The 72089-nt window shown below is 38.6% G+C and overlaps 1 long non-coding RNA gene and 1 pseudogene across 1 annotated transcript; both read right to left on the bottom strand.

Annotated features, from left to right (window-relative positions):
* Window positions 1–23698: 23698 nt before the first annotated feature.
* LOC116812630 (septin-10-like) lies at window positions 23699–25413 on the bottom strand (annotated as a pseudogene).
* Window positions 25414–42539: 17126 nt separating this feature from the next.
* LOC131384298 (uncharacterized) lies at window positions 42540–49007 on the bottom strand. The gene is made up of 3 exons (XR_009215002.1): window positions 48845–49007; window positions 47876–48016; window positions 42540–42673 (listed from the first exon to the last, which is right to left on the bottom strand). It is a non-coding gene; the product is annotated as an uncharacterized LOC131384298 (long non-coding RNA).
* Between the last annotated feature and the right edge of the window lie 23082 nt (window positions 49008–72089).

Genomic DNA, 72089 nt, shown 5'->3' with positions numbered 1-72089 from the left:
CAAGCAAAAATTGAGAGAATAGATTGCCAGTAAACCTGCCTTGCAAGAAATGTTAAATTCTTTAGAGAGAAGGAAAATAATAAAGGTCAAAAACTTGGATCTACATTAAAAATGGAAGAGTATCAGAGAAAGAATAAGTGGAGGTAAAATAAAAACTTGTATTTTGTTATTCTTGATTGATCTAATAGATAACACTTTGTTTAAAATAATAAAAGCAACAATATATTTGATTGTGTATGCTTATGTGCAGATATATGTTTAGGTATGCTTATATGTAAGTGAAATAAATGGGAGCAATGATATAAGAAACAAGAGGAAGGAATTATAATTATTTTGTTATTGTAAGGTACTCACATTACCTGTGAAGTGTTATTACATTATTTGAAATTGGACTTGGATTCCTTGTAAATGTATATTGTAAAATCTAGGGTAAACACTTTAAAAAGTTAAAAAAAGGATAACTGATATGCTACTAAGGGAGAGAAAATAGAATGACATAAAATACTCAATTAAAACCACAGAAGTCAGAAAAAGAGTAGAAGACAAAAATAACAAAGGCAACAAATAGAAAATGATAACACATATGGTAGATAGGAATCCGACTGTATCAATAACTGGTTTGGATTTCAATGATTTAAATACATTAATTACAAGATACTGTCAGAGTGGAATAAGAAACAAGTTTCAACCATGTGTTGCCCACAAAAAGTCCATGTAAATATAAAGGTACGTATAGATTAAAAGTAAACAACTGGTGAAAGCTATGCTAAAACTAATCAAAAGAAAGCAAAAGTAGCTATATTAATTGCACAGAGAAGACTTCAGACCAGAAAAAGTTATCAGGGGTGAAGAGGACCATTGCGTAATGATAAAGGGATTACTTCTTCAAGAAGACATAAAAATTCTTAATGTGTATGCACCTAACAACAGAGCATCAAAATACATAGGCAAAAATGGATAGGACTGCAGGGAGAAATAGATGAATTCACTATTATATTTGGAGGCTTCAACACCCCTCTGTCAGCAATGGACAGATCCAGCAGGCGCAAAATTGGTAAGGACAAAGCTGAACTCAACAACACCATCAGGCAATTGAATATAATAGATAGCTACAGACTGTTTCATCCAACAACAGCAGAATATCCATCATTCTCAAGCTAACACAAAACATTCACCAAGATAGACCACATTCTGGGCCATAAAATACACCACAGCAAATTTACAAGAATATGAATCATACAATGCCTGTTATCAAACCACAATGGAATTAAACAAGAAATCCATAATAGCAAGATAAATGGAAAACTCCAAAATACTTGGAGATGAAAAAACACTTCTAAATAACATATGGGTCAAAGAAGAAATCACAAGAGAAATTTAAAAGTAACTTAGAATTGAGTTAAAATGAAAACACAACTTATCAAAATTTGTGGGATGCAGTAAAAGCAGTGCATAGAGGGAAATTTGTAGTGTTGAATGCATATGTTTGAAAAGAAGAAAAATCTAAAACCAATCAACTAAGCTTCCACCTTAGGAAACTGGAAGAAAAAGATCAAATTAAAGTAAGTAGAAGAAAAGAAATGATGAAAATTAGGATAGATTAGATTTGTTAGATTTCTCTGTCTTATTATCCTGTCTTCATGTTTTTATGTCATTTTGGGTAGTCCTCCCTTATCCATGGTTTTGCTTTGTTTGGTTTTAGTTACTTGCAGTCAACTACAGTCAGAAATTATTAAATGGAAAATTCCAGAAATGAATAGTTCATAAGCTTTAAGTTGTGCACCATTCTGAGTAGTGTGATGAAATCTCATGCCACCTTCCTCTGTCCCATTGGGATGCCAATCATCCTTTTGTTCAGCATATTCACATTGTATAGTAAGTCCTCACTTAACAGTTGTTGATAGTTTCTTAGAAACTGTGACTTTAAGCAAAACAGTGTGTAATGAAACCAATTTTACCATAGGCTAATTGACATAAACAAGAGTTAAGTTCCTAAGGTATATTCCTGGTCACAAAAACATCACCAAACTTCTAAATGAAACCCTAAACATTTCTAATATTAAAGATTAAAATAAATAAGAGCTATATATGCATTTTAGAATGATTAATTAAAACAAGTAAGATAAGTATTTATCCAATTTTTGGTGAATCAGTGAGTCACAACAGTCATAGTAGTGGGTTAAATCAAGGAATGTTTGCAAAGTAAAAATTGTGAGGAACACCTCCTACCAGTTCAAAAACAAACAATAACAAATATGGTGGGTTTGATGAGCACATTTGTACTGCATTGTTTCTTGTGCATTCATATAATTGTCCTATATTTTATGAATTGTTATTTTATGATAATTTGTATTCATTCGTTCATTCATTTTCCAATCTGCTTTATTCCAATTCAGGGTCATACATGACTGGAGCATATTGCAGCAGCTCAAAACACAAGGCAGGAACCAACCCTGGACAGGATGTCATTTCATCGCAGGGCACACTCACACACACCCCTACCCTCACTCAGACTGGGACAATGTGGTCATGCCAATTCACCTAATGTGCACATCTTTGGGATGTAGGAGGAAGCTGGAGTACCCAGAGAAAACCCATGCAGACATGGGAAGAATGTGCAAACTCCACACATAACAGTTACCCTGGCTAGGAATTGATTTTTTTTCTCATCAACATTACAACAAAATGAAATATTTGAGGGCCTGCTGGAAGTCCTAGCTAATGCAATAAGATAAGAAAATAGATTGAAAGGCGTATGGATTAGGAAGGAGTAAGTAAAGCTATCTTTATTTCTATACAGATGACATGATCTGTATAGAAAATCTGAAATAATTAAAAAAACCTCCTAGAACTAAAAAGCAATTATAGCAGGGTTGCAGGATGTTAGGTTAGTACACAAAAGTCAGTCACTTTTCTATATACCAACAATGGCAAGTGGAATTTGAAATTTAAAAACACTGTACCGGCCAGGCGCGGTGGCTCACGCTTGTAATCCCAGCACTTTGGGAGGCCGAAGCGGGCAGATCACGAGGTCAGGAGATCGAGATCATCCTGGCTAACACAGTGAAACCCCGTCTCTACTAAAAATACAAAAAATTAGCCGGGCGTGGTGGCGGGCGCCTGTAGTCCCAGCTACTCGGAGAGGCTGAGGCAGGAGAATGGCGTGAACCCGGGAGGCGGAGCTTGCAGTGAGCCGAGATCGCGCCACCGCACTCCAGCCTGGGTGACAGAGCGAGACTCCGTCTCAAAAAAAAAAAACAAAAAACACTGTACCATTTACACTGGGACCTCCCAGGTTTATCAGCATATGTACAAAATCTATAGGAAAACTACAAAACTCTGATGAAAGAGATCGAAGAAAAACTAAATAAATGGAGAGATATTCCATATTGATGGATAGGTAGACTCAATATTTTCGAGATGTTAGTTCTTCCCAGAGGGATCTATAGATTCAATGCAATCTAGTAAAAATCCCAGCAAGGTATTTTATGTTTATTGACAAACTCAGTCTAAAGTTTATGTGGATGGCAAAAAAGCCAGAATAGTCAGCACTTACTGAAGGAGAAGAACAAACTTGGAGGGCTGACACCACTTGACTTCAAGTTAAGCTTACTTTGTAGTAAGTCAAGCTTACTACAAAGCTGACTTATAAAAATAGTGATCAAGACAGTATGGTATTGGCAAAAGAATAGACAAATAGGTTAATGGAACAGAATAGACAGCCCAGAAATATACCCACATAAATATAGCCCACTGATTTTTGACAAAGCAGCAGAAGCACTACAACAGAGAAAGTCTTTTCAACAAATGGTGCTTGAACAATGGGACATCCATATGCAAATAAATGAAACTAGACACAGATTTTACACCTTTAAAAAAAATAACTCAAAATGGATCAAAGGCAGACCTGTATATAAAATGTACAACTAGGACACACCAAAAACCCCGTTAGAACTAATGAACAAATTCAGTGAAATCACAAGATACAAAATCAACATGTAAAAATCAGCTGTGTTTCTGTAAACTAATGATGGCTGTCTGAAAAAGAAATCAAGCAAACAATTGCATTTATAATAGAATTAAAAATTACTTAGGAATAAATTTAACCAAGGGGGTAAGAGATCTGTACATTGAAAACTATGAATCATTGATGAAATAAATTGAGGAAGACATAAAGAGATGGAAAGATATCTCATGTTTATGAATTGGAATAATTAATATTGGTAACATATCCCTACTACCAAAGGGATCTAAAGATTCAGTGCAATCCCTATAAAAATTTCAATGGCATCTGTTTCCACAGAAATAGAAGAAATAATCCTAAAATCTGTATGGAACCACTAAACATCCAAACAGCCAAAGTAATCCTGAGGAAAAAGAAGAAAGCTGAAGAGATCACCTGATAACAAATATACTGCAAACCTATCATAATCAAAACAGCATGAGATCAGCGTACAAATAAACATATAGGCCAATGGTAAAGCAGAAGAGTATAGAGAGCCCAGAAATAAATCCATGGATTTATGATCAATTGATCTCTGACAAAAATGCCAAAAACACACAATGGGGATGACGCTCTTTTTAATCAATGGTGTTGGGAAAACTGGATATCCACAAGCAAATGGATGAAATTGGACCCATCTCACACTGTGTAGAATGCTTCAATGATCATGGGAGTGCTAATATCTCTCTGAGATCCTGATTTTAATTATTTGGATAAATACACAGACGTAGGATTGCTGGATCATATGGCAGTTCTATTTTTAATTTCTTGAGTAACCTTCATACCCTTCTTCATAGTGGCTGCACCATTTTACCTTTCCACCAGCAGTCACAAGGGTTCTAACTTTTCCACGTCCTTGCTAAAACTTCTTAATTTCTGTTTTTTAAAAAACATAATGGCTATTTTAGCAGATGTGAGATAATATTTCATTGTCATTTTGATTGGCATTTCTCTGATGATTAATGATCATGAAAAGATATGAGAATCTTTTCATATACTTGTTGACCATTTATATATATTCTCTGGAGAAATGTCTATTCTAAACTTTTGACCATTTTAAAGTAAGTTGTTTTTATCTATTGTTTGGATATATTTTGGATATTAACCTCTTATGAAATATATGACTTACAAATATTTTCTCCCATTTCATAGGTTACCTTGTCACACTGTTGACTGTTTCCTTGGCTGTGCAGAAGCTTTTTAGATTGATGTGGTCCCACTTGTTTATTTTTGCATTTCTTGCCTGTTTTTTGGTATCATATCCAAGAAATTGTCACCAGAGTAATGAAGCATTTCTGCAATGCTTTCCTTCTAGTAGTTTTGTGGTTTCGGATCTTATGTATAAATCTTTACTCCATTTTGAGTTGATTTTTGTGTAAGATAATGATCCAATTTTCTTCTTTTTAATGTGTATATCCAGTTTTCCCAACACCATCTGTTGGAGAGACTATTTGTTCTCCATTGTGTTTTCTCTGCACCTTTGTTAAAAATCAACTCACCATAAATGCATGGATTTCTTTGCTCTCTATTCTATTCCACTGACTAATGTATCTGTATTTATATTGGTATTAACACTGTGTTCTTTTTTTGCCATTGTAGCTTTGTAATACATTTTGAAATCAGGAAATGTGGGACCTCAAGCTTTGTTCTTTTTTTCTTAAGATAGTTCTGGCTGTTCAGGGTCCTTTGTGGTTCCATCTGAATTTTAGGATCATTTTTTTCTAATTTTTGTAAAAAGTGCCATTGGGATTTTGATAGAGATTGCATCAGGTCTGTAGATCACTTTGAGCAGTACAGACATTGTAACAATATTAAATCTTCCAATTCATGAACATAGAATGTCCTTCTATTTCTTTCTTTCTTCTTTAATTCCTTTCAGCAATGTTTTGTAGTTTTCAGTGTGTAAGTTTTTTATTTCCTTGGTTAAGCTTATGCTTAAGCTTATTCTTTAATGATGCCGTTCTAAATTGGATTATTTTATTAATTTCCTTTCCAGATGATTTATTAGTGTATAAAAACGCACCTGATGTTTGTATGTTACTTCTTATCCTGCAGTGTCACTAAATTTATTTATTAGTTCTAATAGTTTATTGGTGGAGCTTTTACAGTTTTCTCTATACAAGATCATGTCATTCACAAACTGCAGTACTTTTATTTCTTTCTTTGAGATTTGAATGCCATTTATTTCTTTTTCTTACCAAATTGTTCTGGCTAGGACTTCCATTACTGTGGTAAATGGAGGGGCAACAACAGGCATCCTTTTCTTCTTCTTGATGTCACAGGAAAAGTTTTAGTTTTTCACCATCGAGTATAATGTTAGCTGTGGACTTTTCATATATAGCCTTTATTATGTTGATATAATTTCCTTCTCTTCCTTGTGTATTGATTTTTTTAATCAAAGGGTGTTGAATTTTGTCAAATGCTTTTTCTGCATCTATTGAGATCATTATTTGTGATTTTTATTCTTTGTTCTGTTAATGTGGTGTATCACATTGATTGATTTTCGTATGATAAACCATCTTCATATCCCAGGGGTAACTCCCACTTGAGTCATGGTTAAGATCCTTTTAATGGTCTATTTGCTCATATATTGTTGAGATTATTTACATGTGTATTTATTAGGGATATTGACCTGTAGCTTTCTTTTCTTATTGTATCTTTCTCTGGCTTTTGTATCAGGTAATGCTGGCCTCGTATAATGAGTTTGGAAGTGTCCCTCACTTTAAAAATTTTTATGAGTGTTTGAGAAAGATTCGTATTAATTCTTCTTTAAAGGTTTGGTAGAATTCACTAGTGAAATCATGTGGTCTTGAGCTTTTCTTTTTTGGGGGGCTTTTGACTACTGATTCAATGTCTTTGTTAATTATAAGTGTTTAGATTTTCTATTTTTTCATGGTTCAGTCTTGGTAGGTTGAATGTTTCTAAGAATTTCTTCTAGGTTATCCAATTTTTTTGGTGCATCATTGTTAATAGTAATCTCTTATGATCCTTTGTATTTGTCAATTGTAATGGCTTCTCTTTTTTTTCTGGTTTTCTTTGAATCTTTTCTCTTTTTTTCATAGTCTAGCCAAATGTTTGTCAATTTTGTTGATATTCTAAAAAAAACCAATCCTTACTTTTAATGATTTTTTTCTATTCTCTATTTAATTTATTTCTGCTGTAATCTACGTTATTTCCTTCCTTCTGCTAAATTTGCACATGGTTGCTTTTTTTCTAATTTCTTTAGGTGTAGAGTTAGGTCTTTTATTTAAGATATTTTTTCTTTTTAAGTGTAGGAGTTTAACACTATAAACTTTCCTCTTAGTACTGCCTTTGCTACATCCCATAAGATTTGGTATGGTATGCCATATTTTGTTTTTGTTTGTCTCAAGATATTTTTAATTTTCTTTTTAATTTTTTTCTTTGTCCTATTGGTTATTCAAAAGTGTGTTGTTTCATTTCTACATTTTTGAATTTTCAAGTTTTCCTTTTGCTGTTGATTTCTATTTTTATTCCATTGTGATCAGTAAAGATATTTGTTATAATTTTCGATTTTCTTAAATTCATTCAGACATGTTTTGTGATCTAAAATGTGATCTACTGTGGATAATATTCTGTACATTCTTGAGAGGAATGTGTATTCTGCTGCAGTTGGGTGGAATGTTTTGTATATGCCTGTTAGGTCCATTTGGTCTATAGTGTTGTTCACATTCTGTTTTCTTATCAATTTTCTTTCTAGATGTTCTATCCATTATTGAAAGTGAGCTATTGAAATTTCCTACTATTATTGTGTTGCTATCTATTTATATTTCTTCTTTCTGTCTATTTCTTTCTTGAGTTTGGTGAATGTTTCTCTTGTATCTTTAGATGCTCTGCTAATATTTGCATATATGTATGTGTATATATCCATATGTATACATAAGTATGTATAATTGTTATGTCTTCCTGGTGAATTGATTCTTTTATCATTATATAATGTCCTTCTTTTTTGCTAGTGACAATTTTTGACTTAAAGTCACTTTGTCTGATGTAAGTATGGCCATTCTTTCCCTCTTTGGGAAGTGGTCATTTGCATATCTTCTTCCATTCTTTCACTTTCAATCTATGTGTGTCCTTAAATCTAAAGTAAGTCTTTTGTGGAAAGTGTATAGTTGGATTGTCCCAGTAATTCTCTGCCTTTTGACTAGGGAGTTTTGTCCATTTGTATTTAAAGAAATTATTAATAAGGATAGACTTACTATTGCCATTTTGTTAATCATTTCCTGTCTGTCTTTAGCACTTTTGTCTCTCTTTTCCTCTCTTTCTGTCTTTATTTTATTTTTTTGTTGTTGTTGACGTTTTGTAGTGACATATTTTTATTTTTTCTCATTTTCTTTTGTGTATCTTCATAGGTATTTTCTTTGTGTTTATTATAGGTCCTACATAAAACATCTTATAGTTATCACATCTATTTTAAGCTGATAATAAATTCAATGACATACAAAAACTCTACCCTTTTACTCTCTCCATCTTTGTTATTGGTGTCACAGATTATATATTTTTATATTGCATGCCAAAATTAAAAAGTCGTTTATATTCCACTGTTATAGTATTACAGTATTCCATATTTGTTTATATATTTACCTTTACCAGCAAGCTTTATATTTTCTTATGCTTTCATGTTTACTATCTTTTTTTTCAACTTAAAGGACTCACTTTAGCATTTCTTGTAAGGCATGTCTAGTGATGAACTCTCTCAGTGATTGTTTATCTGGGAAAACCTTTATCTCTCCTTCATTTTTTTTCTTTATTTTAATAGAGACTGGGCCTTACTATGTTGCCCCAGCTGGTCTTGAACTCCTGAGCTCAAGCAATCCTCCTGCCTCGGCTTCCCAAAGTGCTAGGATTACAGGTGTGAACCACCGTGCCTGGCCCTGTCTCCTTCATGTTTGAGGGACAGTTTACCAGATATGATATTCTTAGTTGACAGTTAAAAAATATTTTAGCACTTTGAATATATCATCCCACTTCCTTCTACTTTCACAGTTTCTGCTGAGAAATCCACTGGTAGTCTATAGGGGTTCCCTTACTGAGTTGCTTTTCTCTTGGTATTTTCAAAATTCTTTCTCTCTCTCTCTTTTTTTTTTTTTTTTTTTTTTACAATTTCCTTATAATGTGTCTTGGTGTGAACTTCTTTATTAATGACCTTTTTATGGTGCTGTGTTAAGCTTAAATTTCTGAGGCAAAATGGCCTTTTTAAAAATTCCTGGATTATCATATTCCTGGCCTCTTTTCTTGAGCTATGATTTGGTTGCCTTAGTAGAGTGCTCAAATCATGAAAGAAAGGGAATATTCTTGTAATGACTGAAGGAAACAACCTATTTATCTGCATGGATCCAGTGCTCCATATCAAAAATTACAATAATAGAATAATTTATAACTATAGGTAGAAAGCTGCTTCATAAAACTGTAACAAGATATTCCTAGAAAAAATGACTTCTGGATAGCACACAAAAATCTTGTGAATAGTTATTTCATTTGGGATATATTATGTAGTATTGATCTCCAATGTATCTGTAGGTATAGAGCAAATTAGGAGAAGTAAGATGTGTTTGGACTAGGATTCAGATGGTCCACAGAGGGGAGGATTTGAATAAGTGAGAAAGGCACAAGAGAGGATCCCAGGACAAGGCAGAGTGACAGGAAGGAGCCTGTCAGTGATGGGAGTTGTTGAGATGCAAGGGACTGTGAATGGGCATTGGCTTGATGTAGGAAGCCTTTGGTGGGATGAGGTAGGAGGTAGTGTGAGTGAAATAGGAAGAAAGGAGACTACTCAGCCACTCTTAGTGAGAACCTGAAGTGGGGAGGGAGGATGCTCTCTCAGGCCTGCAGGTATGCAGATGTCTGGAAAGTGTGCAAGAGGGTTCTGAAAATGAAGCCTCCCTGGGATCTTTGGTCTTTGCTGGGAGAGAGTAGCTAATTACTTACTCTTTTCTCTCTTGACTTGCCAGTTTTTGTCTCTCTATTGCTTCTTACTCCATATATATCCTTATAAACATATAAACTTGCTTATTTTTCTTCTGATTTTTTACAAAAGCACTTTTCAAATCTATAATGCTTCTCCTAAAAACTTCTGTCTCAACTTCTATCCTAACTCTATCATCACAGTTAAGACTGTTGAAGAATGGTCTAATTTTTTTGGTAGCTCTCCTTTATCTTCTGTGATTCCCTTATTCCACTGAAAATGTGCTTTTATTCTTATCACTCCAGTGAAATTGTACTTGTTACAGTCAGCAATAACATTTTAGATGAAAATCCAACAAACCTATTTCAGTTATTATACCACTTATCATATCTTCAGTATTGGACACCATTGTCCCCTCACTCTTTCCAGGTATTCTCCCTGACACTGTTCACTGTTACCTTTTTGGTTGTTCTTTTTACTCTTTCCTGGATTTCTCTTCCTATGTCTGTCCCTTAAATGGTGATGTTCCATCTGGTTTTGCCCTGTGGTTCATCTCAGCTCAAATTACACATTCTTCTTGGGAAAATTTATCTTCTCCAGGACTTTACCTTTGATATAGTTGAGATATTTGTCTCCTCAAATCTCATGTTGAATTGTGATCACTGATGTTGGAGGTGGGGCTTAGTGGGAGATGTTTGGGTCATGAGGATTGATCCTTCAGTGAATGACCTGGTGCCTTTCTTGTAATGAGTGAGTTCTTCCTCTATAATTTCGTATGAGAACTAATTGTTAAAAAGAACTGGCATCACTTCCTTTCTGCCTCTTCCTCTCTCACCATGTGACGCCATGATTCCCATTGCCTTTCACCATGAATAAAATCTTCCTGAGGCCTCACCAGGAGCCAAGAAGATGCTGGCAACATGCTTCTTCTACAGCTTGCAGAACCAAGTGCCAAATAAATCTTTTCTTTATTAATAACCCAATCAAGTGTATTCCTTTATAAAAGCACAAAACACAGAATATTAGTACTGGGGAGGTGAGCATTGCTATAAAGGTACCTAAAAATGTGAAAGCAGCTTTGGAACTGAGTAATGGGGAGAGGCTGGGAGAGTTTGGAGGACTTGGAAGACAGGATGGTGGGGAAAATTTGGAACTTATTAGAGACTGGTTAAATGGCTGTGAGCAAAATGCTGATAGAAATGTGGACAGTGAAGTCCAGGCAAAGTCTCAGATGGAGGTGAAGAACTTGGGAAACTAGAGCAAAGATGACCTAGAAAAGAACTTGGCTGCATTGTGTCCAGGTTGCAGGGCTTTGTTGAAGGCTTTGTGGAAGTTCATCATTCTAAGGCTGAACGTAAGAAAGATGACCCAGGTAAGAATGATGACCCAGGGTCTCTGGTGGAAGCAAAGCATTCAAGAAGTGTCATGACTGCTTCCAACAGCCTATGATCAGATATGGGAGCAAAGGAAGGACCCATAATTGGAAATTTAAATTAAGAGGGAAGCAGAGCATAAAAACCTGGAAAATTCACAGCCTGGCCATCTGGTAGAGAAGGAAAGAATGCTTTCACTATAGGAATCCAAAGGAGTGGAATCCAAACGAGAGGAATCCAAGAAGGCTATGGGGCAACCACTTGCTAGAGAGAGTAACATGACTAAAAGGGAGCTAGGTGCTGATATTCAAGATGATGGGAAAAAAAGTTAGAGGTCTAGGAGGACAGAATGGTTTCAGGGGCCAAGCCCAGGGTACTGCTGTCCTGTGATGATTTGAGATGCTGCTGTAGCTGTGGCCACAGCTCATAGGGCCCAGGTGCTGCTTGGGATGCCACTCAGCATAGTGCAAGCTATAAGCCTTGGCAGCCTCTGTGTGGTGCTAAGTCTGCAGGCACACAGAATGCAAGAGTGGCATTCCAAGATTTTCTGATTTGTAATTGCTTAAGGAAGAGAAGCTTTGTGTAAAAATGTGGGATCATCAGAAAAGAATGTTAGCTCTGGCCCATGAATGTGACTCCTTTCAGGCCCCTCAGGAACAAATTTAGAACAAAGAATGGTGGTCAAAGTTCAGTCTTCAGTTCCCTCTTATCTGAGATCCATATGCCAGTACAACTTTTGGTGTGGATATGGGTTTTTGAAAAACAACTCAGAGCCATATGTTAGGTGTTATGTTTAGTTTCCATAGGGTAACAAAATCTAGAATCCTGTGATTCTAGATTTCTTGGCTATTATTTTAAGCTTCTATTACCTTCTTGCTTATCAAGCTGCTTCTTTACTTCTCATGGCTAGCCAGGTGTCTGGAATTTCCCTTGTAGTAATTAAATATTTTCCTGTACTTCCATGCTTGGGAGGCCCCCAGACCCCTAAGGTTGGGGGGGTTTCCCTCTTCCATCTCAGTTTTTGATCTCAGAGGCTCATAGGTGGAAGGAATTGCCCTTGTGTTTCAGATGAGACTTCAGACTTTTAAGTTGCTGCTGGAATGAGTTAAAATTTGGGGGTACTCTTGGTAAGGGATGATTATATTTTGCAATGGGAGAAGGACATGAGATTAGGGAGGCCAGGGACAGAATGATATAGTTGGGTATTTCCCCCATCCAAATTTCATGTTGAAAGGTGGTCCCCCAATATTGGAGGTGGGGCCTAGTGGGAGGTATTTGGTTCATGAGGGGCAGATTCTTCATAAATGGCTTGATGCCTTCACTATGGTAATGAATGAGTTCTCACTCTATTAGTTCTTGTGAGAATTGATTGTTAAAAAGGAGGCATCTCCTCCTTTCGGCCTCCCCCCTCTCTCTCCATATGACATGCTGGCTCCTTTTGCCTTCCATCATGAGTAAAAGCTTCCTGAGGCCTCAGCAGAAGGCAAGCTGATGCTGGTGCCATGCTTCTTGTACAGCTTGCATAACGATGAGCCAAATAAATATTTTTTCTTTAAATTACCCAGTCAGGGGTATTCCTTTATAGCAGTGCAAAACAGACTAATACAACCTCTCATCTATATGTCACTTGTTCATAAATCTCTACCACTAGCTCAGGCTTCTGCATCTACATGGACATATCTCAGTGTACATGTGCTCCAGGCAATCCAAACTTATCATATGTTAAACTACTTTAATCTTCTGTTCTTCAAATCTGTCCTGTGTATTCACTCTCAGTGAATGGGAGACATCTGGATTTTTTTTAATTTTTAATTTTTGCCAGTCCAATAGGTGTGTAGTGTCATCAAATGATTTTAATTTGCATTTTCCTGATGGCTAATCATGTTGAGCTTCTTTTCATGTGTTTTTTGGTTATTTATGTATTTTGTGATGCTTCTATTAACATATTTTACTTACTTTAGGCTGGGCTCTGTGGCTCACACCTGTAATCCCAGCACTTTGGGAGGCTGAGGTGAACAGATCACTTGAGGTCAGGAGTTCGAGACCAGCCTAGTCAACATGGTGATACCCCCATCTCTACTACAAATACAAAAATTAGCTGGCCATGGTGGCAGATGCCTGTAGTCTCAGCTACTCGGGAGGCTGAGGCAGGAGAATTGCTTGAACTCAGGAGGCGGAGGTTGCAGTGAGCTGAGATCGTGCCACTGCACTCCAGCCTGGGCAACAGAGCTAGACTCCATCTCAAAAAAACAAAAACAAAAGCATATTTTACCTTTTATCGGGTTGTTTATCTATGACTGAGTTGTAAGTGCTCTTTATATATTCTGGCTACAAGTTCTTTGTTATAAATACATATTGTGAATATTTTCTTCCACTGTCAGGCTTGCCTTTTTATTTTCTTAGCTATGTCTTTTGAAGAGCAGAATATTTTTATTTTGATGAAGTCCACAATTTATCATTTTTTCTTTTATAGCTCATGCCTTTTGTGTCCCATCTAAGAAATCTTTGCCTACCCCGTTGTTGCAAAAACAATGTCCTTGTTTTGATCTGTAAGTTTTATAGCTTTAGTTGTCATGTGTAAGTCTTTGATACATGTCTAGTTAGTATTTGTGTCGGCTGTGAGATAAAGGTTAAAGTACATTTTTCCCCCAAAATGAATACCCAATGTTCTAGCACTACTTATTGAAAATAACATTGTTTTCCCATTTAATTACTTTGGCAACTTGGTAAAAAAATCAACTGACCACATATGTGTTGATCTATGTCTAAATTCTTTGTGATTCCTTATACCACTAATCAGTGTGTCTGTCTTTTTGCCAACAATCCATACTGTCTTCATTACTGTAACATTATATTAAATCTTGAAATTAAATGGTGTAAATCCTCTTTGTTCTTTTTTTGTAATTGCTTTGTCTATTATAGATTCTTTACATTTCTATTAATAACTAGAATTAGTTTGTCAATTTCTACCAAAAAAAGCCTGCTGGGATTTTAATTGGACCTAATTTAAATTTAATGTAATTTTAATTTGATTTAAATCTGTATATTAATTTCAGGATAATTGACATCTTCATGACTGTATCTTCCAATTCATGAGAATCATACATGCCTTCATTTGTTCATGTCTTTTAAAAATTCTTTCAGCAATGTTTTGTAGTTTTAAGTATGTAGGCATTGTGCAAATTTTGTAAAGTTCAACCTTAAGCATTTCACACATTTTGTTCTTTTTCAAATAGTACTATTTTAAGAGTTTGTTTTTCAATAGTTTGTTGCTAGTTCTGTCTTATTATTACTAAGAAGGGACAAACTCTTGTAAGTACTAACATTGATCTATCTTGGATTAAAATTAATAGTGAATTTCTTCTGTTCTACCCTATGTGTGATTTCCCATAGTCTCCTTTTTATTCTCCACATGTAGACACAGGTACTGATACATAATATGCACTCAATAATTTTTTTTGAATGAAGGTATCACTTTCAAAATAAAACTGATTTTGTTTTAGGTTTCAAAAGACCATTAAAAAGCACTCAGAATGTTAAACTCTGGGGATTCCCATAGCTTGAGCTACATCTGTAAAGCAGAGTGAAGTGATGTGACAATTATTTGACTGATTTTTTAAATGCGGACATTTTTCTACACTTGATTGACATTCAAATTATCCAGTGTTCATCTTAACAAAGTAAGTGTCAAATCACATCCTCATTTATGTTATCTCAGCAGATAAGCCTAAGAACAGAGAAAAAAGAGAGGTAACTACACGTTTCAAAGCAACAGTATTGTGCTCAGACATACAGTGTAGGCAGCTGACGCAGCTCAGGGCCGTTAGAGCATTCACAGAGTAGTGGAATCTCAGGGTCACAGGCAAACAGAAGAAAAGAGAATCCAAGAATCAGAGGGATAGTTGAATCAGATGAAAGCAAGTTCCTGTCTGATCTTGAGTTTCCATGGTAATTGGACCAGATTATAGATTTATCTTATTTTATTTTTTTAAAACCACATTATCTAGAGAGAGAAGGAATTTATTACCTTTGTGTCTTAGTCTATTTATGCTGTTATAACAAAATGCCTGACACTGGTAATTTATAAAGAACAGAAATTTATTTCTCACATTTCTGGAGGCTGGAAAGTTCAAGATCAAGACACTGACAAGTTTGGTGTCTGGTGAGGAACTGGACTCTCTGATTCCAAGGTGCAGCATCCTCTGGATGGTATAAATGCTGTGTCCTCACGTGGCAGAAGGGCTGGAAGGGGCAAAAGGAGCTAAATTCTGTGTGAAGAATCCCATTCATGAGAGAGGAACCCCCATGACGTAATCACCCCTTAAAGGCCACAACTCTTAATATTATTGCATTAGAGATTACTTTTTTTTTTTTTGAGATGGAGTTTCACTTTTGTTGCCCAGGCTGGAGTACAATGGCATGATCTCAGCTCACTGCAACCTCTGCCTCATAGGCTCAAGTGATTGTCCTGCCTCAGCCTCCCGAGTAGCTGGGATTACAGGCATGTGCCACCACATTTAAACATGAATTTTGGAGGGGATACAAACTTCAAACCATATCACCTGGAGAGTATCATCATCTATTTTTGAGGCTTGAAACTGGAACCCCAAGCTATTTCCAGCCCTTAATGTCCCCCACAATGTGTTCTATTTGGTCTATACAGTGTTTTTAATTTTTTTTAAAAAAATCTATATTTTATGATAAGAACTTACAAACACAAAGAAGGAAACAACAGATATTGGGGTCTACTTGAGGGGGGAAGGTGTGAGGAGGGAAAGGAACAGAAAAGATAACTATTGGGTACTGAGCTTAACACATGGGTGATGTGATAATATGTGCAGTAAACCCCAGTGACGTGTTTATCTATGTAACAAGCCTTCACATATACCCCCAAACCTAAAATAAAAATTTTAAAAATCTATAAAGATTAATACTTAAACATTAATTATACTGATTTTAAAACCAGACTTTTTGTAGGTAAACCAAGATTTCTGGGTTGTCTTAGAAACAAGAAGTTGTATAAGCCCTTGGCCTTGGTTCTGAGATGGCAGCAACTGGCTGGGACCGAGGAATGACTTCTCTTTTGCCTGCCTTCTCTAGTTTCTCATAGTCTTCACTGTCCTTACCCAGCCTCTCTTTACTAGTGCATTTTACTCGCTTGGCTCCTGGAGGCATATGACTTTGTAAGCTCTGATGTTTGGGGATTCAAACCAAGAATTTGCCTGTTATCCATGGCCTCTCCCTTTCCTTGATTCTCTGCCTCCCATCCCTCCTTCCCATCACCACAATGATTCTACCTCTTTAATGGCACTTGAACCTGTCACCTCCTCTCAATCGTCATACTCACTGCTTTGGTGCAGGCCTTCAATGCTTCTCAGATGAATTACTGCAACAGGCTCACTATGTTCCATGGTGTGATAACTTTTATGGAAGAGAGAAGCAAGGAAGGATAGACATGGGAAAGAAGAAGTTTTTCTGTCCAAAAAGCAATGGCAATATTTCTGGAGTAACATAGGGCAGGAGTGCATTTCACTTAGAACCATCCTTTCGTTCCTGGCACTTGGACCTAGGCTTGGAGAGTGGGTCATTACTGGATGGAAAATCAAAGGAAGGTTCTAAATGAGCCTTGCACTTTATTTTTATCCTCTTTCTGGATTCCAGTGTTTGTTCTATTTTACCTGTTTATTCTTATCATGCTGTTTGTGACAGGAAAGTTTATAATTTAGGTAATAAAACCTTTCAAATCATTTAAATGAATGTGTGTGAAAAATGAGGGTCAGACCTGTTAGTCCAAGATCTCTAATAACCGCCTGCTGGCGGTGATGCCTGATCGAAAGCGTCTGCACTTGGAAAGTCCTCATTTATAACATCAATGATAATTGTCTGTAGAATGTCTGAGCCAAGATGGCGTACGAAGCCAGAAAGAGACCTCAAATGTATTAACTGTTTCACATGCTTGAAAACAGACAATTTGTCTTTGACTTGTGAGAAGAAAACCCCCAGCTATTACCGTGCCCATCAGCTTATGTAGAATGGGAAGGTCTAGTGCTACCTGCTTATAAACCCCAGCCACAGGATTGAGGCCTCCATCTGGTAAGGCTTCATGTGCTTGTCAAATAAAAATGAATTCAGGCCGGGCATGGTGGCTTATGCCTGTAGTCCCAGCATTGTGGGAGGCTGAGGCAAGAGGACTGCTTGAGCCCAGGAGTTCGGGCTGCAGTGAGCTGTGTTTACACCACTGAGCTCCAGGCTAGGTGAGACAGTGAGACCCTGTCTCAATTAAAAAAAAAAAAAAAATTTAGAAGCTGAGAACATAAATGGGCTTGCCTTTCTGTGCATATGTGTGCAAATGTTTGTGTGCATCTGAGTGTGTGTATGTCTGTGTGTGTGTGTGATGGGAATGCAGGATAAGATTATTTTCCCCCTCTTACTTAGTTAATGCCAGAAAAGTAAGAGAAAAATTGACTATGCCCGAATTCTTTTTCACCTTTTATCTGGAGTATCTGCAATTGAAATACTTGAACAGGACATGCATCTATATAACCATAGCTTATAGCAGTGGCTTTCCCACAGGAGTGCATTGACATTGACTGGGACACCTGTTAGATAAATGGGCAGATTCTTCAGCCCATGCCCAGGGGCTCTGATGCTGGAGACCTGGAGGGGGCCCAGGGTTATGCACTGTGACAGGTCCCCCATATGATTCTCATGCAATTGAACCATCAGATAGTACTTAGGAAAGGATCGTCTGCAGGAAGAAAACACACAAATGGATGTGGCCTTGACTGATGACTTAATCTCAGGACCTTAGATCACCTGGCTAAATTGATTGTCCTGAGTGTCACTTTAAAAGTCACACATACAGGCCACACGCAGTGGCTCGCACCTGTAATCCCAGCACTTTGGGAGGCTGAGGTGGGTGGATCACCTGAGGTCAGGGGTTTGAGACCAGCCTGACCAACATAGAGAAACCCCATCTCTACTGAAAATACAGCATTAGCCGGGCGTGGTGGCGCATGCCTGTAATCCCAGCTACTCGGGAGGCTGAGGCAGGACAATCGCTTGAACCCGGGAGGCAGAAGTTGCAGTGAGCTGAGATCGCGCCATTGCACTTCAGCCTGGGCAACAAGAGCGAAACTCCATCACACACACACAAAAAAGTCACACATACAGACACACACATCATACATGTACATTCCCCTAAATATACACACACCACTCACACATCTCATATCATATCCTCTACACCTCCCATACCACACCCCATATACACACCACACACACACACAGCCCACACATGCACACACCACACATGTACACACACATGCTAAACCACACACATATCACACCATACACAAAGGGACACACACCATACACACACACCACACATACCACATACACATCACACATACACATACCCCACACATGCACATGCCACACATGCACACACACTATACTCATGCACACACACCACACCCATGCACACATACACATCCTCCCCCCACTACACCACACATGTACCATTCCACACACACACCATACTACACATATACACATGGATGTGAGCATTCTTTTTCATTTAAAGTACAGGGAAAACACTGGTCTCTTATCAAGCAGTGGTATTTTAGAGAGCAGAGGTCTTTTCCTCCAAGTCTGCTTTTGAAGTTCTTAAAAAGAAAATGCAAGTCCCAGGAATGAGCTCATCTCTGTGTCCTTCCCAGAAGCCACTTACTCATTGCTGCAGGACAGACTTTACTGTTATTATAATGAAAAGACAAGACAGACTCTAAATATCAGTTTAAAATGTTTCTTTTTTAAAAAAATTCCCACATGTACACGATCTTTTACTTGTTTCATGTTTACTCTGTTTTGGGTTAAGAAATCTGAATGATGTGATGTGTCATGAGGATAGAAGCGAACAGGATGAAATCGCGTGAACAGGACAATGGGGGGCGGTGGTGGAGCCCTCCACTTTGGGGCTCTGAAGCTTTGGATTGGAACCATCTGGTCCCTGGTCCTAGCTCTGCTACTTGTGGCCTTGGCTAAGGTAGTAACCTCTCCAAGCCTACTCTACAAAGGGAACATCATCGTAGTACATCACTCATGGAATTCTAAGGATTAAAATGGAAAGTGCTTACAATAGGATGAGAAACATACTAAAGACTCTGTAAATGTTTGTTTCTATTAATAAGCAGAATTATGCCTGGACCTGCTTAAGCTCCCAGACTTTTTCTACACTGCCCTCAGTTATCAGTCTCCATTCTGACTACTTCTTAGTGACCAAGAGAAGAGAGGAGAGAGCTGGGAGAATAAGGCTGTGGGGAGGATGAGGCAGAGGGGATATGGGAGGATGAAGAAGCATCATGGTGCGAGTGCATTGGGATCACTGAGTGTGGCCTGGTCCTTTCTCCTTTCCACTGCAGCATCTGATGATAGATCCCTGACAATTATGGTCTTTCTGGATTGGCCGGGTGGCCAATTTTATTCTTTGTAATCTTCAAAGGTACAAACGAATCAGTTTTATGACTTCTGCTTTACATCAAAATAAATTTTAGATGTCTCAAACATTGAGCAGCTTTGAACATAACTTGTTTTCTTTTCCTGCATTCAGGAGCCATAAAACCTAGCCAGGATAAGGCCTCAGACCCAGTTCATTATAGCGGATATTGTGAAATAGTGACCAGCGCTTGGAACTCAGCCCACACATGGCTCATATAGTATGTTTTACAGTTTTGAATTGGCTTCCATCATTTAAGAATAAGAGATCTTCCATAAAAATTGAGATTTTTGGCCAGTCATGGTGGCTCATGCCTGTAATCCCAGCACTTTGGGAGGCCGAGGTGGGCAGATCACCTGAGGTCAGGAGTTCAAGACCAGCCTGGCCAACATGGCGAAACCCCATCTCTACTAAAGATACAAAAAATTAGCTGGGCATGGCAGCGCACGCCTGTAATCCCAGCTACTTGGGAGGCTGGGGCAGGAGAATCACTTCAACCTGGGAGGTGGAGGTTGCAGTGAGCCGAGATGGTGCCACTGCACTCCAGCCTGACTGACAGGGTGAGATTCGATCTCAAAAAAAAAAAATAAATAAAATAAAATATAAAAGAAATTGAGATCTCCAGCTTATTTTGGGAATCAGAACTGGCTTCTGCCCGGGTGTTTGGATGTACAGATGGAGGCCGGATTGCAGGGGCCCTGGGAGGGCCGTGGCTCCAGCAGCTCCTGCCCTCTGGCCCACGTGGCTTGCTGGACACATGCTAATCTACTTGGAGCCTTGCATTCTATTGCTGACTCTAAAAGCTTTATGAAGTGACTGATCTAGAAGGACCATAAAATCTAGAGAAAGGACTTAATCTCTTTGGTCTCAGTTTACTCATTTATAAAATGAGCAAGGACCCTTGTAGTTCTAAAAATCTGCGTTTAGCTATGAACACTGCATTTAGCATGGGGCTGACATGTCAATGTCTAGCTTCACTATTAACCCTCATTTCCCTTCTGCTTCCCTGCCTTCATCTGCATGGACCAGACTACCACTCAGCCCTGAGAGGTCCAGAGCCAGCAAGGATAGGAGAAGCCACTGTTGAACCCCAATGGTAGTCTCCACTTCACGCTCACTTCATAGTATTTTGGTTGTAGTATTTGGTACTAAACTTATTTTTTTGTGCCTAGGAAAGAGTGGGCTTTCAGTAAATATCTATTGAGTCAGGACATTAATTGGTAGCCAGGTTGGCTTTCCTACCTGCTGGGGCAAATCAGGGAGTGAGGGGCTACTGTTGTCAAGGTTAGATTTTCTCCCATACACCAAAACCCCCCACAATTATTGCATAGCAGATACTTAACAAAGTATAATGAACAAGCATGGATGAGATTGTTTCTCCGTAAGCTGAATTGTCAAACGAGTGAGAAAATGTAGTTTAAGACTGGGGTTCTCTGAAAAAAATATCTCTGCCCTCTCTAAAAGTTAAACTATAGTTTTGGTAGTTTGTGTGGTGCAAATGAAACATTTTATATATGTAAGAAGCAATGGAGCCAGCAAGGATAGGAGAAGCCTCTGTGCAGAGACAGCTGTGGTGGAAGAGTGACTCGAATTTTTAAGTATTATAAAGACAGCTGTGGTAGAAGAGTGACGTGAGTGTTTAAGTATTATAAAGACTGCTGTGGTAGAAGAATGACATGAATTTTTAATTATTATAGCTTGTTCCTCTGTGAAATAAATGATGGATTCTAAGTGCATAGAAATGAGATACAAACCTGACCCTTAGACAATAGCCAATGGAATAGTGATAAATTTAAATGCCTCTTTTGTCCACTCATATTCATTTTCTTTTGCAAATAATACTCATAGAAAACAGAATAATAAAACAAACACATACCCACTACCTAGATGCATGTCCATAATAAATATTGGCATATTTTCCATGTTCAAGTGAACAAATTGTTCAGATTGTAAAGCCTATTTTGCTCTCTTCCTCCATGTTACTTCCCTATCTCTGCCTTCAGAGTGAGCCAGCTTTTAGAACGGTGTAGGTCTTCTCATTCCTATTTTTACATTTTGTTCCGTCCATTTGAGTTCATAAAATATACAGGATTGTGTTACATGTTTTTAAAATCACATTTAATGATATCAGATTGTAAGTGTTCTAGGATATTATTATGTTTTTGAGATTTATCCATGTTAATAAAATTATTTCTATTTTAATCTTTTAAATTGCTTTCTGGAATGATTAAGCCACAATTTGTGATTTATTACCTTACTATGAGCATTTAGGTGATTACTTTTAGAAACAATGCTGTAGTAAATATCCCTGAAGAATTGCTCAGGAAATACACCTACCTTGGGTGACCAGGGTGTTGATGTATGGGCACTTTCTGTCACCCAGGCTGGAAGTGCAGTGGTATGATCATGGCTAACTGCAGTCTCAAATGCCTGACCTCAAGTGATCCTCCTGCCCCAGCCTCCAGAGTAGTTGGACTACAGTTGTGAGCCATTGTGCCCAACCACTTTTTAATTGTATTTGTTATTGACAAATTGCTCTGTGAAGGAGTTGTACCAACTTATGCTCTCAGCAGCAGTATTGAAATTTCCATTTTTCACATCTTCTCCAAAACTTGCCAGATATTAAAATTGTCACCCATATGATGGGTATGAAATGACACCTCATTGTTATTTTGCTTTGTACTAACCTTATATCAAGTGAGATGAACATATTTCTATGTATTTATTGATCATATGGGATTCTATTTCTCTGAAGTATGCATATTCTCTGGCCATTTTCTGTCCTAATCTTTTTTTTTTGACACAGACTAATAAGTTTTATTGTCTGAAAATACTCATAAAATACCTCATCTCCAAAATAATTCAAATACATAATTAAATGAATGTTTTTAAAATGACAGTTTTCAAAAAGGAAAATTAAACACATTTTAGTAAATATATATATGTTTTATTTGTCAAGAGTAAATGTCAGTTTTATTTAGAATAGTCAAGTACAAAAAATGAAAATTTATGTATATCTGTGACTGTTAAGAAATGTTAGAAATCATTAAAATGTTCTGAGAATACTAGTGAGGCACTGAATGCAAATACCACCTGAAATATGAATTATGTGCATTTTTATCTTTAATATTCAGATGTTCATAGTTATTTTCTTAAAAGGTATTTTTAATAAAATGATTCAACCTTATTATTTTTCCCCTGGAAGACAGAGTTTAAACAAGTATGTAATGAAAAGTTTTCCTAATGAAAGCTGTGATACACTCATGCTCAAAGGTACTTTATCCTTAGGAAAAAAGAGTTTCTGTTATCTGGATGTTTTAACTTTTAAAGATATTTTGTTTCACCACAGTAATACATCAGCCATAATAAGGCATAATAAAGCATGAAGTCATCATATTAAATAATCTGACACAAAAGCTTAAGATCGTATCACCAATTGGGTAACTATATCAAAAATTTTTAAGTTCTATAAAACTATAAAGAGGTTAGAGTTTTAGCTCTATAATACATCCCAAAACATATTCCCCCAAATTTTTAGTATATATAAAAAAGGTTCATCTTGGAATATAAATGTAATCAGATAGCCATGATATTAATGGGTTCTGTATTTTCAATGGCACTGACACCTTGCTCTTTGGTATAATGCACTGCAATGACAATAGCTTGGTAGCAAGAGAAAAGATTTAGATTCATCACAAAACAGCAACTTAAAAATTTCTAACAACAGTGAATATATATGAATGTATAGGTACAAGCTGAGTATCCCTTGTCCAAAATGCTAGGGACCAGAAGTGTTTTGGATTTCAGGTTCTGGAATATCTGCGTGTACACAATGGGACCCGACTCTAATTACATAATTCATGTTTCACATCCACCTTATACATATAGCCTAAAAGTAATTTATACAACACTTTTAATAATTTTGTGCAAGAAACAAAATCTGTTTAAACTGAACCATCAGAAAGCAAAGGTGTCAGGTGGGGAATTTTCCACTTGTGGGGTCAAGTCAGTGTTCAAAAAGATTCAGATTTTGAAGCTTCGGATTTCAGATTTTTGAATTAGAGATGCTCAACTTGTAGTATCATTCACTCTGGCTTACATATTGACCTTGTACTTGAAAGTACTTTTCCATAAATATCAGTAACTGTGGCCGTTCACCAAATATAGAAATGATAAAACAAAAACAGCAAAATCAAAGCACACTTCTAGTTTTTTTTTATATAAAGTTTGCTTGTGATGATGACCTTCTGTGCTCTGGAACTTCTGTTTTACAAAAAATTGAGTTCTTATGGTCCTTGTCCTTACTCAGGTTGCTGCCTGTTGCCAGCAACGACTGGCTGTGAAATATCTCGGAGGTAGCTTTCTTTTTAGAGAAAGCAATTATTTCTTCTTCCAAAAGTCTTCTCTTTTCTTCAAGCTTCATTCTCTCTTCTTGGTGAAGTCTCTTAAGGTGCTCAAATTTGGCCTGTAGCTCTCTCTCAGCTTCTTTCAATATGGCTTCTTTCTCCTTTACTGGCTGCACAAACATCTGCTTCATTTCTTCTTCCTTCCTTTGACGTTCACCGTGGAACTCATGTCTTTTGGCTTCATAGGTCTCTTGAAGACTGACCGGCTTGTTTTCTGGGCCCACATCTGTAAAGCCCATTTCCTCCAGTTTGCAGCGCCTGTCAAGCTCACAGTGCCTGGTAAGGGTCTGCTCTCGCAGGTCCTCCATATTTGTACAAATGAGCATTTTCCGCAGCTTTAAAAAGTCACAGTGGTTTTCATCTTCCACTTGTACAACACCCCAAAGGTACTGGCGAGCTTTGACCACCTTGTTTCCGACTTTTACCTCATCCATACTTCCGACAACAGCAAACGGCAACTGTCCATTCATTGCAGCTTTGACCTTAGCAATAGTGTCATCATCCGTTGGGAACTGGTATATCTGGACGCCATTGCTGAACAATTCACTCATGAACTTGATCTTAAACTTCTGCAATTCAGTTTTAGAAACCATATCTGCTTTGGCAATCACTGGTATAATGTTTACCTTGCTATCAAGGTTCTTCATGGTTACGAGATCAAGTGTCTTCAGAGAGTGGCCTGTCGGTGAAACGAAGTGGAGGCACACATGCATGCGAGAATCATGGTAGGTAAAGAGAGAACGTTTAATCTTCAGTTATTCTTGGAGATAGGCCTCAAACTGAGCATCTATGTAGTCAACTGTCGGTTGGTAGCTCTCTTCTTTATTTATTTGGTCACCAAATCCCACTCTATTCACAATGGTCAGTTTCAATCGAACATTACTTTCCTGGAGTTCATATGTCTGAGCTTTAAGTTTAACATTTGGGCAAAAATGTGAGGATTCATAGTCTTCAAAATTAGTATTAATCAATGTGTCAATCAGTGTTGATTTTCCAATTCCAGTTTCCCCCACACGGAGAATATTAAAGTAGAAACCTTGCTGAATGGATTTGTTCACCAGCTGATCAGGTAAACTCTCAAAACCAACATGGCCAGACATAGTCAAGGAACGAATGTTTTCTCATTTTCTCTGTTCATCATCAGATCCTTGTGAAGACATACAAGTTGTTTTTGTTGCCATGTGAGACTGAAAGAGCAGGTGCCGCGCCACCTCGGAGCCATGGTCGCGGGCGGGGGCACGGTGAAGCGGGTATATCAGCCCGGCCCGGAGCGGCTGGTCCCGGCGACTGCGGCGGGAAAGCGGGAGGGCTGCAGTCCTTAATCCTTTTTGAATTCAAGATGTTGCAAATAACTGCTCTTAGTCGAAGATTTTCATTAAATTAAATTTCAAATCATGAAATAAGTAAAATTTATTAATCCTTTTCTTCTTATGTTTTTTTATTTTTGTGTCTGAAGAAATCCTACCCACACCTTATATTGGTTAGGATGGCTACTATCAAAAAAACCTTAAAATAATGAGTGTTAGCAAGGACGTGGTGAAATTGGAATCCTAGTGCACTATTGAAAATGTAGAATGGTGCAGCTGCTGTGGAAAATAGTACGGAGGCTCCTCAAAAATTAAACATAGGATTACCATATAATCCAGCAACTCACTTCCAAGTGTGTATCCAAAAGAATTGAAAACAAGATTGCAAGGAGAAATTTGCACACTCATGTTCATAACAGACATATCACGATAGTCAAGAGGTAGAAACAACCCAGATGTCCTTCAGTGGATGACTAGATAAACAAAATGTGGCAGATATATAAAATGAAATAATTTTCAACCTTAAAAAGGAGGGAAAGCCTTTCACATGTTAAAAGATGGATGAACTTTGAGAACATTACACTAAGTGAAATAAGACAATGACAAAAAGACAAATTCTGTATGATTCCACTTACATGAAGCATGTAAAGTAGTCAGATTTAGACAGAAATAGAATGGTGGTTGTCAGCAACTGGGGGGAGACAGAAATGCGGAGTTGTTATTTAATGGGTGTAGGATTTCAGTTTTGAAGATAAAAAGTCTGGAGAGCTGTTGCACAACAATCTCAATATACTATATACAATTGAATGCTACACTTAAAAATGGTTAAGATGGGCTGGGTGCTGAGGCTCATGCCTATAATCCCAATGCTTTGGGAGGCTGAAATGGGAGGATCATTTGAGGCCAAGAGTTTGAGACCAGCTTGGGCTATATAGGGAGACCCGGTCTCTACAGAAATAAAAATAAAAATAATTAGCTTGGCATTGTGGCCCATGTCTTTAGTCCCAGCTGCTCAGGAGGCTGAGGTAGGGGGATTGCTAGAGCCCAGGTGATAAGGTTTGGCTCTGTGTCCCCACCCAAATCTCATGTCGAATTGTAATTCCCAGTGTTGGTAGGTGATTAAATCATGGGAGTGGACTTCTCCCTTGCTGTTCTTGTGATAGAGTTCTCACTAGATCTGGTTGTTTGAAAGTATGTAGCACCTCCCCCTGCTCTCTCTCTCCTGCTGGCCATGTGAAGACTGTGTCTGCTTCCCCTTTGCCTCTCACCACGATTGTATGTTTCCTGAGGCCTCCCCAGAAGCAGAAGCCTGTACAGCCTGCAGAACTGTGAAGTGATTAAACTTCTTTTCTTTATAAATTACCCAGTCTCAGGTATGTCTTTATAGCAGTGAGAACAGACTAATACACCAGGAATTTGAGGTGGCAGTGAGCTATGATCACACCACTGCACTCCAGCCTGGGCAACAGAGACCCTGTCTCTAAAAAAAGTAAATGAATAAATAAAAACAAACAAAAAATAAAATAAATTGGTTAGGATGATGAATTTTATATATATATATTTTTGCCAGAACTACAAATTTTAAAAAAGAAATCGTGTTCAAACTGGAGATCATAAAGATGTTTATCTCTATTTTCTTATGGTAGTTTTAATTTTTGACTTGTGTACTTAGGGCTTTAATCTACCTAGAGCTCACTTTTGAATATGGTGTGTTTGTTACAGTCCCATTTATTGCATAGTCCATCCTCCTTCAGTTACTTGTGGATCTTGTTTTGGTCTCTTTACTTCCTCATTAGTCTGTTATGTAGCTCTGTGCTGGAGTCATACCTCCTTAATTACTATAGCCTTATAACAAAGTCTTGATTTTTGATAGGGCAAGTCCGTCCTCATTGTTCTTCTCTTTCAAAAAAATTATCTTGACTATGTCTTCTATGAGAGTTTTAATAAGGGCTTATCAAGTTTAACATAAAAATCTTATTTGGATTTTGATTGTTATTCCATTTAACTGGGGTGCAGTGCAAAATTTGTGGTATTGAGTTTCTTATCCATGGGCATAATATATCTCTCAATTTATTTAAAATTTCTTTAATGTCTTTCCATAAAGTTTTGTAAATTTTTAAATATAGACCTTGGATCTCTTTTTATATTGATTTCTATCTTTAATTGTTTTGTGGCTATTGTGAATAAAAGCCTTCTTTATTATAGTAGTTTTACTGGTTGATTCAAATTTTTAAGAAAGCTATTGATTTTGGTATGCTGATTTTGTATAGAACAATCTTTTTGGACTCTTCTATTAGTGGTCATATTTGATGTATAAATTCTGTGAAAACTTTCATATATTACGTGAGAACAATAAGAATTTGTTTTTCTTTTCTAATCCTTATAAATTTATTTTCTTGTCTTGTACAATGTCAGTATATCCAATACATAGAAGTGGTGCATGTAAGTAGTGATAATAGCCCGATAAGTCTTATTCTTGACTTTCAAGGGAGACTTTTAACACTCCATGGCTTATTATTATGTTTGCTGTAGGTTTTGGTGCTCTTTTTCAGGTTGAAGGAATTCCCTTCCATTTCCTCATTAACCCATTTATGCCCAGTGTTCCATTATTGGAACCCTAAGCATGTGGGAGTTATTTATATCCTACTACTCAAGGTCATCACCAAGGTCTGATTTTTTCACTTGTGCAAAAATTCAAAAAATTGCAACCTCCAGCATAAATGGGTTAATATTATTTTTCCAGTCATGACGGGAGTTTAAAATATTCATAGGCTTTTTCTGAATTCTAAGTTTGATTGTATTTTTTTTAGTCTATTAATGAGGGGAGTTTTATTACTAGGTCTTTTTAATATAAAGACCTTTCAGTTTCACACACATGTACACATACGTTCACACATATGTATCACACACAGTGCTAGGTTCAGTTTATTGATATTTTTCATAATTTTCATATCTATGTTTATAAATAATATTAGTCCATTTTTCACTTCTATTTTTAATAAATAAATTGGTAGATTTCTTTGAAACAATTTTTACAAGGTAAATTTGTTCTTTGTTCATTTGGTAAAATTTTCATGTAAAACCTACTGGGCTTGGAATTTTGGGGGATACATTTGGCTACTGTTTTATTTTATTTAATAATTTAAAGGGTAACACAGAGTCAGCAATTCACTTTTGTTTGTGAAAGGAAGAGCTTTTAGCCTTTTGTCAGTGACAAAGGAAAAAAACCAGGATGTATAAGAGAAAAAAAGAAGAAAAAGAAAGGAAAGGAGAGAAAGAAAAGAAGAGGAAGAAAGAAGAGAAAAAACTAGGCAGTTTGGGAACAGTGAGTCTTGTTTTTTATTTTTGGGATAAACACACTGAATAACTTGTAGCTAACACCACAAAACAAGGCCAAAACTTTGGGAGTTTAGTTGTTGAATATACTTGACAGGCTATCTCTGAATAAAGTCTGCATAATATCCTTCTGTTGGCACCTTCACTTTAGTTAGACAGGATCTGCACTGTTTTACTCAAAAAAATTTTCTTAGTTTCTCCTTTTTCAGTCAAAAGAATTTCCCAAAGGAGCAAAATTGACTTTAAGAATGTTTAGTCTCTGTGATGCAGAATCATCAGTTAGAAGTTTACTGGACATTAGACATGAGAAGAAGGAAAACCCATAGAAGAAAAATCATAAAAATTATGAAAAATATTTTGAAGGTATTTTGTATTCATTGTGTTTTTTGAGACAGTGTCTGCTCTGTCACCCAGGCTGAAGGGGCAGTGGCGCCATCACAGCTCATTGCAGCCTTGACCTCCTGAGTTCCAACAATTCTCCTACCTCTACCTCCCAAGTAGTTGGGACTATAGGAGCATGGCACCACACCCAGCTAATTTTTAAATTTTTTGTAGAGATGTGGTCTTGCTTTGTTACCCAGGCTGGTCTCAAACTCCTGGGCTCAAGCAACCCTCCCACATTGGCCACCCAGAGTGTTGGAATTACAGGCAAGAGCCACTGCACCTGGCCTATATTCATTTTAAAAACTACTTTCTGCCTAATAAGCAGAGTAAGTCTCAAGAATTAGTCTGATCAACTTCAGTTAACAAAGTGACTTTTTCACCTCTAATTGATTGTTTTTATTTGCCTATCTATTAAAAATTAATTATTGCACACATTCCATAGTGGCTGCTTAACAAGCAAGGATAATTGTATTACCTAGGGCTATTTTAGTTAACAATTTCATGATAATCTTTAAAATTTTGGTTATTTAAATAATTAAATTTTGTTATTTAAGCCATAAGCAAGTTAGAAATTACACACTCTACTTTAGTAACTAGTTTAACTAGAGTAGAAATCCTTTTACAAACCAGTAAAATCCAATGTCAATGTCTTAGATCCCTCCCTAAAATTGTCATGTCTGATTTCTCATAAGATCTAATTAGGAGGTTTCTTTAGAATATTTGGAAAGGTCAAATGAATGTATCCAAAATAGATGTCCAAATTTAGTTTATCTGATTTTGGAGGGAGACAATCACAGCTAGAATTAAAATATTATTTAGTGATTATTGCATTGCTTTAGAAGAAAATAATTAAACTGAAGTTTCTGTCAGTATGCCCATGTCCCTTTTTTTTGTGGTATTCCTTGGATTCCTGTAAAGCTTTGAAAGTATCAGTGGCAGCAAGTAATTGTTGGGCATATTGCCATGTGCCTGTAGTCCCAACTATTTGGGAGTTGGAGGTGGGTGCATTGTTTGAACCCAGGAGGTCAAGGCTGCAATGAGTTGTGACAGTGCCACTGCACCTCCAGCCTGGGTGACAGAGCTGGACCCTGTCTCATACATGTATGAGGGTTAATACTTTATAGGGTACTTTGAGGCCACTTATCAAAATTTAACATTTGACAGGTGTGGTGGTGGAGAAACGATTTAAAGAGGACTATTATGAAAGAAAAGAAGAGAATGAGGAGATGCATAATATGATAAAAATGCAAAGGTAAGTCTGATGGTCCATCAAGGATTTCAATCCGAAGGTTTTGGGAGGAAGCTCTCTACTCAGGAAGACACCCTCTTAATCCATAGAATCTTGAAAGGAATCTGTCTACTTTAACATATGACCTGCTTCTAGGGATCTTTTCATGAGCCTCAGGGTCAGATCTTTATTTGTACTTGATGCCTAGGCTATGGAATTCAAAGAATATTTGCATTAGGGCACATGTATCTGTAGATGTGTGTCCTGAAGCTTAAGGACAACATTTGTAATTAGGAGAACCTGAAGTAGTTCTTTCCAATGGGGCTTCAAGGCTCACTTTCGATACTCTTTTAATGTACTCAATCTTCCAGATGTACATCTTTCATGAGATGTAGATCTGGTGGCTGTTATCATTAGTGCAGGAAGTGAACTTGAGGACTTTAATATGTTTACTTTAAAATATCATGATTTTAGTTTGTTTTCCCAGGGCTTTAAGGAAGTTTCTGTTTATGGCTGAGTAGTATTCCATGGTGTATATTTTTAATCATTGGGGAGTATTGAATATATTCTCCACTTGGAAGGACAATATTAACATATTCATATTGTCATTAATGTATGTTAATATTTTCTTTCCAAGTGGGGAAAGTATTAACATATTTTGTGTGTGTAAAGGAGCTTTAGTGTTTTGGTAAGGAAAGAGTTTGAATTAAACCAGGACATTTACACATTATTATTAATGCATATTTAAACTTTGAAGCAACTGAATGAAATTCACTTGTAAATGCACAACTGATCAATGGAGTAGGGTCCTAAGTCTTGCCCTACCTTTGTAGTTTTTCCTTAATTATGGAAGTATTTGGTTACTCATTGTGTTTCTTGGGGAACATTTTTCATCTCAATGTTTTTGAAAAGTTTTATCCAATTTTCTCTGTCACACAGATTAGTTTTTGTTAGATAACAATGAGAGGTCAGAGATTGGCTTTGGGTGACTTCATGTGGCACAATTTTTGAGATAGCATTTTTTTTTTTTTTGAGATGGAATTTCGCTTTTATCATCCAGGCTGGAGTGCAATGGTGCAATCTCAGCTCACTGCAACCTCCACCTCCCAGGTTCAAGTGATTCTCCTGCCTCAGCCTCCCGAGTAGCTGGAATTACAGGTGTGTGCCACTACGCCTGGCTAATTTTTGTATTATTAGTAGAGACAGGGTTTCACCATGTTGTCCACACTGGTCTCAAACTCCTGACTTCAGGTGATCCACCTGCCTCAGCCACTCAAAGTGCTGGGTTTGCAGGTGTGAGCCACCATGACCGGCCATATCTTTTCTTTTTTATATAAACAGCCAGCTATGTTTAAATATCATTTTATTATTCAGAAATCAGAGCAAACAATGAATGGTTTTATAGTATTAATTATGATTAAAACAGTAAAGACAGTTTAGCAAATAGGTGGAAACTTTTCTTTAGTTTTAAGAGTATATTTTTAAGGCTGGGCGCAGTGGTTCACGTCTGTAATCCCAGCATTTTGGGAGGCCGAGGCAGACGGATCACGAGGTCAGGAGATCAAGACCATCCTGGCTAACACGGTGAAACTCCGTCTCTACTAAAAATACAAAAATTAGTCGGGCACGGTGGCAGCCTGTAGTCCCATCTACTCTGGAGGCTGAGGCAGGAGAATGGCGTGAACCCGGGAGGCAGAGCTTGCAGTGAGCCGACATCGCGCCACTGCACTCCAGCCTGGGCGACAGAGCAAGACTCCGTGTCAAAAGAAAAAAAAGAGTACATTTTTAGACATCCGCTTCCCAGAAGATAAAGTACATGTACTTTTTCCTATTCCTTCTGCTAAATACACCTGAAGACTCTGGACTATAAATAAAACAATATAAAAGAAGGATTCTTAGAGGTGGAGAGAAGAATGCAGGTTAGTTGGGGACCTTCAGATCTGAGAATAATGTGATGATGAGTTCTCTGGATTTTCTTTTTATTTCATATATCTCAGACTTGGAGCCAAATAACTCAGCAACGCAGAAACACCAAATCACTCAGACCTCCCCACCACGCAACTCCCCAAGAAAAACTCCAAGAGATAAAAGCTTGTTCTTTGTAGCCAAAAGACCAAGAAAGGGGTAGCTTAGGAGGAAGACTTTTTGACAATTACTATTCTACTCTAGCCAAAAAACCACAGAAAAACTAGTCCCCACCCCACCCCAACACAAGCAAAGGCTGAGTGGAGAGCTTAGACTTCCACCTTCCTGAAGTTGCAATAAGGTATCCTTAAACCTCTGCCAGGTGGTTTCAGAGAAAGTTAAGTGGGGAGCCAAGACTTTCATCTTGTTGGCAGGTATCAAGAGTTCCCCACACCAAAGTGTCAGTAGAGATATTCTGTAGAAAGCCTAGACTTTCACCTCCATCCAGCAGTAAAGAGGCGTTCACTTTCTCACCACTGTGGTAGTACCGGAGGAAGCTGAGTAGAAAGTCAGTACTTTCAACATTGCCTAACAGTATTGGGGCCACCTCTAACACGTGTCAGTGAAGACCCTGTGGGGACCATGAACTCCCATGCCTGCCCAGCACTTATGAGGAGCTCCTCCCCTTAGGTGTCAGCTGAGACCAAATGGAGAATCTGGACTTTTCTTACTCCATCTAGCAGTAGCATGGCAGTTCCTCCCCTTGCCCTGTTGGAGTGGTGTCAGAGATAGTGAGCTAAAACAGAGTTTAAATAAGATCTGGCATCTCAAAACATAATACAAAAATGTCAGGTTTCAACAGAAAGTTACTTGTTTTACCAAGAACCAGGAACATCTGAAACTAAATGAAAAAAAAAAAAAAAATCAACAGATGCCAACTTCAAGATGACAGAGATTTTAAAATAATCTGAAAAACATTTTAAATAGCAATGATAAAAATAGCTTAATGAGAATTTACAGAAACAATGGAAACAAATGAGAAAAATAGAAAGCCTTAGCAAGTATGCTAGTTTGCTAGGGCTACCGTAGCAAAGTACCACAAATCAAGCGGCAATAGGTTTTAGAGTTTAGAAGCTAGAGATCCAAGATCAAGGTATCATCATGGTTGATTTCTTCTGAGGGTTTTGAGGGAGAGTCTGTTCCAGGCCTCTATCTCTCCTAGCTTGGGGTGGTTTGCTGGCAGTCTTTGGTGTTCCTTGATTTGTAGGCAAATCACCGTGATATTTGCTTTCATGTTCACATGGCTTTCTCCCAATGTGCATGTCTGTGTCCAAATTTTATCTTTTTATAAGAACACTGGCTATATTGGATTAGGGACCCAACCTACTCTAGTATGACCTTATCTTAATTAATTATATTTGCAACAACTCTATTTCTGACTAAGGCATGTTCTGAGAGACTGGTGGTTAGGACTTTAGCCTATGAATTTCTGAGAGACACAATTTTAACCCAGAACAGCAAGAAAACAGAAAGCTTCATCAAAGAAATAGAATATATAAAGAATAACCAAATATAAATGTTAGAACCAAAAAATATAATCATTAAAATAAAAGCTAAGTGGATAGACTCAACAGCAGGATGGAGGAACAGAGAAAATAATCACTGAACTGGAAGATAAAATAATATAAATCACTCAACTTAAATAACACAGAAAAACAGACTAAAAAGAAATGAACAGAGCCTCAGGGGGCTCTGTTTTGGGACTATAACAAAATACCCAACTGTCATGGCATTGGAGTCCCAGAAGGAGAGGTAAAAGAGGGTGGGGGCTGAACATTTTCTAAATTTGGCATCAGATGTAATCCTAGATTCAAGAAGCTGAGTGAATCCAAACCAGATAAACCTAAATAAATCAGTACCAAGACACATCATAATTAAACTTGTAAAAACTAAAGACAAAGGTCTTAAAAGCAGAAACAGAGAAATGATACCTAACCATATGAGAAAACAACAATACAATTACAGAGGATTTCTCATCAGAAACCATGAAGACCAGAATGTAGTGTCACTATTTTTCAAAGGTTAAAAAAGATACCTGTCAGCCTATAGTCCTATAGCTGGTGAATATATCATGAAATAAACAAGAAATTAGGACATTCTCAGATAAAGGAAAAGACAATTTGTTGCCAGATCTATCCTGAAGAATGCTGAAGGAATTTCTTTAAATAAAAGGAAATGATAAAAGAAGGAACTTTGGAACATCAAGAAGGAAGAAAGAAAAATACAGGCAAAAATATAAATAAATACAATAATAGGCTTTCTTTCGCTACTAGACTTCTAAATTATGTCTGACAGTTGAAGCTAAAGTTATAACATTGCCTGATGTGGTTCTAAATACATGTAGAGAAAATATTTAGGAAATATATTATAAATGGAGGATGATAAAGGAACACAAAAGGAGATAAGATTTTGATATTTCATTTGATTAAACCACATTATATCACATTTTTGTACACACATATGTATGAATATACATACACACATATATAAATATATATGTAAATACTTAAAACAACTATTGAAAAAAGTTATACAGAGATAGACTCCAAAACACTGTAGATAAATCAAAATGGAATTCTAAAATATGTCTAAGTAGCCCGCAGAAAGGCATTAAAAAATGAGAAAATAGAGAAAAATAGAAAACAAAACAGCACACATAAGCCCTAAAATATTTTAATAGCCCTATAACTGTTAAGGAAATTACACTCATAATTTAAAAGCCCCCCTGCAAAAGAAAGACCCAGAAAGGCCTACTGGGAAATTTTCTAAGATCTTTAAAGAAGAATTAACACCAGCTTAGTACAATCTCTTAACTACATTAAATGTAAATGATCTAAATATACCAACTAAAGGATAGAGATGGATAAAATGAATTTAAATCACAATCCTTCTATATGCTATCTGCAAGAAGCTCACTTAAGATTCAATGATACAATCAAGTTGAAACTAAAAGGAAGGAAATGGTTATATCATGCAAAAATTTTTAAAGGAAATCAACACTAGCTCTGTTGATATCAGATGAAGTAGACTTCAGGGCAAAGAATATTATCAAAGTCATAGAGAGATGTTATATAATGAAAAAGAATCAACTTACCCAGCAGGTATAGCAATACTGTATGTATATACACCAAAAACCAGAGTTGCAAAATGTGTGAAGCAAAAACTGAAGGATCTAAAAGGATAATTAGACAAATCCACAACTATAGTTGGAGAATATTGTTACAGTTGGAAATATCACTACAAACATTAAAATATCCAAAAATGATGAGATATTACTAAAGACTCTACACATAAATGTAACAACTTAGATGAAATGGACCTTTGAAAAACACAAATTACTAGAACTCATCTAATGTAAAACATAATTTGAATAGCCCTATAAGTATTATGGAAATTACATCTATAGTTGAAAAACTCCCACAAAAAAAACTTTCCAGACCCAGATAAGTTCACTAGCAAATTCTCCAGAATGTTTAAGGAAGAATTAACACCAGGTTTATACAATCTCTCCCAGAAAATAAAAGAGAGAATACTGCTTAACTCATTTTATGAAGTTAGTGTTACCTTGACACAAAAAACAGAAATAGTACACACACACACAGACACCCACCCACCCCGGAACATACAGATTCACAAATAAAAAGACAAAAATCTTAAATTAACATTAACAAATAGAAGTCAACAATATATGAAAAGATTGTACACTGATATGGTTTAGATATTTGTTCCCTCCAAACCTCATGTTGAACTGTGATCTCCAATGCTGGAGATAGGGCCTAGTGGGAATTGTTTGGGTCATAGCGAGGGATTCCTCATAATAACTTGATGCCATGCCCTTGGTGATGAGTGAGTTCTCACCCTATTAGTTCATGCAAGAGTTGGTTGTTTACAAAAGCCTGGCACCTCTTCCCTCTCTTTCTCTTCTTCTTCTTCTTGCCATGTGACACTTCCCCCTTCACCTTCTGCCATGAGTAAAACTTCCTGGGGCCTTACCAGAAATCAAGCAGATACTGGCACTATGCTTGTAGAGCCTGCAACACCGTGAGCCAAATAAACCTCTTTTCGTTATAAGTTACGCAGTTTCAGGATTTATTTATTTATTTATTTATTTATTTATTTATTTATGTTGTTGGTGTTGTTGTTTTTGAGACAGGGTCTCATTCTCTCACCAAGGCTGGAGTGCAGGAGCACGATCATGGCTCACTGCAGCCTTGACTCCTGGGCTCAAGTAATCCTCACCTCAGCCACCTGAGTAGCTGGGACCACAGGGTGTGAGCCACAACACCTGGCCAGTTTTTTAATTTTTTGTAGAGATGGGGTCTCCTTATGTTGCCCAGGCTGGTCTTGAATTCCTGGACCTGAGTGATGTGCCCATCTCAACCTCCCAAAATTCTGGGACTAAAGGCATGCGCCATTGCCCCTGGCCTCAGGTATCACTTTAAAGCAATGCAAAACAGACACCATCACCAAGTGGTGTTTATTCCAGAGATGCACATCTGGTTAATTATTCAAAAATCAATTAATATCACTGGACATGGTGGCACATGTCTGTATTTCCAGCTACTTGGGAGGCTGAGGCAAGAGGGTCACTTGAGCCTGGCAGTTTGAGGCCAGCCTTGGCAACATAGTGAGACCCTGTCTTTAAAAATAAAATTTAAAAAGTCAATCAATGTAGTTCACCATATTAACAGACTAAAGATGAAAAATCTCATCATCATATCAATTGACTCAGAAAAGTATCTGACAATATTCAACATCCATTAACAATAAAAGTTTTCTGAAAACTAGGAGTAGAGAGGGACTTCCTCAATTTCATAGAGAGCATCTACAGAAAACCTACACCTAACATTATACTTTCCCTTTAAGATTGGGCAAAGGCAAAGATGTCTACTTTTTTTTGAATGTAGGTTTTTATTAAATGGTAAGCATCTGTGACAAGATCCCTGAGCAAATAGGCCAATGTATGTTTAAAATACTTTCTTTTTAAGATTTTCCAGGCTCTGAAATGCAGCATTTTTTAAAGTGCAGGTCACTGGTAGTCCACCTGAAGATGCCCACTCTTAGCACTCTTATTCAACATAATGTTGGAAGTTCTAGCAAATGCAAGAAGGCAATACAAAGCAAACATGCACACAGATTAGAAAGAAAGAAAATGATCCCTATTTGCAGATGATGTGGAAAATCCCAAAGAATATGCAACAAAACCCCTATGGTTATGGAAATATTTTGTATCTTGACTGCATGCTAATATCCCGATTGTGACATTGTACTGTAGATTTGCAAAATGTTACCATTGGAGGAAACTGGATAAAGGTTATATTGACTCTTTCTTATTATTTCTTAGAAATGCATGTGTATCTATAATTGTCTGAAAATAAAAATAATTAGTTAATTGAAAAGTATATCTTTAAAGTAGGTGTTAAGGCTGGGTGCGGTAGCTCACACCTGTAACCCCAGCACTTTGAGAGGCCAAGGAGGGCAGATTGCTTGAGCTCAGGAGTTTGAGACCAGCCTGGGCAATATGGTGAAACCCCATCTCTACAGAAAATACAAAAATTAGTTGGGCATGGTGGTGCACGCCTGTAGTCCCAGCTACCTGGGAGGCTGAGGCAGAAGGATCACTTGAGCCTGGGAGGCAAAGGTTGCAGTGAGCAGAGATCACGCCACTGCACTCCAGCCTGGGTGACTGAGGGAGACCCTGTCTCAAAAAAAAAAAAAAAAAAAAAGGTTTTAGGCTAAATAACTGAGTTTGGTTTTCTTTGGATGTTAGATTGTCTCCAATAGGTAGCTCTTAATTTATTTTAGAATTTTCTGTGGAGAGGCACATGAATAAGTTAGAAAACTCCTCTGTTTCCATAGCATGCTGAAATCATGGATAATTCCAAAAGCAAAATATATTAGCGGTATATTTACTCTTAAATATCTGGGGAGGTGCTATGTTCATATTGAGTTATCTTAGTAGAATTAGAGCAGAATATTTTACATTAAAATACTTATAAATTATAACATATAAGTACAAAGAATATCTTATTTTTAAGCTCTGAATCATCTCTAAATATTATATTAGGATTTTCATCAGAGTTGAACATCAGTCAAAAGACAAAGAGAAATACTTAGAGTGTGAACAACTCCTAGATTTCAGCAGAGATTTTCTCTTATTAGCAAGAGAGAAAAAAGGAGCCTGACTTACGTTAGCACAGTTTTTAACAAGTATATAGGAAGAAGACAATAAAACAGGAGACACAGGCTGGGTGCGGTGGCTCATGCCTGTAATCCCAGCACTTTAGGAGGCTAATGCAGGTGGATCACGAGGTCAAGAGATAGAGACCATCCTGGCCAACGTGGTGAAACCCAGTCTCTACTAAAAATACAAAAATTAGCTGGGCATGGTGGCACATGCCTATAGTCCCAGCTACTTGGGAGGGTGAGGCAAGAAAATTGCTTGAACCAGGGAGTTGGAGGAGGTTGCAGTGAGCCGAGATTGTGCCACTGCACTCCAGCCTGGCGACAGAGCGGGACTGCATCTCAAAAAAACAAAACAAAAGAAAACAAAGCAAGAAACAGGAGACTCAGATATCCTGTATCCATTGAGAAAATTATCATTACTGTGCATCTTTTTTCTCTAGTGGCTATTGGACTTTTCTGTAACTTGGTATTCTGCAGTTTGTTTTATTTGCTTGCTCAGGACTTAAGGTGCTTCTTTAATATGAAGAAATATATTTCTTTAATTCTGTAAAAATTTCAGTTATTATACTTTGAATACTGCCACTTCCCACCCACCTTGTTCTTTACTTCTGGAACTTTGATTTATGTGTGTTGAGCCTCTAATTCCGTAGAGCATTTGCAAAGTCAGAAATGTAACACATACTCATTTAACATGACCTCGGGTTCATTGAGGAATAATTTATACACAGTAAAGTGTCCTCTTTAGGTACTCTGTTCGATGAGTTTTGACAAATGTATGCACTCATGTGAGTGCTGAAAAGATGTAGAATATTCCTATACTCAGATAATTTCACTAACGCACCTTTGTACTTAATCCCCTTCCCCCACATCCAGTCCCTGGAAATCACTGATCTGATTTCTGTCCCTATAGTTTTACCTGTTCTAGAAGGTCATATAAATGAAATCGTAGAGGATATAGCTGTTATTTGGCTTCTTTCACTCGGTGTAATGCTTTTGAGATTCACGCAGATTGTGGCATGCATCTGTAGTTCATTCTTTTTATTGCTGAGTAGTATTCCATAGCATGAGTGTATCACGGTTTGTTGATCCATACTAGTGGTGGACATTTTAATTGTTTCTGTTTTTGGCAATTTTGAATAAAGTTGCCACAAACATTTACCTATGGGTGTTTTTATATCTGTTGGGTAAACACCTGGGAGTAGAGTTGCTGGGCTGTTATGGTAACATCTTAGGTGTGGGATTGCTTATGGGTATGGTAAGAAACACATAGCTTTCCAATCATTGTACCATTCCATTCTTATCAGCAATGTATGAGAGTTCTAGCTGCTGTGCATTCTTGCTAGCATGTCATACTATTAGTTTTAAATTTTAAAAAAGTTCTTTGGTAAAGTGTCTGTTCAAATCTCTTATCAATTTAAAAATTGAGTTTTGTGCCTTTTTATTATTAAATTGAGTTCTTCATAATTTAAATGCATGTCCCTTACTAGGTATATGTTTTGCAAATATTTTCTCCCTATCTGTGACTTCTCTTTTCATTTTCTTTACAGTATTTTTCAAGAGCATACTTTTTTATTTTTAAGAAGTCTAATTTAGCAATTTTTTTCTTCTATGTTTTGTGCTTTTTGTTTCCTAAGTCGTCTTTGCCTAACCCAAACTGATAAACAGGCCGGGGGGGAGGTGTCAGTGTTCCTGGAACAACGATTATATTCGTTTACTGGCTTGAGGCTTTCAGGTAAGGAAGATAGTGAAATTTCAAAACTGTACTTGGTGCAGATCTACAGATGCTTTTGTCTCAACATCAAGGCCTGGATACATAACAACATTTCTTGCTGCTTCCCAAGGCTAGTAGTGGGCAGCCTCTGTGTGTGTGTGTGTGTGTGTGTATGTGTGTCTGCAAAGGCATAGAGCTCCTTCTCCCTACTGCAGGCTTGTAGCAACATTCCCTCTCTCTGCGTGGGTGTCAGAATCCTCATATCTGAACCTAAAGTCCCCACCCCCACTGCCCTGGTAGGATTAGCTTCCCTCTATTGTACAGACTTTTCTTTTTCATTCTTAATACTTGACAACTGGACATTTCTCTGTATTTTAAGCTTGAAGATATATTTGGAGATACTTTGTATACTTATGTCATCCAGTATTTTATGTTTATAGCAGGTGCAGGCCCTCCTTACAATAGGGGATCCACTGCCTTGCCAGAAATTCTCTTCTGAAGACTGTGTTTTCTGATTAAACTCGCCCTTACAATTTAGAATTTAGTCTCTTTTTTTTTTACATTTATTTAGGTATCCTTCAAATGTTTTAAATCAAGTGCTGAATTGTTTAAAAAAAAAGGGAGATGGATCCTCCTTGAAGCTTATAACTTCTATAAAATCCAAAGAAGTTCCTTTAAAAATTCCCCTCCCAGACAATTGCATCCCCCACCATCTAAGTCTCTGTTATTCAATTTTCAATTTCTCTTCCTGGTTACATAGTTTGTGCACTTCGGTTTTACTAATTAATTATACCTTTTTCTCCTTGACTTACCAGAATCATTAAATGACCACAGGATTTTCCCTATTACTGCATATTTAAAAATCTTCTTTTTCATCAAATAATAGTGTAGAATATCAGAATAACCTGCATATTGCTGCATTTGGAGATTTGTAGAGAACAGAACAATAATTTTTATTTGAGAACAGAAAAATAATTTTTAATTTCATGTATTTCCAGTTCTGTTTTAAGTCTGGAGTGATTATGTGGGAAGTATGAAACATGCCTCAACCCACAATGGTCTTACTACCTGATTGAAGAGGATAGGCTTTTAAAAGAAAAAATCTTATAATGCTGTAATATGAACAGCATGTAATGAAGTGCTGCAACATTGACTCATAAGTGCACAGAGGTGGGGACAGCCATGGAAGGATGCAAGGTTGGGTGAGGCTCTCCAGGGCCCTCAGAGCCCTAAAGACACTGAAAGATTTGGAATGACAAAAAAAGAGAGACGCCGTTCTGACCGGGAAACAGCCTCAATAAAATACAGAGTACACATGGAATATGAGGGCTCAGTAAAGGGACCCTCATGTTCCCCACTTCAGTCACAGAAAGTAAACAACTCCCAAGAAAACCTTTTCTGCAAATAAAATAACCAGTACTTCTCTTGAGGGAGTCTACAAGGAGCACTTTTACAGATGGATGAATTGGCAGCTATGTTTTGTTTGGTAAAACAGAAACCAGCAGGCAAACATCCTGATATTAACTCAGGAACATCTCCAGCCACAACATTTTCATTTGTTCTTATGTATTCTTAGACCAGATGAAGTGGATTTTTCCCTTACAAAGGAATTCAGAATGTATACTAAGGAAACCATTCCCTTCTGGGATCCAATCTAGCCTTTGTTTGGGAAACAAAATATGAAACATATCCAGGTGGCTGAAAGAGAAGAGACATCCTGACAATACTCATCAGAAGGCTCCCTGGATCCGCCCTTCCTCCACATCATTTTACCAGCCCTTGAAAATGCATTTTTCTCCCAAATAAGGTTACTTATATTTGCCTTCTTTAAGCAGTCCTGGTCTTAGTGAGAGAAGGCATGTGTATACCATCCCAAGCATGCACCGCGAACAAGAGATCAGCGTGCTTCCCCTCAAAGGCCTATTCGAATCCATGGGCCTTTCCCGTGTCCCCTCTTGTCACCACTACTCATATCTCTATATTTCACACCAAAGCCAATGGAACTTCCACATTCTGCCTGGATTCCGTAAGGGTCTCATCCTCCAAGGGCAAGAACAAATTGCTGGCAAACAGTCACACACATGTTTGTAATCACTGACATTTGCACTGCTACAAATAAAGAAGGCATTCCTCCTACACATGTACATTGAAGATGGTTAGGAAAATCTGTTTTGAGTTAAGCTTCTTCTCTTTGATATGCATTTCCAATTGCTAACCCAATGCTGCTTTAATTTTGTTTGTAGGAAGCTGAACTGACATGAAGCAAAAGAAGTTCGTTGTTTTGGACTGAGTTCCATACTTGGCTGGCCCAGAGGTCGATCTCACCACCATTCAGAGATCCAAGAAGAAGCCACCTGTTGGATTTAAGAAAACCTGGTAAGATGTTGCTACTATGGTTTTTTTTTTGTTTGTGTGTCTCTGCAGGTAGAAACCTAATTAGCCAATAAAATGTACTTTTGCATAAGAATTGAAGTAAACTTTGTCTCAAATATGAGGAACTATGTCAGTCATACAGCAATTGTATGGCAAGCCTAAAGGATGGTCAACTTCAAACAAATTTCCGCAGGTAGGCCCAGGTTTCCTATCTCTTTTTTAGTGTATCTTTCTTGCTCACAAGTACCTTACTCTTTCATTAACTCCTTCATTCAAGTCTCCAGCTCTTAATCAGCTCCTTCTCGCACCTTCCTTGCCTGAGCATCTCTCCTATCATATTTTCCCATCTAGACCACACATCTGCCACTGCTCCCCTCATAACCACCATCTCACTAGCCAGGGTTTACTCAGCTCTATGCACAAGATATCTCTGACTAACTCCTTCCTATAAGCTGAGACTATCATCCATCAGCATATCTTGGACTTGGTTTCCTAATTTTATTCTTCCACTTGCCTTTATTGCTCTTTTAATTCTATTCCAATGGTTTGTCTGGTGGATTGTTCTTTATTGCTACCCATACAGGATGGAGACATTAACACAGGAATTAATTTATTTGGCATTTTGCTCCCGGTTTGTCCCCAGATAATTCTTCAGTATGGAGACAGGTTGGTATTTTTTGGGTACTGCCATCTGGACCTCTGCCATCCATAAACAAGGGATGGGGGGTGTGGATGGAAAAAAGAAAAATGACTATGCTGATTTCTGAAAATTACTGAGATTGAGAAAACCAGGGTCTCACATGGAATAGTTATGTTAGATCCCAACCCGGATAGTAAGTCTTCAGTATCGTTTCTCTGAAGTAATTTGGGTTTTGATAAGGTCAAAATAACCAGGACCCTGAAATTGGTACTGTTGTCATCAATAAAAAATAGACAGCATTTTTGGCTGTCATCATTAGCAGGAGGACAGATTGATGGTATTTTGTCCTAAAAGCTAAGGACTTTCCTACTTCTCACTCAAAATCTTTTCCTTAATTATATTTGCCTGAATTGTTTTGTAGCTATTGGTCTTTATATTCTGTATTAGAAACTAAATAAATCTATTTCGATCTCTTAACTAGGATTTATAATAATACAGATTTATTTCTTAGTAGTCTATGTTTTGGTTCAGAGTGTACTGTTAGGAAGAGGACTTATTTGGAGGGTTGTTCTCTACCCATCTTTTTGGGAAAGTAGTATGGAAGAACACTGAATCATTAATCAGAAAGGAGACACAATTTCTTTTTCTTCAACTTGACAACCCAATTCTCAACTGCAAGGCAAGAGAAAAAATAAGGCACATCTGTTCCATCCCTTGCTGTCTATCCCTACCCTGTATTCTATAGATTGAGATAAGAGAGGCTAGAAATAAAATGTTGATCTTCAATTATATTTTTCATTCATTCATTCATTCATTTCCCATGGGAAAGATTGAGGCCAAACAGGTGAAACAAGGTGAAGAGGATGAATGGAAAAGAAAACATATACAATATTTAGCCTCCCAAAGTTGGGGGTGAGGCACTGGTGAAGAAACAGTGGGTTCTCAGCTTTGGACAGGTAAATGCCTGAAGCTAGTGTCTGCCTTGAGATAGTTTTGCTCTTTACCTCTCTAAGCACAAACAACAGATGACTCAAGTTTGAGCAGAGAAGTGGGCAGAAGTGTTTGTTCTCTGCCTCCAGATGTCTCCAGTTATTATCTGGCAAGCTGCCACACAGGAAGACAATTGACTGAGTGGTACATATTCCTCATATTCTCGCATTTCTAAAAGTCCCAGTTTATTTACTTCTAGTAATTGGTTCTCTGTCATTGACTGAAAAATATATTATTAAAAAGAACTTTGTAGAAGACAGGCTTTGCACTTCTTTGCTTTTGTGCTTTAGAAAGCAATGTGGTATTTTCTAAAACATTACTGGTTCCACCCAAACACTTTTCCTTGGAGATACAATTAATTCAGGTTAACATAGCTGAACAAATATCCATTGACCATTCGTCTGTAATATAGAAGAGGACTTCAAAAGGTTCTTGGAAAATGGAATTAAAAGATAGAGGCCAGGCACGGTGACTCATGCCTGTAATCCCAGCAGTTTGGGAGGCCGAGGCAGGAGGATCACCTGAGGTCAGTTGTTCAAGACCAGCCTAACCAACATGGAGAAACCCTGTCTATACTAAAAAATACAAAATTAGCTGGGCGTGGTGGCCCATGCCTGTAATCCCAGCTACTTAGGAGGCTGAGGCAGGAGAATCACTTGAACCCAGGAGGTGGAGGTTGCAGTGAGCCAAGATCATGCCATTGTACTCCAGCCTTGGCAAGAAGAGTGAAACTCCGTCTCAAAAAAAATAAATAAATAAAAAATAAAAACTTGATTTCTCAACATAAGCTCTATGTAGTTTAAGACACTTATATAAGTGATGATATCAACCATTTTAGTCCATTCCTAAAAAACTGATGGGCCTGGGAATTTAACCATGTCAATGTAGTCTTTTTTACATTATTAACTGAAGAAAAATAAGTGCTCTTTAAAGATATTTTTAAGATTAGGAAACAAAAAGAAGTCAGAAAGTGCCAATCAGGACTGTAAGGCAGATGCCTAATCATTTCCCATTGAAATCCTCATAAAATTGCCCTTGTTTGATGAGAGGAATGGGCAGGAGCATGTCGAGGTGGAGAAGGATTTTCTGTTGAAGCTTTTCTGGGAATATGTCTGCTAAAGCATTGGCTAACTTTCTCAAAACACTTTCATAATTAGCAGATGTTATCATTCTTTGGCCTTCCAGAAAGTCAACAAGGAAAATGCCTTCAGCATCCCCCAAAAAACTGTTGCTATGACCTTTGCTCTTGACCGATCCACTTTTGCTTTGACTGGACCACTGCTACTTCTTGGTAGCCATTGCTTGGATTGTGCTTTGCCTTCAGGATCATACTTCAAACATAGTAGAGCCATGTTTCATCTCCTGTGACAGTTGTTCAAAGAAATGTTTCAGGATCTTGATCCCATTTGTTTAAAATTTCCATTGAAAGCTCTGCTCTTGTCTGCAGCTGATCTGTCGTGCAATGTTTTTGCACCCATAGAGTGGAACATTTGTTCAACTTTAATTTTCAGTCAGAATTGTGTAAGATGAATCACTTGAGATATCTATGGTGTTGGCTATTGTTTCATTTGCTAATCATCTGTCCTCTTCAGTTTGGATATAAACAAGATGAATTTTTTCTTTCAAATCGATATGAATGGTCTGCTGTTGTGGGCTTCATTTTCAACATCATCTTGTCCCTTCTTAAAATGAGTTATCTATTTGTATACTGCTGATTTATTTGTGGCATTGTCCCCATAAACTTTTTGTAAAGCATCAGTGACTTCACCATTCTTCCACCCAAGCTTCACCATAAATTTGATGTTTGTTCTTCCTTCAAGTTCAGCAGAATTCATGTTGCTCTGATAGGGATGCTTTTCAAACTGAGATCTTATTCTTCTTAATAACGCAAACTAGATCCTATTCATACATGTATAGCAAGTTAGCACAAGTTTATTTCAGTGTAAACAAGGTTTGAAATCCATGCATAGTTTTTTCATAGTATGCATTTCCATGAAGTTTTTGAAGAACCTAAATGATATGTGTGCTGCTATAAGCAATTAGCAAGAATTTTAACCAGCAAATAAATATATTGAGGAGTATATTTTCTGCGCCAGAATAATTCTACTTCGTGTGTTTAGGAAATAACACAGTAAAAAATGTACTTTCATGTATTTTCTATCTTTTTTGAACAAACAAAGAATTGTGATTTCAGTTTCATGTGTTTTTTCTGAGGAGCTGTAACATGTCCAGGCAAGTGACAGTCTATAAAACATCTACTTAGATTTCACCTTTGTCTTTGAAATAATAGCCTGACCGTGTTTCCAATGAACATGTCTGCAGTCAGTGCCAATTTTCCTTTGTACTACGTATCTTTTAATAAAAAGATAAAGCACTAACCTTTTTTTAAATCACAAAACACCTCTACAAGGAAATGTACTAAAATATCTATACAAAGGAATAGATGTAATATCTATGACTAAGAGCTATGAGCAGATCACTAAAAATCAAACTGGAGATAAAGCTAGAAAAATGCCCAAAGCCATTTGGAATTTTCTTTCATCTTAAGCTGCTTGTTGCATTCCTGGATGTGGTGGAATTTCCACCCAGTTCTTACCTTTCTATTCCCTGTTTCAACAACAAAATCCACATGCAGGCACATCTCTACAGAACTGTTAAATTGTATGCATTGGCACTCTCTTCCTCTTCAAACCCAAATAGTACAATCTCAAATTCTGCATAGCATCATTAAAGTATTCTATAATTAAACCTATAATGATAGGTACATAAGAACAGGGAGTAAAAATCATAGATACAGCCATGCATTGTGGCTCACACCTGTAAACTCAGCACTCTGGGAGGCTGAGGCAGGAGAATTACTTGAGGCCAGGAGTTCAAGACCAGCATAGGCAACATAGTGAGACCCTGCTTCCATGAATTTTTTTTTTTAATTTTCCAGGCATGGTGACATGTGCCTATGGTCCCAGCTACTCAGGTGGCTGAAGCAGGAGGATGGCTTGATCCCAGGAGGTTGAGGCTGCAGTGAGCCAAAATTGTGCCACTACATTCCAGCCTGGGCAACAGATTGATACTCTGTCTCTTAAAAAAAAATCATAGGTACTTCCAAAAAAATGTTAAATCAACTAAAAAAGCATCATGTAACTTTTACGAAAACTAACCTAGCTCCTTGTAGGCAAGATGATTGTAAAGATTTTCAGAAGAAGTCTGATTATGGGTCACAAAAGAAGTGTGTCTCACACATATATTAAGGAGGAAGGAAGTGTACTTCATCAGTGGAAGTAATAGAGAATGGAAAAATTATACAGTGGATGGTGCTGTGTGGCTTTGTGAACTACTTTGCTGCATTTTCCCTTGAGTGTGACAATGTTTTTAATGTAACCGTGTCTTGCATCTTGCAGCACAAAACCCCTGAAAATGAATTTCTGATGGTTGAGAATGAGTCTCATGAGGAAATCACGAAAATTTTTAAAATATCATATGAATAGCTCTTACAATGGCTCTTTAAAAAAATAAAATGTGTTTTGAAAGAAAGGTTTGTTTGGGCTTATCTCACCACAGGACTGTCTGGGTTTCTATCCCCAGTGGAAAAGCGACGCCGCTCTGGCTTCCCGCCTCCTTTTGTTCTGTGGCAATCATCCGTCCATGTCTGCAATGTGCCTACAGTTTCCAATCACACATTTCTTTCTTGCTGCCACTGTGGAGTTAAGGCATATGATAGCATTTGGAAGAAAATAAACATCCCTTGTAATAGGCCAATATGGCAAACCCTGGTGAGTGGGATCTATCAAAAGCAAACTTGGGTAATGATCAAGGGGGAAAATAAAGCCTTTATTCTTGGCTGCTGAGAGTGGTGACTTCCAGCTAGGCTGTTCTTTAATTTTATTGTTAGGGTGAATTCAAGTACACCTAACGCCCCAAGGGGATCACACCGTTGAAAGACTCCATACTTAAAAGAAGAAGAAATTCTAAAGTTATAAACACATCTAACTTGGAACCATCAGGGTATTCCATATTTTAGGGCATTTTCTTTTCAAGTTCTCCTTCAGTTCACATAAAAGCCCTACTTCTTTGTTTTTCTTGGCCAAAGGATGGGGCCCTGGACAAGAGTTCTGGAAAACCCTATGGAGGCCTTGGGAGCTTCCCCTCCTGGTGCTGGCAGCCAGCAGATGCCTGTGATGCTATCTATGCCTGTCAGTTTAATCTCACAGTGCTGCCTAACAGTCACGACATCGTCCTGGAGTGCTTTTACTGGAACTGTTTTAATGACTGTGAATAATATTTTGAAAGACCCAACACCTGATCTTCCATTAACAAACCTGGTTATTTTGCTTTTAAATGTCCAAAAGAGCCAATTATCCTGCAAATCTCTGATTCAAGTGTACCAGATTGAATTAGAGAAGTGCATATTTCAGGAAACTTCCCTTGCATTCCAAATCTGTCCAGTTGAGGTAGGGTTTTTTGATAGAAAACATTTCCTTTTTTTTTTTTTTTTTCAAACTGTGTCCCATTTCAGAATACTTACAATATCTCTCGCCCTTGGTAACAGAGGGGAGGGGTTCATATGTTGACATCCAACTTCCTGAGAGGTGGTGAGAGACAAAATCTCCCCAACCTCCTTACCCAACTGTAATGATGAAAGACGTACAACAAAATGATGTCTTGTTTAACGTGGGATTTTATGTGCCACTGGAACATAGGCAACATCTAGTGTGAAATGGCTTCTACTTCAAACAGAGGGCCACTATTTTGCCCTCTGTTTACTATGTTGCCCAGGGTTACCATAGCCTTGCTGGAGTTCCAAGCACGGTGGTTATCAGCAGAGATGGATGCCATTGTAAGGAGCCTGGAAATCCCAGGTGTAGGTACTGAATAAACAAGAAAGATATTGTAATAATCTCAGTTTTGAGGACCAGGGAAAGAAACAACCACTGAAGAATTTTGATAAGAGATTTTTCTAGCCTTCAAACCATTTTCAGGAATATTTCAGCAGAGTAGGACTTAGGGCCACTTGTTCAGCCTCATGATTGGCCAGTTTCTGTCCATTCCTGCACCTTTTCTCCTCCTTCTCTTGTGGGTAGTTCACTCCAGTAGCCCCTTCTCTTTGCATATCCAAGACATGCTGATAACCTTAGTGCTTCTGCAAAGATAGAGATTTTAACAGGGAAAGGAGATGGGGTCAGGCATATGGTAGATAATCATTGTTGGTTGACTATATAAAAGCCAAACTTCATCTCCACTGACTTTATTACTACTTAAACTGAACATTTAAAAAAAGAATTAGTCTTGGACGTGATGCAACATTATCTCTAAGCCAAACTTTTTTACTATCTTGGGTTTTACAGCCTTCTTACCCTTCTGGTTAAGTGAGAGCAGGCAACTCCATCTGGCATGTAAAGAACTAGAAGGAATTTCTATGGATTTTTGTACCTGTTTATTTCTCCTTGTACATGTTGTAGCTACTGGTAAAATATTTGGATTTTTGCCAGTTTGTTAGAAGAGTAGATTTTACTTTACGTTTACTTTTTATGAGCAAGATTGAGCATGCTGTTATATGTTTAAGTGTCATTTGTGTTTCTTTTTAAAATAATTTCTTGTTGTTACCTCTCGCCCATTTTTTTTCTATCAGGTTGTTGGTCTTTTCTCCACTTTTAGAAGCCTTTGTAAATTAAGGATATTAGTTAGCTCTTTGTGTTTGTTACATGTGACAAATATACTTCTCTAGATTGTCATTTGTTTTGTACTTTGCTACTGTAAATGTGTTTTAATTTCATAGAGCTAAATTTATCACTATTTCTCCTTCTTGCCTCTGTGTTTTGAATCATGATTAGGAATACTTATGCGTTTTCAGGTAATTAAGAAATTCATCTCTGTTTTCTTTTCATATTTGTGTGGTTTTATTTTTTACATTTCAGTCTCTAAACTATTTTGAATTTCCCTGGTGTCTGTTATAAGAAATATATCCTATTTTATCACTTTTCACATTGCTATTGAGTTATCCCAATATTATTTGTTAAGAAGGCCATCCTTTCCCCATTGATTTGAAATTCTGCTTTTTTACATGTATTAAATTTCCACATACAACCATGCCTATTTCTGGATTTTCTATTTTATGACATTAGTCTGTCTGTTTGTGAACCAATATTATGCTATTTTTAATTATATAGACTTTATCATGTATACAGAAACAATAATTTGTAATGTCATTTTATACACAGTAGGAAAAAGTTCCCCCCCACAATCAACCCACTGCACTCCTTTCCCGGGGCTTTTGTAGTTATTATTGCTTGTTTGTTCTTCCAAATGAACTTTGTTACCACTTTCTCTAGCTTTAGAGATAAAAGACTGTTGATATTGCACTGAGATGGCATTAAGCTTATTAATCAACTTAGGGATTATTTACATCTTTACGGTAAAGAGTTTTTCTGCCAAGGTATACTGCATGTCTTTCCGTTTTCCACTAAGTAAGCTCTGTAGTTTTTGGGAGTGTTTTATGATTTTCCTCATATAGGCTTTTTATACTCCTTAATCTTAATGTTAAAGTTATGCCCAATGTTTTCTTTTCTAAATGTAAATAGAATATTTCCCACTATATTTTAATTTCCCATTAATTTTCAATTGTTTTTGTTTTACATGTGAGAGCTATTTTTGAAAGTATCCATTTAAACTACTATAATAAAGTATCTTATTGTTAATAATGGTTTTCCACTGATTTATTTTTTAGGGGGACATTACAGATGTATAATTTTATCACATGCAAATACCTCTTTTTAATTCTTAGACTACTAATTGCTTGTCTTGTCTTATTACATTGGCCAAAATCATCAACATGATATTGAATAGTAGCTCTAGTGCATTTTATAAAGCTATTCACAAAGAATAAAGTTGATTGTTTCGGGAACTTTTCCTCTTTTTTCTCACCTTTCCCTCTTCCTTCCTAGAAAGAAAGAATATGAGAATGAGATGCAGAGTAGAGTTCCCAACATTAAGCATTAGAGAGACAAAGGGAGTCTAGGAATCTGGATAATTACAATTAGAATTCAGACCTTGGGATATCTGTGGTTCACATGAAATGTGTTGTTTAGCTGCCAACAGTTGGATGCTTCATTTATGTAGATGCTTCCAAGATAATTGCTCAATTTATTATCAAGACTCTACATGTTCACAGAGATATTTGACCTGAGTTATTTCCTTTGCCAGGATAACTTGAAGGATGAGTAAAAGACTTAACTTGGATAAGAAAACCTTCTCATACATTCTGCTTAAGTCAGAAAGCCATTTCCTTGAAGTTTCTTAGCGTTCTAGGGCTTATATGGTGCCGGGTTGAATGCTAAGTGTTTACCTCATTGGTTCCACATAACACACCAAATGGAGGACTGGAGGTGTTATGTAACTGGCTCAAAGTTATAAAACTCATAAGAGGCAGAGGAGATTGAAACCGAGGATTACTGAACTCTAGACTGCCTCCCATGTGGCCCAAGTGCTCCAAACTAGGCCCCCAGTTTGGATATGAAAGTGCACTGCCAGTGAGGATCTTCGAATGAGGTGTTCTGGGGGTATATAGGTTTCATGGCTGCTCCTGAAGCAATTACTGATTATCTCTAAGTGATCACTGGCATTAGCCTTATTAAATGTCCAGTCACATTTAAGAAGCCATGTGGCTATGTGGCTTTGTCACATCTGTTGACCACAGAAAATGACTCAGTCTATTATCCTGACAAATTGCATTTCAATCCCTTGAGAAAGATACTCAAATTGGAAAATCATCTGCACTTTTGCTTCCCTGCTACATCTCTGGCTTTACTGCAATCATTTCTTAAAACTTCCAGCAGAACAGCAACAGCTCTCACAATTGGCATGTTTTAAGGCTCCTCTATCTGAATTATTTAGGAACGCTTTAGAAAATGAAAAAACTAAGACTCGAGCAAGCTACTGTCTCTTTTAGAGGATGAGCTTCACATGGCTATTTTATTCTTTTCCATGTTAGAAGCAAAGTTTTAAAAATAATCTTTATGCTTTTATGAAAATGTTATGTGATTTTTAAAAGTATTATGCATAAAGACAATAAAAAATTAAAAGGAAATCCTTTTTTTTTTCATTAGCAGGTATTCAGTAATGTGTCAAATCTTAATATACCTAATTTGTCTTCTTTCAACTTTACTTTTGGATTTTCTGATTCCAATTTTTCAAAAGTTGACAGACATCATGTTATTGTCACTAATTCCTCCCACTCAGCTCTCAGAGGTTCATTGTTCTGAGGGAGAAATTGTCATCTCCCCTTTTCCCTCCACTGGCTCAGTTTAAGAAAGTGAGGCAGATTACGGGTCTTTTTTTTTTTGCTTCAGCACAGGCTGTCATTTGATTCTGGAGTATCCCAAGACCTTTTCTAGAATGTTCCAACTCTTCATCCTCTTATCCTGCTCTTCAGTCTTCAGAGCCTCTTTGTGGTTCAAGGGGTGTGGGTAAAAGGGAGAGCTTGCTCGGCACCACTGGGAGGAAGCTGATGAGCTGACCCTTAGGTACTGGAGAATACCTGTCCTAAGACAGTTAAGTGAGACTTTTCAAAACTGATGGATAGTATCTGGCTTCATCCACAGAGAAGACCAGAATCACATGGATACTGGGACATTAGGCACACTCATCTAGAGAGCTCCTCCAACCCTCTCTTTTGAGTTCAGGGCATAACTTCTTCCATGGACCACTCAGTCAGTGACGTTTCCATGGCTAGTTTTGTGCAGCATGTGTGGGTTCTCTAACGCTGACTGCTCAGTCCACTTCTGATAATTGTGGCCTGAGACAAATTTAAGAATTTAAAGGAGTAATGTTGGCATTTCTGAAAACCTTTTGTTTCTAGTGGTCTAAGCCTGTCATTGAAGTCTAGGAGCCCAGTGGCATCCATGTAGAAGAATCAGCTTTGCAAGCCGAATGCATCCAGCTGTTGTGGAGCCTTATGCTCCTACAACTTAGTGGAGCATCTTTAAGTAAAAGAATACAAACATTTCTTACTCTTTCTTTCTTTTTTTTCGTTTTTTTTTTTTTTTTTTTTTTTTTTTTTTGAAACAGGGTCTCAGTCTGTCACCCAGGCTGGAGTGCAGTGGTACACTCATAGCTCTCAGCCTTGAACTCCTGGGCTCAAGCAATCCTCCCATCTCCGCTTCCCAAAGTGCTGAGATTACACAGGCATGAACCACCATGCCCGACCACTTTTCCTTACTTTATGAGATATAGAATCATGTGAACAAATTGCTAAGATCTTGGAAGGGGTCTTGAAGGTTAAGCATGTTAGCTTCCAGTCAAATCTTCCTCTGTCTCTGAGCAGCTCAATTGACTCTCTTCCCCTGTGGACTTCTGTGACCTTGTGACTGTCCTAGCAACTCATCTTAACTTTCCTGTCACACCATTGTTTCCTCATTCATAACTGTTTCTCAGTTATACACACTTATTTTGATGTGTATTTCTCCGTAGCCCACCCTCTCTCTACCTAACAAGAGTGATCTTACAAATTATTTTCTGGAACAGCTCAGTTTATGTTGTCCTGATAGTTATTAATAGAACCCTTTTTCACTATCAAAACTTCTATAGTTTAGATGATAAGGTTTGTCACTTATTTATTGCTTTTAGTGACTTTTTTAAATACACTGACATTGCTCATATGAGATTGCCTAGTTTCTGGACGTATTTATATTTCTTCCTAACTTAGTTTTGGCTCTCCACTGTCCTTCCAAGATTTAGTTAATATCTGAGCTGGAATCAGTCAGGATCCTGGGATTGGATGGATGTTTTATGATTGATTGACCTTTGCAGCAATTTTAGCAAAGTATTCAGCCTTATTTGTGAAGCCATCAGTACAGAACAAACATTCATGGCATCACAGTTATCCCATCTCAAGTAACCAAACACTACCCTGAACCCCCAAATTGCTCCTCCTCATAATCCATCCTATGTAATATCACATAAACTTGTCCAAGCCAGACACTTCCAATTACTGTAACAGAAGATGCAGTTCAGAAAGAAATATCTTGCCAGGCGCTGTGGTTCATGCCTGTAATCCCAGCACTGTGGGAGGCCGAGGCTGGTGCATTGCTTGAGCTCTGGAGTGCGAGACCAGACTGGGCAACGTGGCAAAACCCATGTCTCTACTAGTCTCTACTAAAAATACAAAAAAAATTATCTGGGCATAGTGAAGCCCCACCTGTAGTCCCAGCTACTTAGAGGGCTGAGGTGGGAGGATTGCTTGAGCCCGGTAGGTCGAGGCTGCAGTGAGCCAAGACAGTGCCACTGCACTCCAGCCTGGGCAACAGAGTGAGACCCTGTCTCAAAAAACAAAAACAGAAAACAGAAAGAAAATTCTCAATGACATATTTTTTTTTTGGAGATGAGTGTTCATGGTCTATTTATGTGACATGTACCTTGACAAAATAGTTTGTATAAATATGATTTTAGGTCTGTTAGGTGTGTGAAGGAACAAGCAATAAAGAGATCACAAAAGTTTCATGAAACTGCTTGTGCTCCCAAAGCTTGTTTCATGTGTGACTCTTGTATAGACCAAATAGGAAGTGGCTGAGATCCTCAGGCTCCCTAGACAAGGGGAAATAGATGTTGATGGTTGGAGTCAGGTCTTGGAGTCAGATCTAGTTTGAGTCTCTTCTCTGCTACTTATAAACTGGCTGGGCTTGAGTTACTTAATGTCTCTGAGCCTTGGTTTTCTCACCTGTGAAACTGGCATAATGATGCCACGTGTCTCACAGGTTTATTGTAAAAATTAAATCAGACACTATTTGTGTCCACTAAGCATGCTGCTAAGGCATAACTATCAGCATCATCCTCATCATCTGTGTGACTCTCTTGTAGTCTATTGACATTTTTGGCATCATTTTGTAAGAGTAGAATTGTGGTTGTGGGAAAGCATTGAGGGTAAACCTTAGAAATAGCACATTTTGGCAGGAAAATGTGGAACCCAGAAGCAGGAATCCAGGTTCTCTTATTGATTGGCTTTGCAACCAGAGGCAGGTTGCTTCTCTGTGTTTTAGGTTTCTCAGTTACCAGTGGTAGGTGGGGGTGTGAGGAACACCAGTGCCCTCACAGGTCATGTGAACCAAATGAAATCACACATATTAAATTAATTTTTTAAAATACAAAGTACTACGTTCACATATGACAGGTTTGTGGTTATAAAGTTTCAGGACCAGGCCAGGCGTGGTGACTCATGCCTGTAATCCCAGCACTTTGAGAGGCCAAGGTGGGTGGATCACCTGAGGTCAAGAATTTGAGACAGCCTGACCAATATGGTGAAACCCCATCTCAACTAAAAATACAAAAATTAGCTTGGCGTGGTGGCTGGCATCTGTAATCCTAGCTACTTGGGAGGCTGAGACCGAGAATTGCTTGAACCCGGGAGGCAGAGGTTGTGGTGAGCCGAGATCACACCACTGCACTCCAGCCTGGGCAACAAAAAGATTAAAGACCAGACAAGCTTTGGTGAGGATATGTGCCTGCTGGGGCTTTATCGGCGAGGTGACTTGAACACCATTACTTGCATTTTGTTGTGTTCCACTTGTGTCTAATTCTGGCTGACTTGGCCATATCATTATAACAGACCAATGCATCAAAGAAGAACATTTCATTAATTAATTATTTTATAGAGCCAGGGTCTTGCTATGTTGCCCAGGCTGGTCTCAAATTCCTGGCCTCAAGCAATCCTCCCATCTCAGCTTGCTGAGTAGATGGGATTACAGGTGCAAGCCACAGTGCCTGGCCATGAACATTTATTTTAATGTTACTTGACCTTTCATTGCTTCCAGTGCTGGGGTCATGGGACTGGGCTCCAGCCCATGTACCCCCATCTAGATGTAAGACTTTGGGGAGGCCAGCTGACTTCTGTAGACACCTGTCCTCATTTCTGCATTGAGGAGGTGAGAATAGATCTTTCAAAGCAATCCACGGACCATGTGCCTCCCGTGACCACTATAGTCTGAGCAGCCACTCTCTCTTGCCCGAAGTGTTGCAAGTTGCAAGTCCTAATTGATTTGTGTAATTTGCTGCTTTGCCAACCACTTCCTCCACATCTGTTCCCACATCACAGGTCAAACTTTTCCAGTGGACATCTTCAGTGTCTTCTTCTGCTCTTGGAATAAAAGACAAGCCCCTTCCCCTTCCTTAGGCTCCAAACCTGCCCTAGTCTGGGTTTCCTGCCTCTTCAGACCCTCTTCCCACCTCACCTCACCTGGGCACCCCCCAACTTCTAGCTCCACTAACTTCTTTCTGCCACAGTGCTATTACTGCCCCTTTGTCTGGTCAGCCCCTACACACCCTCCTGCCCCCAGCTCAAGTGCAATTTCCTCACAAAAGCCTCCTCAGGCCTCCCTGGACTGAGCAGGCCCCCATTCCTGACTCTCCCAGGGCAGGACCTTTCCTTCCTAGCTCATGTCAGCATTGCAGTTTTATATTAGCTCATATGCTCATTTGATTCCTCCTTGCCTCCCGCTCTGAACATCGCTCCTTGAGGACAGAAACCAGGTTTATCTTCATTCACTGTGGATCCTCATGTACCTGGCATGTTGGAGGTGCTGGATAAATATTTTTTGAGTGCCTACCAAAATGAATGAAATATACATGAACTATAAGGTAATTTTAAACATTTCACATATTGTGATTCTATGCTTTTTTTATCCACCAACTCAGGGCCGTTCAATGTGATTCTTATGTGGGACATCCCAATAAAGCTCTATTATTTCTAGACATCTAACTTCTCAGAATCCAATACTGGGGATTTAGTAAATTAAGTGGACATAGGTATTCTGGAATTCTTTCAAGGATGTGAATTATGAGCCAACAAGGCAAGAGAATCAGAATTCCAGAAGAACCCAGTGGAATGATGATGACCAAGCCTTCTCCATGGACTTTCTTTGAGTTGAAGCTGCCCAAATTCCCTGCCAGAATGATGCTGAAGTTAGGACCACACAGAGAGCCTGGCTGTTAGTCAGCACTTGGGTTGTAGGTAGCTGCAATGCCCAGTCATCTTTATCCAGTCTAGGCCATGTTAACCCTCTCTTGCTCCTTCGCTCTTCCGGGCGGGTGCTGTGATTCACTTCTGAAAAGTCATGCAACCCTCTGGTGTGTACAAGCCCCAGTCCGCTTATTAAGTCTGAATTCCAGGGGCAGCGGCTTGCCTGGTAGATGCCCCTTCTCTCCTGGGCTTTGGCACTCATTCTGTCCCAGGAGACCTGCCTTTCAAGTCCCCAGAGTGACTCAGGGTGACTTCATACTGGGTTTCATTTTCATGTATTCAGTTCAAGTACATTCTTTTAAAAGCTCTGCTTTTCATTGACGGTAAGGAAACTGCCCTGGTTTGTAGGTCTGACACAGGGCTCAGAAACTTCACTTTTTAAAAGGATCACAGGTGATTTTGATACAGATGCTCATGGACAAAGCTTTACGGTGTTCTAGAAGCAGCAGTACCCGCAGCCCAGGCATTCATGTTTCCTTTGAGCCAGCCTCAGGGATGAGTGAGTGTGGTGGAGGGAGCTAACTGGTGATAAATTGGTGGAATAGGTCCCTAGCCATGGGCAAACCCAATTTTTTTTTCCTCTGATATCCAGAGACAGTTCAGCTTCACTTGTTTGTCATATAACACTGCCTCTACCCTGCCTGCTGGTTGCAGCACAGTTGAGCATGTGAGGGTGTGCAGAGCTCCAGTTATGTGCACTGGATTGATGGGGACACATCAGCCTTCACAGACAGCCAGGGAGGGTAAGAGCAGGCCAGATGGCGCCCATGGTCACAGAAGTGTAGCAAGAGGAATAGTCAGTTTGTTAGGGAAGCAGTGAGTGAAGTGTTATGAGATATTTATGTCTAGGAAGAGTGTGCTGGTTACCAAATTAATCCAAGGGTTCTTAAATGTTTTTCTAACTATACAATTATATGTGATTATTATAGAGAATTAAGAAATATTTCAAAATAGGAAGAAAAATACAAAATTCCTCTGTAAACCAACTTCTCAGAAATAACTAGTAAAATTTTATGTATCCAATATAAAATATACATTAAATACATATTATTACAAATATCTGTTATACTATATATATAAATATAGATTACATAATGTTTATATGCTAAAATATGTTATGTATTTAATATTGGCAATACACAAAATATCACTATTTACATATACATGTGCACATATATATACACAGAAACACCCACAAATTTTGTTTTAAACTTGAAATAATAAAGTTTATATTTTGCTTTTTTTCACCTGACATTACATTGTGACGTTTTCCCCACGAGATTCGATAATACATGGTTTTTTTTTTGGCGGGGGAGGATGGAGTCTCGCTCTGTCACCCAGGCTGGAGTGCAGTGGCATGATCTGGCTCACTGCAAGCCCTGTCTCCCGGGTTCACGCCATTCTCCTGCCTCAGCTTCCTGAGTAGCTGGGACTACAGGAGCCCACCACCATGCCCGGATAATTTTTGTTTGCTTGTTTTGTATTTTTAGTAGAGACGGGGTTTCACCGTGTTAGCCAGGATGGTCTGGATCTCCTGACCTCATGATCTGCCCGCCTCGGCCTCCCAAAGTGCTGGGATTGTAGGTGTGAGCCACTGCGCCCGGCCAAATACATGCTTTTTAATAGCTATATGATATATGATGTCATGATCAAAATGAATTATTACTTGATTTTAGCCATTTATATTGTTTCTAAATATTCATTATTATAAAAAATGCTTCAATGACTGATGTTGAACTTAGATTTTAGTCTGTTTCTTTGATAATATTAAATTGTCATTCCTTTAATAAGTCAAAAGCAGGGATGATTGTGTTCTAATTTAGTGTCTTGCTGAAACTGAGTCAAGAAACATTTCCAAAGTGGAATTGCTTTCTAAATCTCTGATGTCAGAAGAAGGAAAGGAGGCTGGGAGAGCCCCCTTTCCACTGCACTGTCCCCACCCATCACAGACAAAGGACTCTCCTCTCTCTGTCTACTGTGCATCTGCACAGCCAGTTGAGCCCTGGTTAGTTCTGGCATTTGTGGGCAGGGAAAGCACTGTAACTACTTTAGCAGCTATTTCACTAAAGCTTGTCTGTGTGGTGTTCATGTATCTCAGAGGGTGTAGCCTGGCTCACAGAGTATCTGATTCCATGTAGCACAGCTTTGCTATGCTGGAGCCAGAGTGGAGAATTGTACCACAGTGTTAAGAAGACAGCCCACAGAACCTTGGCAGGCAGAACATCACGCTTTGAAAAAGTTAAAGATTGATGATAATTAGTTAATGAGATGTCAGGCTCACTAAAGAGAGGAAATCATTAATTAGTACTTAATCTGTTTTTAGATATACTAGACTAGAGTCTTACAATTTCCAGCCTCATCAGCTTTAAACCATGACATGAATGCAAAGTGTAATTTCTACCACCAGACTTTTTGTAATTATCTTATTAAAATATGCTTTGGTACACTGAAACAAACATTAGTTTTAGTTCAATTTTAATTGTGGGGAATGAGAATTTGGAGCATTGACTTAGTTTCTAAGGAAAGGGAAATTTCATAGCAATGTGTTTAGATTCACTCTCCTTCACCCACTGTAGAGGAGCTGGTTGCCCAAGCATTGCCTCTTGGCAGCTTCTCATGGGGAGGTGATGTCACATCTGCCTCCAAAGGCCCATTTGGAGGAGATCCTTGAGGTGCCCTGGGATCCACTCCATGCTCACCCCAGCTCTGTACTTTTCTTCTGCCTTCATCCCTGCGGCCCTTCCTGCCTCCTCTCGGTTGGGTCTGTCCTCCTCCTGTGTCGCTGGGTTATCCCTTGATCCACACACACAGCCCTGGCGTGGACCCACCCTCACTCACACTGTGCTCTTGGGTTGTGGGGGTCACCATCAGGTGCTTCTGTCTGCTTGGGGCTGGCCCCCAGCTCTGCTCACTTCCTGTGCAAACTTGAGTGATAGACTAAGATTCTCTAAGCCTCCATTTCTTCATCTAAAAAATGAGGCTAATAACAGGAACCATGCCATCAGGTTTTCAGGATGAAATGAGGTGACAGACATCTGGCACACAGCCAGGATTCATTGAGTGTTTGCTCTTAGGGATATGATAATAGTTTGAAGTCAGTCAGTTGAGAGCTCTTTAAAGTCAGAGAATTGGCTTTGAGCTTTCTATTTCATCTCTGCAGGACTCAGCATGGAGTAGAATATCTGTAGATGCTGAATACTTGTCATTTGACTCTATTTCCTAGAGTTTAATGATTTTCTATTAGCACACCCTGGCTTTTTTGACTGTGACCTGGGTGTTTCTGCCCAGGTAACAATGAGGCTGCAGCCACTTTCTCATTTTACACACGATTGGTGGTGCATTCATAAATGTTTTCCAACCAGCTCAAAAACAAAACAAAACAAAAAACCCACTGATTTGTGGTTTTCTTTGGTGTAAATAGTTTCATCATGGCCAACTTTGAGCTACCGTCATGACAGGAACTGGCTCGCAAAAGCCCTCAAAGTTTTTGCAGTTTACACTCTTGAGCTGCTTGACCTACATACTGCAACTGGACTCCTCTAAAAGTAGAAACCAGGGGACTTCAGTGGCGCCTAACACGGACGTCAGAATTCACAAGGGCGAGCTGGTGTTCTGAGTGGCATTTAGCTTTCATGAGACCTTGAGTCAAATCCGAATTCACATCTGACATCTGACATTCATCCTGCACATCACAGGGCAGCACTGTGGACAGTGTTGTTGGTCCTCCTCACCATCCTGGGTGTCTCAATGAGAAATGCCAAAATTTGTCTGCTTTACAGGTTATTTCATCAAAGGGAGAAAGAACACTTGTTTGCCATAGGATGCGTAAAATGGGTCTAATTAGCCACGGATCTAATAGCAAAGCATTCTTTGAATTGAGGTTTGATCCTGCAGAATACTTTTTCTTTCTAAGCCATCGTTCATCGTTAAATGCATAAGGACAGTACAGGCCATGTCCCTTGCAGTATTCCCAAAGGCCTGCTGCCTACAGCCACATGGGTCATGCAGAGCACAGCTCCGGAGATGCCCCTCACGTCAGCTCCGATAAGAATGATGCCTGTGGAGCTGTGCAATGCTGCTGCTCTTTCTATTTTTACTTATATGTATTCCCTACTCAAAGAAGTTGACAACCAAATAGCTAGAAAAGGAGAAATGTCAGAAATGTCTAGCACACATTTCTAGAGCAGTTTCTCAGAAAAAGGGTCAGCCCTGTTTAGCCTATGGCAGATGAATTGCCTTTATCCAATACAGAAAAGACTGAGTGGTTACCACATATAAGAAGTCTGCTAGGTGCAACTATAATATTAAGATGCCCTAAGTAGGCCGGGCGCAGTGGCTTACACCTGTAATCCCAGCACTTTGGGAGGCCAAGGCCAGTGGATCACTTGAGGTCAGGAGTTCAAGACCAGCCTGGCCAACATGGTGATACCCCCGTCTCTACAAAAAATACAAAAATTAGCCGGGTGTGGTGGCACGTGCCTATAATCCCAGCTACTCAGGAGGCTGAGGCAGGAGAATTGCTGGAATCCGGGAGGCAGAGGTTGCAGTGAGCCGAGATTTCGCCACTGCACTCCAGCCTGGGTGACAGAGCGAGGCTCTGTCTAAAAACACAAAACAAAACAAAACAAAAGACAAACAAAAAAATACAAAACAAAATGCCCTAAGTGCCCAGCAAAAATTTATGGCTGCCTATCACCCTGTCCATTTGTGAGTTAAATTGTACACCTCAGTGTATTCTATCATGCACCCTTCTGGGTACAATAGAGATAACAAAAAGGCACAGAGCACAGGCCACCCTGAAAGAGCTTCCTACCTTTTCAAGACACCCACATGTGTGCATACGCATCCTGTGGGAATAATACAGTAAACATGCCACTCTGCAGTGACATGCTGACTTGGTTTAAAGCCCAAACGTATAAGAAGACATCTGTTTAGATGAATGTGGTCCATTTTAATCTAGTTGCTCTTGGAATCTGAATAATTATTTCAATGTTGCTGCTATTGTACAAATTATATTTGCTTTTTTTTTTTTTTTTGGAATTGCCTGCAGAGTCCATGACATGCCCTTGCGAATATCCACAGTTAATGCAGTTTTTTCAAGGGTAGGTTTAGGGCAAATTCTTTGATAAATGTATAGGTTTATAAGCTGACTGTGAAGGTACAGCAAATACTATAGGTTGGCTTATTCAACATGCATCTCAATCTCCCAGCCCCTTGTCTTCCCTTGTCTTAGACACTGGGAAGCTGAATATTCAATCTCCCAGCTTTTGTGTGTAGCTTAAGGCAGGCAGCAGGGCAAGCAGTCCTTGCCAATAATATGTAGGTAGAAGTTCCTGGGAAAGGTTCTCTTCTCTAATTAAAAGGCAAAGCCTTGGAGAAGGAAGTTTTTGGCCACTGGCTCGTCCTCCATGCCTGTGTATGGGATACAGGAGGAGTATCAGGTGGATTACAACCATGAGGACACTGTGAGAACAAAAGCCACTTCCTCAGGGTGCTTGGTCAGAACAATCGGAGGACCTGGGCTCTGGCAACGTCGTGGAACTGCCATCCTAGTCCCAGACTGCACATCACTGGATGTCCTGCCCAACATGGTGAGACCCCATCTCTACTAAAAATACAAAAATTAGCCACGTGTAGCCTGTAATCCCAGCTACTTGGGAGGCTGAGGCAGGAGAATCCCTTGAACCCAGGAGGCAGAGGTTGCAGTGAGCTGAGATCATGCCACTGCACTCCAACCTGGGCAACACAGCAAGAACCCCTCTCAAAAAAGAAAAAAAAAAAAAAAAAGAACAAGAGTAAGTAGGAAAAACAGAAGATTGTCCTGGCTAGAACTTAGGATTCATTTTGAGAAGTACGGGAAGATAAATATGGGCAGAAGAAAGCAGAGACAGATTATGGAGGACCATAAATGTTAATTTAGAAACGAGATCCACGGGTAGGAAACAATTGCACATTCTTTAGAAGGCAAGAGATACGGTATGCTTTCGTAAGAGTTGTCCGGCACCTCTTCTACTATAAATAAAAAAGGACATAGACTTAATCAAAACAGGCCAAGATGACTTTTTAGGGGAGTGCTTTTGCTAACATGCTGTTTCTTGGATTGTAAATCCTGAACACCAGGGACAATTCCTGTGTTTGCTTGATATACAGTTCCCTTGCTGGAAACCTCAGGTCGGTGAGGACAGTGTTTGTGGAATAAAGGGAAGAGGAATTTGTTTCTTGCCTTGATGCACTTTCAGCAACTTTGCATCCTTAGTGCTACTATTTCTTAAGATTTGACAAGGAATAGAAAGGTATATTACATCTGGGATAGGAATAGAGCATTAGAAAAGTATTTGATCAATTTAAATTATGCGTGACTCTAAATAGCAGAAAATTAAGTCAGTGGTCTTGGAGGCCGGCTTATAATGGAAACCTGCTACAGTATACTTAGTGTATAGACACAGTCTATTTCTAGTATAGTGATGACAATGTAGTCAAAAGTTTGCTGCTTGAGATGGCTTTAATGAAACAGATAACTTGATTCTCCCTCCTCCTCTTTTCCCCTCCTCCTCCCACTCCTCCCACTCCTCCTCCTCCTTCTCCTCCTCCTCTCCTCCTCCTCCTTCTCCTCCTCCTCTCCTTCTCCTCCTCCTTCTTTCTTCTTTTCCTTTTCCTTATTTTGTTTGAGACCTATTTAACTTAAGCATTCATTGAAGCATCTTTTTCAGATTTTGTCAACGTCAATACAGCATTGATCGTAACTGAACTATAGATAGAGCCTAGTGGGACCAGACAATCAAACTTGAAATTAGAATTGATGCTATGTGAATCTGTAATTTTTATCTACAGATTCTCATTTCTACTTGTTTCATCATTTGACTTTCCTGATGATAATAACTAGTTTCCTGTTTCTTTTCTTTTCTTTCTTTCTTTTTTTTTTTTTTTCAGACGGAGTCTTGCTTTGTGTCCCAGGCGGGAGTGCAGTGGCATGATCTCCACTCACTGCAACTTCTGCCTCCCGTGTTCAAGTGATTCTCCTGTCTCAGCCTCCTGAGTAGCTGGGATTACAGGCACACTCCACCACGACCAGCTAATTTTTGTATTTTTAGTAGAGACAGGGTTTCATCACATTGGCCAGGCTGGTCTCAAACTCCTGACCTCAGGTGATCCACCCACCTCAGCCTCCCAAAGTGCTGGGATTACAGGCATGAGCCACTGCACCCGGCCTCCATTTTCTTTCTCTGCAAACATGTTCTCTGTTAAGTCCAGACAGTGAACCCTCAGTTTAGCCATCTAGGGATAAGTTGACATTTTGCATAACTTAGATTTTCGGGGTCTCTTATCACTTTCCGTCTTTGCAGCTAAAACCAGGTTGCCATTTAGGAATGGCTCTTTGCAATTTTTATTTGAATGAAAAATTTCCTATGATTTCATGTAGTTCTCCACATCTTTAACGTATCAGAATTTAAAATAAACTACAGATTGCTCAGTTCAATAGATACAATGTTTATATATATGATGATACATAAGTCAATATATATATAAGGTTTTAGACTTAAGTAAAATATTGATTAGATGAAATAGAAATAAATTAATACAAATCTCTGCCCATGTTATGTCAGGATAATTAATATACTATACCTATACATTATTACATATAAGGCCCACATATGATGTTTTATATGTAATCCTAGTATGAGTCACCATTTTGGAAATAAATCATCATTATGAACCAAGATGTACATATTTTTAAACATACAAAGCCAAATTCTTGCCTGTATGCAAGTTGAGACACATGGGCAATTAATGGTGCTTCACAAAACTGAAAAAGATCTCTTAAGGATTTATAAAAGGTTGTTAAATTTTTAGCATTTTTAGCAACACACTTCCAGACCTAAAGCCATCTGAGGCTTCTCTATTTTGCTAGTATCTGAGACATGTTAAAGCTCTATTTAGCACTAGAAGTTTTGACCATTTGCTCTCTAGAGCCACCCCATCTGCTCTGGAGCCTGTGGAGGGTGGGCAAGGCTGCACCCTGGGGGCTGGTCCTCGCTCAGAGCCTCTCTGTAGCTTAGGGGGAGGCTGCACCTTGTTCCAAAGCAACACAGGCCTCTCTCTGCTTAACCTAAAGAGACATGAGGTGCCAGGAGCCACAAGGCAGGGCAGTTTTATTGTGGTGATTCTGTGTTAGTGACAATGCTGAGTCAGTGTGTCACTTTCAACAGGCATTTTAAATTTCCTTTGGATATTGTGATCACTCTCCCAGCAAGTCCCTCATTCCTATCCCTTCAGCTTCCATTTCTCTTTACTCTCATTGATCATGTAATAAAGCAATGGGAAATTTCCTGAAACAACTTTTATTTTTATAACCTTACTCTCTGGTGTATCTATGGACAAAGACTACTCTAAAGGAGTGGAAGCTCATTACCAGTAACATTTTCGAGGACTTTAAAACCAACTTTTCTGTGCTGAGCTGTCTGGAAGTTCCTCATGATACCAGTGACCACATTTTTCTTGTCATTTTCTTATGAAGTTATTTTGAAAATTTTCCCATCCAGATGGACCAGTGGGTGGACAGGGGACACAATTACTAATAAACTATGTAATCATTTACAATATAAAGTGGGAGAACTTCAACCAGGTTTTGGCAGCTAGCTGGTAACACTCCTGGTAACATAAAAAGGTATCTTACAGTTAAAAAAATAAGTTTTGAAATAGTAAACTCATGACGGAAATCTTAAGTTATTTAAACATTTTCCAAAGGACATAGTCATCCCAAGAGCAATAGAATTGAAATAGGAACATTGTTAATTTATGTTGGGTTAAAAATACTTTGCATATTTAATGTTAATTTTAGCTTTAGCTTTTGCTCAGAAGTTCTGCAAATACCTGAAGGGATTTCAGCTTGCTCACCACCTCTCCTACACACCCCTGTCAAACGGCATGGACTGCTATTGTTATCAGTTTTAGTAGTCGCGTTATTTTCCATGTGAAGTCAGTTTAGAAGCGCTGCTCTTGTACCACTTTGGATGATTCCTACACTTCCTGGGAGGGAAGGATGACAATAGCCATATTGAATTTGTGTTCCATTTTGTCTCCTTTTCTTTAAAATTTTGTCACTGAAAGTGCAGAATATCTGAAACTGAATGAAACCTCACTGGAAAATACAGTCTGTTAGTGAGTGCTGGTGATACAACTTACCCCAAAGGAACAAGTTCAAATTCCGAAGTTCATACCTTGGTGAGAGTGAGATAAGTTGCCTTGCTGTAGCATGCACTGATGTCTAAGTATGCCTCAGGAGGAAATAATAATGCACATGGCGATTGTTAAAAGTACTATCTGCTCCATAGAAACCTGATATCTTTTGCAAAGTCCGTGATACTTTGAAACACGAAAGGCTGGAAGTGTCATTAGCTGGGAAGGATGAATGCAGCTACTATTGGAAGGATAAACAGAAGGTCCAGGTGGGAGCCGATTGTCCAAGGAGCTCGCTTCTTTGGTTCTCAATGGGATGGTGGAAATAAGCTTCAGACATGAAGAAGTCTGAAGTGGGTTAAGGTTCCAGTTCTCTTCTTGAGGAGTCTTCCGTCTTCCTGGTCCCAAACGCAGACCATTTTATGAAAGGCCTTTACTAGGCAGCTTTTCAGCTTCTGGAGAAACATTTCCTGCCAACTGGGCTCCACCCACAGAGATGAGACACAGCTTGGGCAGGGGCATGGACCTCCAGGGTCTGAAACTGAGCACAGAAGACCTACCTTCTTGGTAAAATACATGAAATATTCTTTTACAGTGATGACTACAACTTTAGTAGAGCCCATAAGTTTGAGTGCCTGTCTACTCTGTGCCAGGCCCTGCTCCAGGCCCTGAGGGTCTTAACAGTAAGACTGAGCCAGCTCATGTCCTGGATGAGCTGACATTTTATGGAGGGAGACAAATAATATGCTAGGAAACAAGAGAAAAATAAGATAAAGACAGAGATGATGACAGATTCAGATTAGTGCAATAGAAGACACTAACAGGATTCCAGGAGACAAGAACTTGTTTCAGATGCAATGTAGGTAAGGTGATTCAGGAAGGCCTCTCTGTAGATGTAGATCTCATTGCAAAGGATGAGAAGAATCTAGAAATGGGAAGAACCAAAGGACAAGCATTCCTGGCAGAGAAAACAGCAGCTGCAAATATGTTGAAGCCCTTTGCACTCTGAGAATAACATGATTTGGGTCACCATTGAAGAGACTGTAACTCTTTTAGCTACCTTACTTCTCTTTTAAAGGCTTCTTTTTGTGAGAAATAATTGGTCCCATCCCCACTTGATTTTGACATTAAGTGTGGCTAAGTAGAAGGACTGATTTTCCAATATTATGTCCTGCACTGCATAAAGAGAATGCTAAGTTTTCTGTTGTGTTCTTGTTTACTTTTTTTTTTTCTCTTGGAGCTGCTTTTAATTAGAAATAAAACATGGCTTTAATGTTAACATCTGATTAATGTAAAGAAATATGTGTGCATGCTTTTTCTTGTTTTTCCTCTGTTCTATCCAAGATCATGAATATAGGTTTATGTTAAAAGTAGTTGTGAAAACAAATGTGCGTGTCACTAGAAGTCACACAGTTTTGAAGGGTTATAATCCTTCTCTCCTAAAAGTCTGTCAATAGAATCTGTTTTATTATAGAAAAGCCATCTACTTGGTTGTTTTCAATAAGTTCTGAATAATTTTCAAAATAAGGTGGCATTTTACTCTTTCTGATAAAGATAGCAAAGACACTTCTTTGAATTTCAAAGTATGACAGCATTATTACTCAGACAGCCTTCATTCTTTTCTGAAGTAACAGTTCCTTTTTCCTAAACTGTTGTAACTGAAATATGAAGTTACTTTCATAATAACATAGTTAAAAATATTAAAACTTTCAAAAATATTACCTAATATGTTAAAGGAAATTTTATGCTCATATTTAAATTAGAACGAGTCTGTGCTAAACTTATTATAGAGTCTTATTACTTATAGTAGATGGATATATATAATTTTAGAAATAAGGCAGAATTTACTTTCAGAGCACTGCTATTTTGGGCTGTGCTTACTAAATAGCAAAGAGGTGGAAGTACACGAGTAAATGGTTGTGAAATACGGGTGGTGGGCCAAGTAATTTATCTTCAAAATGTTACTCTGTCACAAGTGGCTTATCTTTTTTTGCAGCCAAAGGATCTAAACTACTCTGCATGAGCAAAAGAAAATGCACAGAAAGAAACATTCCTCAAAATGAGTTTGTTTCATGTTGTTTCAGCTCAGGGTGACAAATACTGGAGCATCGAAATGGAACTAGCCAGGTACAGGAAGAGCTGCTGCAAAGAGCAAAGAGTGGATGCATTTTCCCGTCTTATCCCTAGATCTGAGAGATGTGGCTTTCCTTTGAAGCTTTTCTGTACTGTGGAATTGCAGCAATTTCCTTGTGATTCTGCTTCCAAGCCTGGGCTTGTAGAAGATGGAGGCAGAAGGCAGGAAAGTTAGATGCAGAAAGGCAAAGCAGAGCCTTCGGGATTCTGGAAAGTCAGGACCATCTTCCTGCAGCAACACATTGTGCAGAGATTGGTTTACTATAACTTTCTTCATGAGAGTCTGCAGTTCCTCATACACTTGGCAACTCATTACACAATTATTATGAAACCCCTTCTGCTGAGCTTCACAATGGCCTGATGGCTTTCAGAGCTCCCTCCCTGTGCACACTTGATCACCCTTTTTCTCCTCCTGTCCACCCTCCTTGACCTAACCCTTAATGTGGCTCCCTGATCATGTCCTTAGTCCTCTTTTCGAGTTCTATCAGGACTTCTATCAAATCTGCATGGCTTACATTTTCTATCACGTCCCAGACCCTATTGCTTCCTCTAAGAACTATAGACATCAAAGCTAATTTAGGTTAATCCAAAATTTAGGTTAATCCCCTCAAGCATAAAATTTATCTGCCTTCTCTGTTCCCAGTCATGGTATATGCCTGCAGCCACCCGTTTTTCATAGAGTTAGTTTTGACTACAACTTCTTAGTAGTGCATTGGTCACCAGAAACTATTGCTTCTGTGGCATATATATCCTAAACCTGTGAAATCATCACAGTTCCATTGCTGTCCTTCTTGCCTCCGATCCCTCACTACTGTAGTTGTTTCCTGCAGTCCCCAATACACACACACAGATCCAGCAGATTTTCCCTCTAAAAGACAGATGTGCTTCCTTCACCCTAGCAAAGTCTTCAGCAGAGCCTCCAACCTCTCCCTAAGTGTGTATAAGATGAAGTCCAAACTCCACATGTCACAGAGCCCCTCACATCCAACCCCACTTACTTCTTGCCTAAGTTCAGGTCAATAAGTACTATTGCATACCTAATGTATGCAAGGCATAGGGAAAATAAAGATGGGTAAGACACTGCTAGGAAATTTGCAGTTTGAAGGGGTAGAGAGAAGAACCAGTGATTTAAAAATAATGAGTGAAGTGCTGGGAAGAAGACACGCATCCACCCACTTTTTGTACTCCACGTACACTGGACATCTCCCTGTTTCCAAAGCAGGCTGAGCCTCGCATTGCATTTTGTGATTTTCCTCCCTGAAATTTCCATTTGCCCTTTCCTGCACGACATTCCTGCTCCACCTTTCAGATCCTATGGGACTTTGTCTCCTCTGCAAATTTTTCCTTACTTCTGCAGACAGCTGCTTGCTTCTTGCTCTAAAGTTGCTAACGCATGGGATCATGCTGCTGTCACCTTGCTCACTGGAAGGCTGGACTGCCTTTTCTATGTCTGTATTCTTTGCCCTCCTCTCATTCTTTGGTACTTCATAGATTCCCAATTTCCATTCATTGAATAAATGAATTCCTCACTTGGCTCAAGTTAAAATCAAGCATCTTACCTGGACTGATAAACATTCCAGCTCCCTGGAGCTCCTCAGTCATAAGTATATTGAGGTAGCAGGTTACCTAGATGAAGGCTTAGAAAGCAAGACCAATTATCTCCCACTCCTTCCCTGCTTTCCTTCCTTTTATCATTCTTCTAGTAGAGAGAAGAGGACCTGGAAAAGACTAGCATTTTGGAGACTGGGAATGGTGACTGGGAGGCCACAGGAGGGCTGCCTGAAGAATGTGCTGGAATGAGGGAAAGAGATTGTGTGACAGGGTTTGGGCTACCCCATCCTCCAGGGCTCATTCGAAAGCACTGTTCACTCACTAGGGTTTTTCTACTTAATCAATGCTGAACAGCTTTCCACAGGATTTCACTTTTGCAACATGATTGGTAATGGCTACATAGTGTTCTTTAGATGACGTCTTATAATTTAACTTTAGATGATGTCTTATAATTTAATTAACTTCCCCTATTATTGGGAAGTCAGATTGTTGTTTCTTTTGCACATCTAAAAAAGGAGCACCTCTCAGGTCTGGCTCCCTCCTGAGGACAGAGATCTGGCTGTGCCCTTGTCTTTTGCAAGGAAATCTACATGTTGCTAGGCTGTTTTGCACCCCGAGCCTGTCCACTGGGAATAAGAACAAGCCTGCTCACTGGCCTGGATATTCTGTCGTAAGAGTCAATTTTTTGGCTTTGTAACACATGAGTATTTCAAAAGCCACTCTGTGGCCTTCTGTTACACTATGAAAAACTGAGGGTCCACATTTGCCTTGAATGCAGACCTCCCTGCCCTGTTGGGGATGTCTCTCTCATTTATCTTTGCTGGAGATCCCTGACTTACACCCTGACTTGTAATCTGGAACCACGCAGAGATTTTCAATGACAATGTGGGGAAACAGAATTTGTCTGAACTTTGGTGATTTTGAATGAGGTTTATATCATAATTAAAGCCAGGTATGATTGTTCTAGCTCCTTTTCCACACGAACTGGGGGTGGTGCAATTAAATTCTGACACTAACGATCCAGAGCTAGCGTCAGACCCTGCGATGAAGGGTTAAGTCTTCCATAAGATAGCCCTCACCTCAGAGGCCAGCAGCAAGTTCCAGGCCCCCCTGGATCCCCCACACTTCTGACTGATGAGCCCTTCAGTTTGGATAATTCAGAGGAATGCCTCACAAAACCCAGAAAAGCATTATACTTACTCTTACAGTTTTTGTTTGTTTGTTTGAGACGTCTCACTGTGTCACCAGGCTGGAGTGTAGTGGGACAATGTCAGCTCACTGCAATTCCGCCTCCCAGGTTCAAGTGATTTTCCTGCCCCAGCCTCTCAAGTAGCTGGGACTACAGGCACATGACACCACACCGAGCTAATTTTTGTATTTTTAGTAGAGATGAGGTTTCACCATGTTGGCCAGGATGGTCTCTATCTCTTGACTTTGTGATTCGCCTGCCTTGGCCTGCCAAAGTGCTGGGATTACAGGCGTGAGCCACTGTGCCTGGCCTCTTACAGTTTAATTATAAGGGTGTAAACCAAAAAGTATCTGAGACAGATATCAATCAGTATAGAGGTTTATTTTGCCAAGGCTGAAGGTGCATCCAGGAAAAAGAAACACAAATCACAATAGAATCTGTGGCCTGTGCCTTTTCCAAAGAGGGTTTTGAGGACTTCAATATTTAAACGGGAAAGATTGGGTAGGAGGGGAAAGATGAAAGAAACTAGAAAGGGGAAGATAGGCAATGAGGCCAGTGGCTACATTCTTGTGAGGTTTTGATTAATGCTCATCGAATCCACATTTTACCTGTCCAAAGACAGAAGTGGGGGAAAGTCAGTTATGCATGCATCTTGCTCTTGGTAGATCTACATTTAAATCAGGTAAAGTAAGCATGTGGAATCACAGCTCTCTG

This window comes from Hylobates moloch, unplaced genomic scaffold (genome assembly GCF_009828535.3).
Source record: "Hylobates moloch isolate HMO894 unplaced genomic scaffold, HMol_V3 SCAFFOLD_9, whole genome shotgun sequence".
Classification (NCBI taxonomy): Eukaryota; Metazoa; Chordata; class Mammalia; order Primates; family Hylobatidae; genus Hylobates; species Hylobates moloch.
This window is presented reverse-complemented; position numbering and strand designations above follow the sequence as displayed.